The sequence below is a fragment of the Sturnira hondurensis genome, unplaced genomic scaffold (assembly GCF_014824575.4).
Source record: "Sturnira hondurensis isolate 20B ecotype Veracruz unplaced genomic scaffold, ASM1482457v3 Scaffold0008897, whole genome shotgun sequence".
In the NCBI taxonomy this organism is placed as follows: Eukaryota; Metazoa; Chordata; class Mammalia; order Chiroptera; family Phyllostomidae; genus Sturnira; species Sturnira hondurensis.
Genome location: NW_028081528.1, coordinates 2778839 through 2850927, shown reverse-complemented (window position 1 = coordinate 2850927; position 72089 = coordinate 2778839). Strand labels below are relative to the sequence as shown.

Here is a 72089-nt window from a genome sequence, read left to right as displayed (position 1 = left end):
ATGTTCTTCCATTCAGTGGGCTGTCTTTTTATTTTGTTGATCTTTTCCTTTGCTGTGCAAAAACTTTTTAGTTTGATGTAGTCCATTTGTTTTTCCTCTTGTCTCCCTTGCCTGAGGAGATACATCAGAAAGAAATTATTGCTACGAGCAGTGTCTGAGATTTTACTGCCTGTCTTCTTCTAGGATCTTCATGGTTTCAAGTCTAACTTTTAAGTCTTTAATCCATTTTGAATTTATTCTTGGGTGGGGCATAAGTGGTCTACTCTCGTTTTTCTGCACTATCTGTCCATTTTTCCCAACACCATTTATTGAATAGGCTGTCTTTACCCCATTGTATATTCTTTTTTCACTTTTTTTTTTTTGCCAACTAATAACCTTCTATCTGTTCCTTTACTCAAAAAAGAGGCTCTGGACAGTCATGCCCTTCCACTGAACAGCAGGTGACATCCACCATTAACCTGTTGGTTGTATAGCAATAATGAAAGGCACAGACAGTATTCTTTTAAATACATTCAAAAAATAGAATTTCCATGAGAAGCTCATCCTCTAAATCTCATGAGAGGAAGAATCACTGCCAGGACAACATGAAGTTGTGGACTATTTACACATTTTTACAACAGTTGAAAATGGTCTGCTTTAAATACACATGCCAAATTGGATTTTCCTTTAAAGAATCTAAATGTAACAAGATTATAAGACAGAAACCTGTACTTGAACAAGAATTAAATAAAAATTATATTTAAAAAAAAAAAAAAAAAGATGGTCTACTCATCACAAAGTTGTTCAGACCTTGAAAAATGATGCAATGGCATACATTTTTCTTTTTATACATTGAGACATCATTGACATGTAACATCAGTTTCGGGTGCACAGCATAATGATTCGATATATGTATAGATTGCAAAATGACCACCACAGTAAATCTACTTAACATCCGTCACCAGAGATAGTGACAATTTTTTGTGTGATGAGAACATTTAAGAACATTTTCAAAGACACAAAATAAAACCTCAAACTCAAGATAAAGCATATATTTTAAAAGTTGATAAAGCTCAAATATACCATTTTAAACTGCAAATTATAAATGTATTTTGGAACATTTCAATAAAACAGATGTAAAAGTACAGATTCTTTTTTGAGCTATCTTAATATCATCATCAGATGATCTCTCTCATGTGGGGTCTGATGAACAAACTGAACTAACAAGCAAAATCAGAGAGAACAGATGACAGTTATGGGGGGTTAGGGGGTGGAGGAATTGAGAAAAAGGAAAAGGACTCATGGACATGGACAACAGTGTGGTGATTGTGGAGGGGAAGGGGGGATAAAGGGGACAGATATTAATAGAAAAATATAATTAAAACGTTAAAGCTAAGGGAAAATGTAAACAAAATTATTTGAATATAAACAAAATCATGTTAAAGTCTAGGAAGATCAAGATAAATGATTCTGACACCTGGAATAATATTTTAATTAAAAAAATCCATAGGTAAACTGCAATACATCTCTACACTCCCACAGGCAGTGAGTGACTGAGAATGCTACTGGATTGTTGAGGGTCCTGCCGAGCCCCTGGGACACACATGCTGTCCATGATTTGTGACTTCAGAAACACTCTAAGAGCGATAATATCAGTGTCAAACAGTGGACCAAATAGTGGTAAAGTGTAGCTAGTTTTCTATTATAAAAAGTTACTTTAAGCCCTGGCTGGTGCTGGTTAGAGCGGCATCTGTGCATGGAAAGGTTATTGGTTTTGTCCCTGCTTGGGGCGCGCAGAACAAGCAACCCATGTTGCTTCTCATGTTTCTCTCCCTCCCTCCCTCTCTCTCCCTTCCTCCTTCCCCTTCATTCCTGCCTTCCTCTCTCCCTCCCCCAACCCTGCTCTCCCTTTCCCTCCCACACTCCCCTTCCCTGTTCCTCTCTCACATCCTCTTTCTCTAAAATCAATAAGTGTATTCTGAGTGAGGATATTTTTAAAAAGTAACTTTAAATCTAAATTCTGGTATTAACTCCATGACTGGACTGGATCCTTTGATGCATTTCCTGGGAGGTACAAACAGGATTTTAGAGACTAATGCTCTTAGGTGGGTGTTTTTATTCTGTCGAATCCTAAGATCTAGGCCCTGGCAGGTAGCTCAGTTGGTTAGAGTGTCGTCCTGATATGCCAAAGTTATGGGTTTGATCCCCGGTGAGGGCACATACAAGAAGCAACCAATGAATGCATAAATAACTGGAACAACAAATCAATGTTCCTCTCTCCTTCCTCCCCTCCCTTCCTCTCTCTCTTAAATCAATAAATAAAAAAATTAAAATTCTAGGATCCAAGACCAAGTTACTGTAACTCTTCAGTCTATGAGTAATATATTAGGCTCTGATCCAAATAATACTAATTATTCATCTGACTAACATTCCGGTGAATAATGATCACCTCTGCCTTAATATGAATGCATTAGCCATTTAATATGCTCATATTAATTCTTTGACCTTTGGGGAAGAAAAGTAAAGATTTCCAACTGCATTTTCTATGTACTGTATTTTGCTGTGTATAACACACAATTTTTTGCCCAAATGTTTGAGGAAAATATAAGAATGTACATTATACATGGGTATAATGATTATATACCATGGGTATAATAATCCCATGTATAATGCACACAAAAATGTGGTACATGTTATACATGGCAAAGTGCAGCATTTGCCTAAACATTCTCCCTAGGTTTAAAGTATTTGGCGATGTATGTTCTACCTTATAATTAATAGGAAGACATCATTGATGGAATATAATACCAATAGAGTATTGACATACTGGAAACTTCATTGGAAAGGTGCTTTAGGATAAACCGTAGGGCTTATCATCACACCTCCAAACTAAGAGCAGTGTTATTCGAGTGGTCGAACACGGTCTGCCGCCATGCTGCCCAGCAGCACTGAGCACCCCGTGTAGCGTGACCCATAGGACCACATTGTCAAAGCCGAGAGGCTGGCACTTACCCAGTACTACTTTGTGATTCAACTTTGATGTGATTAAATAAATTATACATCGGCAAATCTCCTCTCCAGTTTGTCACACTGGTCATTAAGGTAGGCAGTGGACAGTGTGGACAGACCTAGAGTACATGCACCTTAATGTTTGGTGGGGAGAAGGGAAGGGTGCTTTATCGTTTGGTAACCCTGGGTAACTTTCTTTTAAATTATGTTTTTAACCTTGACTGTCTATGTTCCAAGATGCCTATTCTTGGTCCAAATTTTATGATATTTTAAAGCTAAAAATTATACATTTCTATAGATGTACCTGATTGATTTACTGGCCATTAGATAAAATCTTTTGCCGTAAATGCTTTGCCATTTGAGTGCAATTCTCATGTTGAGTACACCTCAAAGAATTCCCCAGCCTTCACCAGGACCAGTCCTCCCTCCCTCCCTCCCTCCCTCCCCCCCTCCCCTAAATCTCCTTTTCTATGACAGCCATAGAAAGTCCCTGGCAGCGTGTTGCTGCATGTAAAATGTGGTTGCAGAAGGGGTAGGACTTTGCCCCTTCCCTGAATACTCAGCAGTTTTCACTGCTCAGTCAGGGTTCAAATGTACCTGGCAGTTGAGGAGGTCCATTATTTTGTGCAGTTAATCCTCTAAGTGGAGAGTTATTTACTTTATAATTGGAGGCACACTGGTCTAAAAACTTTTTAAAAAGAGCCCATGAAGAGGAAGATTGTGCTCTACCAAGTGGCCCTGTTATATTTTCTTTCCCTTTTTTTTTAAACTTTGGGAGAAAAATCTGAAAAACTCCCCAAAATATAACAGCACCTATCAGATTGGGAAACAGCCTTTCTACTGTAAGTCACCAGTATAAAAACTAAAGTTGTAAAAGTTCTGGAAATGGCAACCCAATGAAAGGTATCACCAGGTCCTTGCAAGGGCAATCCCATGAGAAAGAAGGAAGGAAAATAACCTCCCACACATGCACAAACAGTGCACCCACACATGCACAAACAGTAGGCTGTGATAATGCACTCATGCTCCTCCACACCTGTGTGTGTGGGGGTGCCTTTGAGTGTTCTCTTTGCTAAGCTTAGCTATAGCTTTCATGTGGCCTATTCATTAAGCTACTTTCCTATGTCACCAGCTTATACAAAGCTCTCTACTCCATCTAAATCATACAGACCAAAGCTCTGGAGCACAGACAGCTCACAAGGAATATAGGTCACGTGTTCTTTTTGTTTCCACCAGTTGAATTGCATCTTGACTGGGATTCATTTTTATTTATTCCAAACCTGAAATGATAAATATTACAAATGAAGTCAGTTCAATAAGGTAGAATATTGCCATGCCTATGAAAATGCAGTTAAATTTTTTTAAATTTAAATATGTATCTATTTTTGAGAGAGAGAGGAAGAGAGGGAGAGGAACATCAAGGTGGGAAAGGAACGTCGGCACTAGAGGAAAACATCAATATGGAGACCCGTACCCAACTCAAAACCCAGGCATGTGCCCTGACCGAGAATCAAAAGACTTTTCACTTTGTAGGATGATGCCCAACCAACTAAGCCACATTGATCATGGCAAAATTTTTTAATGTTTTAAGAAAGGGAGTCATTAAAAAAGCTTTTGAGTTAGGTGTGGGCGAGAAATCTGCAGCAGGTTTGGGAGGAAAATATTAACATTCTATAGAGATTCTGCATTGTTTTTGCCTTGAGTGCCTCTGAGTTCTAATTGTCTTTAAAAATGGGTCTGGTGGCCAATTACAAATGTGATAGACACAAGAAAGACAGCGACTGCTCCATGGCCGGATGTATTTCCAAAATCAACAGCTTGGCTCTTTCAAAAGATCAGTGAAAAGATGCACATTTGTATGTTTTAAGTCAAAATAAAACATTTAAAGGTGTGTATACATCATGTTTTCAAGACTTCCTGCACTTAGCTGCCTTTTCCCCATTAACCAATTATCTATTAGCGTGGATTTTATCTTACAAAAGTGGTTCTAATATAATTAACTTACACTGGTCCCATTCTGCAAAGTACTTGAGTCACCTTAGAGAAACACAGGTGGTTTTGGGAAAGAGCGTAAAACGTTATGTCTGTCAAATGTGCATAGGTGTTACATCAACGTATGAAGTCAAAGCTAAGATTTTAAAGAGGTGAAAAAGGGAGAGCGAAGAGTCGAGTCAGTTGTGTTTAGTTCTGAGGCTGGTGATGCATTAGTTTTCTAGCTGCCGAAGCAAAGAGAGAAACTGGCCACAAGATTCATAGCATCCCAAATAAAATAAAAGAAATGTAAAAACAGACTAGAGGTTCAGACAAGGCACAGCTTTTCCTGATATCAAGGAAAAAATCTGATAAATAGTAGCAGCAACCTGGGATGGTTGTTCGGATACTAAAATATATCTGAAATAAAATACACTTATAAAGTGCTTTAAGACACTAAGAGGACTTTGTTCCATGGCAGCATTTCAGTGTAAATTCCCCAAATTACCTTACACTAACAGCAGCTCCCTTTTGAGCACTTAGCCAAAGCAGGAACAGCTCACAGCCTAGGTAGATGGCGGCAGTGTTCCTGGGAAGGACCACAGAGGGTAGGACACATGACAGTTACGTTTTAAAGGCAAGAATCCGAGTCCCTGAGGTCAGGAGTGTAGGGCCAGCCTGCAAGCCTGCAGGAGACCAGACCAGGGATCCATGCTTTCTCCCGGGCTGAAATTGACCTTCTCAAGTATTTTTAGTTCACACCACTGATCCTCATCCTTAGATGGTTTCTTTGAGCTGTTTTTGCTTGTAATTATAATCAAACCAGCTGGCACATTAGAATCACCTGGGCAAAATGTTTTTTTGGTTTTACCTCCCTCCTTCCCCCCATCTCAGAGATTCTGATTCAATTCCTCTGGAGAGGAACGTGCATCAGCATTTTAAAAAATCCTCCTAGGTTGAGAAACTGTGGGAGTGAGGCAAGGACTTCTTTATTCTTAGTGATAAATGATGCTTTGGAAATGTGCTAAGTCTCATGTTTTGGGTTCACTGTCATCTCAGGGTGTGACATAGTCTTTTCCCCTCCTCCCCACTCTGCCTTTACTCCCCCCATCCTTCCCCCTCATACACACAGATAACCGGGCTAAGACAACTGAGGCGGTTTCAGTTTTACGTCTTCTTTTTGGTAGGCATCGCCAATATCTAGGAGCAATTCTCTCAGAACCAGCATTCACCTGGCTTGGATTCATTGGTGAGGACCAGAGGAAGGGGAGGGGAATACTGCTCATTACAAACCCCAAAGCCCCTGTGACGGTGCCTCCTCCCCACCTTGCATCTCAGTCTGGTCTTAAAATGCCCTGGGGACTGGGGGCTTTGAAGAATGGCCTGTTCTGCCACTGATGATGAGTCTGCCACTGTTTTGGGTAGCTCTCAATATAATTGATATTACAACACCTCACTTTTCCAGCTTTATGGTTTCTGTTACAATTCTAGATTAGCACAAAAAGTTTCATTTATCATCCCATTACGTTAATTTTACTCACCAGAATTTTCTGGTTCTCTATTGCTGTGTCACAAATCACCCCAAAACTTCCTGGCATAAAACACCACATTTCATTATGCTCTCAGGTGTGATGGGTCAGGGGTTTGGACAGCCCCACGGTGGGGTGGCCTCAGAGGGTATGCTCAGACAGCTGCAAGTGACTTGAATGGTGGTGGGCAGGAATCCCCTGGAGGCTTCTTCACTCCTGTATTTGGTGCCTGGGCTGGAGTGACTTGCAGGCCAGCTGCAGCTGGGACTGTCACTGGCCTAGCTTAGATAGGGGCACCCCACGGAGCCTGGGTTTCCTCACACCTTTGCAGCAGCTCAGGTGTCTGAGAATCAGTGTTCTGCCTAACATCCAAGGCCCTCCGCACTTCCAGGCCTTCCTGTCCTAGCCCTGGGCACTTTGCATCACTTCTGCTGAAGTCTACAGATTGAAGCAAAGACAGACCTGCTCAGAGCCCGAAGGAGGAGAGAAAACCCTGCAAGTGCTCTCTAGACTCGAGGATAAAATCTATCTTTTTGTCCCCCACAAAGTAGATACTGCCTCTTAACAGGAACTATTTAAATATTTGTTGGATGAACTAGTCTAGCTAATGCTCTGTGTCGTTTATAAATATCTAGCCCTGGCCAGTGTCACCCAGTTGGTTGGATCATCATCCCAGAAACCAAAAGTCTGAGGGTTTGATTCTCAGTGGGGGCACAAGCCTGGGGTGTGGGCTCAGTCCCCAGTCGGGGCGCATATGAGAGGTACCTGATGGGTGTTTCTCCATCACACTGATGTTTCTCTCCCTTCCTCCCTCCCTCCCTCCCTTTCCCTCTCTCTTAGTGGATAATCATGTCCTCAGTGGCAATAGGGACAAATATATATGTGTGTGTGTGTGTGTGTGTGTGTGTGTGTATATATATTTAAACTTCTCTCGGACTTGATAAGAGAACTGTATTCTTCAAAGTGTACCATGCTTAGCAAGCAAATGTTTAGGCAAGCTCACTCAGAGCAAAGAACTTAGAAGATACTACCCTATACTTTACTCTCAAACCATTTTTTTATAAATGAAAAGCATTGTTATAAATAGGGCCTGGGTAAAAATAATGGTACAAATCAAGCTAATCAGTCATTCTAGAAAATAACCCAAAGCCAATGTTCTATGGTATTCACTTATCAATATCTTTGGTAAATAGAGTGAAGTTCTGAGTTTTCTGGGTAGTGTTTTAGCTTTCAGTTTATTTCCATGGAACAAGTGAAAATTACATGACATCTCAATTATCTTTTCAGGAAGTCTCAATCTTGGGTGTAACATCATCGTGCGTCACTTAATGATAGGGATGCATTCTGAGAACTGCGTCGTTGTGCAATGTTGTAGTTCTGCAAACATCAGCAACGCACTTACACAAACCTAGATGGCATAGCCCACTCCACACGTAGGTCATACAGTACAGCCTGGTGCTCCTAGGCTATGAACCTGTACCGCATGTTGCTTCATGAATACTGTAGGCAGCTGTAGCACAAGAGTTAAGTATTTGTATACTTCAACATAAAAAAGATACAGCAAAAATATGGCAAAAGAGATGAAAAGCAGTCCACCCCTGCGGCACTCTTACCTTGGTGGAGGTAGCAGGACTGGAAGTTGTCTGGGTGACTAAGCAGTAAGTGAACGTAAAGGGCACCACTGCGCATAGCACGGTAGACTCCACAGACACAGCCCCACATGGCCTCCCCCCACTTCCTTCCGACAGGGTCAGGAACAGAACCCTGAAGCTGTCAGTGCTGCTCTGTGAACAGGGATGTGGGCTGGACAGACTGGAGATATTGAGGAGAAACTGGCTGGGTGAGGCATTGACACCATAATGGTGACTGTCAGTGGGGAGTGAAAGGTGGCCTGAGGGTCGGTGGGAATAAGAAATCAAGATAGACGAGGGAACATGGGGGGCTGTTGTGGCAATGTGGTTTTGGCTATTGCATGTTGGAGCAGTGGTTGGATTAAGAGACACTTTGGCCCTGGCTGGTTTGGCTCAGTGGATTGAGCACCAGTCTGCGAATCCAGGGGCCTCCTATTCAATTCCCAGTCAGGGCACATGCCTGGGTTGCAGGCCAGGTCTCCGGTTGGGGGTATGTGAGAGGAAACCACACATGGATGTTCCTCTCCCTCTCTTTCTCCCTCCCTTCCCCTTTCTCAATAAATACATAAATGAAATCTTTTTTAAAAAATTAACATTGTGGTTTTCAGAACAGAGAATAACAGAGATAGGATGTAAAATCAAAGACTCAGTATTTTGACTTTGAAAACATGTTTTTGGTTTCATTGATCCTATCTGGCATAAAGGGCTCTCTCTCTGGCATTGAACTGATGAAATACAACTTATCTGTAGTTTACATCATTCCACTCTGAAAATATTCCCAAAGTACAAGGCAGCCTGACTCCACATTAACCACAGAAAGCTTTTGCCACAGCGGCAGCGGCATTTAATACTTGTTAAGGTAGCTCCTGTCCTCTTGGGCAGAATCAAGAAGAGTTCACATCAGTGCACCCTGAAGACCAGCAGGCTAGACGGGGGAGGGCAGTAGCAATCTCCGAATATGTAGTGATAAGGGACAGGCCCCTCTGGGCCAATACAGGCCCATGGGGCTGTAGTCTGTGCTCTCAACATCAAGGTGCTGTGAGTGACAGGGAATCTGTTGCCAAGGCCCACAGATATTGCTCCCCTCAGAGAGAAGTAAACCCTCCTGAACCACACATCCTTCCGTTGCTTACAAGTTCAGCTCCGTTGGAATGCAACAGGGCCACTGCCATATGCATGGTCTGTCCTTGACTGGAGTGCTGTTAAGCGGTGTGTAACTGGGTGACAACGGGAAGTCCCAGATTTATATCAGCATGTTGGATTACAGTTCATCACTCAGTGAAAATTTTCCAGATCTATTTCTTATTTGCTTAAACTGATGAAGTAATCAGTTGGCCTTTTACCAATTCTTTCCTAAGTTTGGCTGGTGGTTTGTTTCAGAATTTTGATAAGATGCATAATAGTCTCCCACAGATGCCCAAGTCCTAATCTCCAGAACCTGATAAAAGAGACTTTGCAGATGTGATCAAGTTCAGCATCCTGAAATGGGGAAATTGGCCTGGGTTATCGGGAGGGGCCCAACGTGAACACAAGGGTCCTTGTAAGAGGCAGGCAAGAGACCAGGGAGTAAACAGAAGCAAGAGGTTGGAGAGCCATGCGGGAGTCATGAGCCAGAAAGTGCAGGTGACCCCTAGAAACTGACAAAGGCAAGGAAACAGATTCCCTCCCATCCCAGCAGGAACCAGCCCTGCTAGCCTCTTGTCTGCAGCCCAGTGAGACTGATGTTGGACCTCTGGCCCTCAGATCTGTTAGGTGATAATTTTTATAAGTTACTCACTTTCTGGCAATTTGTTACAGCAGCAATAGGAAACTAAGACAAACATTCAAGGTACATAACTGCACCTTTCATTAGGTTGGTCTGAATATTGGTGTTAATATTTGATTGCTACACCAAGTATCTAAGTTTGCCGCATCACAGTAAAAATCTGTTGTTGGTTTATACTTTGTTGATGACTTGAGAAAATGTGATACATCTCTCTTTGAGAAAATTCCTAAGTAAAAATTCAAAATTCAAAGATAAATGGGCAGTGAGTCATTTTACCAAAAGATGTTTGGTTTTTTTTTTATCAGAGGCAAATGAGTCTTAAATACTGAGCCACACTGAAACATTTCCTAAGTGACTCAACTCAGAAAATTGCAAACTGCTTCCAAATTTTGGGAGCAGTTCTACAGCATGAGGAAATCAAGCAAAAAAATGAGATTGGTAAATAAAAGATAAATAAAATACAACTTTTAAAAATGAAAGTGATTTATTTGAGCACAGAGAACTCTAAAATAGGCTTGATCTTATTAGCCTTAATACTTTTCCTTATATTCCTCACTAGTGCCCAATGTACTGAGTTGTATAAGTTTTGTAAGATAAGTTATGCCGAGAAATAAGCCAGGCAGTGAGAGACAAATACCATATGATCTCACCTTTAACAGGAACCTAAACAACGAAACAAAAAAACAAGCAAAATATTACCNACTCAACTCAGAGAATTGCAAACTGCTTCCAAATTTTGGGAGCAGTTCTACAGCATGAGGAAATCAAGCAAAAAAATGAGATTGGTAAATAAAAGATAAATAAAATACAACTTTTAAAAATGAAAGTGATTTATTTGAGCACAGAGAACTCTAAAATAGGCTTGATCTTATTAGCCTTAATACTTTTCCTTATATTCCTCACTAGTGCCCAATGTACTGAGTTGTATAAGTTTTGTAAAATAAGTTATGCCGAGAAATAAGCCAGGCAGTGAGAGACAAATATCATATGATCTCACCTTTAACAGGAACCTAAACAACGAAACAAAAAAACAAGCAAAATATAACCAAAGAGACTCAAATAGAGAATAGGCTGACAGTGTCCAAAGGGGAGAGGGGAGGGAATTTCAGGAGAAAAGGGGAAGGGTTTACAGAAACAAGTATAAAAGACACATGGACAAAAAATAAGGGGGGGGTGGGTGGGTAGAAGTAGGAGGGAGGGGGGAGGGCTGGGGGGGTTGGCTGGCATGGGAGTAAAAGATGAAAAACTGTACTTGAACAACAATTAAATTAAAAAGGAAAAAGAAAGAAAAAGCTAAGTTATGCCAAAGTACCTGGATTCGTATCTGGCACACAATAGGTGTACGAGAGAGATTAGATGAGTGTGAATAGTGGTGGTGGGAGCAGCTGTGGGTTGGAAGTCGATGGATGTCACTGTCAGCTTAGTTAAGAGAGACGGCTTTTCCTCTTTTCAGTACAGGAGAGGGGTAAGGGGCCCCTTCACTCTGGCCCTGTGCCAGGGGCTCAACCTGTTACTATTAGCTACCACAAATAACTTGTGTTGATACTGACATACTCTAGACCATCACATTTTAATAATGTCAGAGAATCTATGAACACCCAATGAGTTAAGTACATGATGTGTTTTACATCCAAGTTCTCTTGCTGATGAGACAACAAATCTGAGTGGTTGCTCCAGTAGATCATTGCTCAGCATTTGCCAAAAGGCGAATAGCTGATGAATTGCTCTCCCTACTCTCTCTGTTGTCGCAGTGGAATGAGGGTTTTCCGCCAACAGGCAGTGAGGCAGCTGCAGAGCATATGGTTACCTGACCCCCGTCACTGAATGTCAGCACAAGCTGCTCCAGAATCCAGCCGGCTAATTAGGTGGTTAAGCCCTGGTGAGTGGGGGTGTAGGGACTTTAACTTGAAGTGACGTTTGCACGTTGCACTTTACATGAGACCGAAGGCAGTTCACACCCCGGCTGGATGGTCCCTGATGGGAGACGTGTTGGGGCCTCCATGGAGCTGTGCCTTCGCCTTTTCGACGCTTGTCCTGATGATGATGGAGAAAAGTACCGATTCCATCCCACTCCTCAGCACATCAGCAGACTCAATCGAGACAGGGAATCTGCGGTTTTTCTTAGCTGAAGTTTGAGCCTTTGAAAGTGGGACGTCGATAAAACCTCGAATTCACCATTTGTACCGAAAGCATAGGGCCCAATAGTAATAATGGTTTTTCTAACCTAAATTTGATGTGTGACTCCAAAATGCAAATGAACTCTGAATCCTTTCAGATCTAAAATTGTATAATTGTGTATTTTAAACTAGTTGTCTTTTCCAACATGGCGTCATTTGTTTTTAAAGCAGTAGTTTCTAACTGGGGGTGGTTTTCCATCCTAGGGGATATTGGGGAGCATCTGGATATGTTTATCATTGTCACAGCTGGCGGTGGGGCATTGTTGGCATCTAGTGGGTTGCTATGGACAGATCACGTCCACCCCCCAAATTCATAAGTTTGTACACCTTATTCATTGGTGTGCCTAATGTGATGGTGTTTGGAGGTAGGACCTTCGGGAGGTAATTAGGTCGGAACTCTCTGTGATGGGGTTCATGTCCTTATAAGAAGAGAGCTAGCTCTAGCTCTCTCCACCATGTGAGGCTGCAATAAGAAGACAGGCAGGCCTAAGCCAGGAAAAGGGGCTTTGCTGAGAAACTCAACTGTGCTGGCACCCTGGTCCTGATTCTCCAGCCTCCAGAACTGGGAGAAATACACGCGGGGCACGCATGGTGTGTAAGCTACCTCACCTGTTTCAGCTCCCGAACGAAGGTGTGGCTAGAACCCAGAGATGCTGCTGAACATCCTACACTGTGCAGGATGGCTCCTCACCATGAGGAATGACTGGTCCCACAATGTCAGAAATGCTGAGGTTGAGAAACCCGTGAACGAGTACATGCCAGAGAGAACCATGTGGGTTAGCGAAAGGAACTTGTTGTGAGCAAAAGCCAGCACTTGCATTTCCTGGGAATGTTTTTGCTAGTTGCCTAGTTGCAATGTTGCAGTGTTGATTATTGCTTAAGAGGAAGCAAGGCATTCTCAGACTGAGTGGGAGACACAGATGTGAACCTTCTTAATTATGATAAAGTTTCTTTGCCAAGGACACTCAGGACTATAATTTGTGCATTTGCACAAACAGAAGACATTTAAATTACCCATCTCTCAGTTGTCCTTCCCCCCCTCCCGATCCTATCAAAGAAGCACTCACAAGAAATTCCTTTTGCCTTAGGTATAGCCAAAGAATTCTCTGATGGAAACTCCTTCCCCTACCAGGGAAGAATTCTCCCTGCAACGTCCTGCATACCTTTCTGCTGCAGGCTCAGATCCACGCACATCAGTCCAGGGTGTTGACTATAAGTGCTCGATATTCAAAGTATAGGCCAGCAGCTCGGGCACCACCTGAGAGCTTGTTAGAAATGCAGAATCTCAGGCCCAGCATGGACCTTTTGAGAGAACCTGCATTGTAGCAAGATATGGGTAGGCGGGGGTGTTGCTACGCACTGGAGAGATTAAACAGCGCTGCCTGTTGATCTTCATTCTATGGTAATACAGCCCTAATTTTTGAGACTGTGAACACAATGGATTTACCTCTTGGGAAAATAGGTGGGCATTTGTTTGTGGCTGGTTAGGTTTGATTGAGGAATCTGGCTCACCTTTTGGGCTCCAGTATTCTCTTTGTTAAAAGACAGCAAACAGGAGAGACTCACCGAGTTCTTTTCCACTTTTGACATCGTAGGAGACAGAATTGTTTCTCTCCAGTGAAAACGTCATTTATAACTAAGCTGTCTTGGTGAGTATAAACTTCACAGAAAGAGGTCTCTGGCCAGTACATACCACAGATACACGGACTCACATTATCTATCACCGATTTCTTATGTAAAATATCTCACCCCCAAACCTGAATCCGAGCCTACTGAAGTGAGGGGTGTGCCTCTTGATTGGCCCTTGGGCCTATTCTCTGGAGTGGCATTCTTTGTCTTCCCAGTGGCCTGAACATTGTGGATTATTAACCCATTATCAAGGGCCAGCCTTGCCTGTACAAGCTGGCTCTGCCCAGGTTTGCATCGGGGGTTGGGGGCAGGCCCTGATTACTTGTTCCTGGTCACCCCACTTGAGTCCCAAAGGAGAAGATGCCAGCTACCATCTAGCCAGTGCCATTCGAAGACAGAAAGGCTGGGTGTAGGAAGACCCAGCAGCACGAAGATGAAAAGTGTCTGCAGTTTGATTTCTTCCAAGAGCTGCCTCTGGAGAGTGACTGAGGAGATGGCACTTCTGCTTTCCATTTGTGTAATTCAAGAGACTGCAAGATCTCAACTGGAAGCCAGATCGCAGAACTACCACCCCTCTCAACCCACGAAGTACAGGAGGGGCCCTTAAAGGGATTTTCCCTCTGGAAGAGATGGAATCAGTAAATCAGAAGTGAAATTTATTTTTACTGTAAACTAGGGCATAAAAAAGACTAGTTTATTATTGTGTCGGTAGCCAGTGTAAACGGCTCTGAGATCTGGAAGTGAAACGATGTCACCCTCCTTCACTTCCCAGATCATATCAGAACCAAGCTCAGCTGCCAACCACCAGATGAGCAAAACGTCTGGTATGACTTCCTTGCCACAGGTGGTTTCGGAACTCGGAGGACTTTCACCTCGTTTCTGCGGCAGGTGGTCAGGTGGGAGGGTCAGGTGGTGTCCAGGCCATTGGCTTCTGGGCACCTGGCCCTGTTCTCACGTGGGCTCTGCTCTTACATGCGCTGTCAGCCCGGCTTGCAGCCCATGCAGTCAGCTCCCTGCCAGCCAGTGGCGCCCTCAGGGATGCATTAGGTCACTCCCTCTGTTCCATTAGGAAGAGGATGGACCGTAGAAATAGGAAAAACCTGCCCCTTGCACCTCCCCAAGAAGGAGTTTATCTTTGTTCAGCCTGTTAATGAGGCACCAGGCTGCCTCCTCACGCCCCTCCGTGGGAAAGGCACACCCAGAAGAGACAAGTAAATGGAGGGTTAGCTCCCAGGGGGGCAGTCCACTCTGCTTAGAGTGCTGACTCCAGAATATTCCCCACCCTTGACCATCTGAGTCAACCGGAGAACTTAAAAACTCAGCTGCCTTGACAGGGGAGCTAACCAGGGCTGTTTTCAGAGCTCCTTGGCTGTTTCAGATGCTCCACCCGGCTTCGGAATCACCGGAAAGAAAAAGCATGAATTTGGGACCCAAATAGCCCAGATTGCTGTTCAGCTCTGCTACTCACTATCCATCCCTATGAACTCAGACTGTTCCTTTTTTTAAATAAGTACCTGTTGGGGGAGGACAGTCTGTCCCCTATCGTGACTGCAGAAATTGTAAAACGAGAATTAATACTTTGTGCATATTTTAAAACACTCCACAGAAGGATTTGTCTTGCCACAGTCTTTTTGAAGGGCAACCTGGCAGTTAGTTAACTGTCAATCCTTTAAATATACAAATTCTTTGTTGCCGAAATTCCAATACAAAGAATGTATCAAAGACAAATCGTTTCAGAAGTGCACACATCATTTCAGAAGTGCACAAAATGTGTAAGGCTGATTATTTTTGCATTGTTTGTAAAATAGTAAAAAATATATATAAACACCAAATTTCCATAACTAGGGAATAGATTGGGTAGTGTGTGGTATATGGATACAGTAAGTCTTACCCAAATCTTAGAAGGCAAACTTGAACTACAAATATAGCCGTGCAGTTGTTGGGGAGAGAATTTTACTGTCCTACCCTTCTTCATTTCCTCTGTCTGGCTTGAGTAGCTGTATAATAATAAAATAGACACAAAACAGAATTAACAGAAAAGCTGTGTAATATGTGTGCACAAAAGAATCACAATATGATTCTCAGATCATAAAGTGAGGCTCAAAGAAGTGATCGAACTGGGTATCTTTTTATGCATTTAGACAAAGAAACAATAAATTTATGAGAAATTGACAGGACAAAGGAAGTTTGGGCTCATGAGAAAGGAATCATAAGCAGATTTGGATATTCCTGAGAAAGGAATTGAAACAAAGTTTGCACTTGGGTAGTAAATTAGTGAAGGCGTCACAAGACTTGTTTATGCATATTTTTTAGACTCTGGATTTTATAATTCTACTGATACGGTCGTGTCTCAGTCCTTCAGGAGTGGGGAGGGCAACTGTCATGGAGATTTATTTTCTGCGTTTGAGGAGGATGGAGAGTCAGGAGCGCTTCCTGTTCTTGCTGCTTCTCAGGTGATTTTAGTTCAAAATAATCAGTACGCCCTTGTGGGATATCTTGCGGCAGCCTGCCCTGAGCCCTGACACAGTCGACAACGTGTTAAGTGAAAAAGCTTTATATACACACAAGCACACACAATACATGGAAATTACTGCATCTGAATAGAATAGGAAAGCACGCCCATCAACACAGCAGCCGTTGTAAATGGCTGGTGACGGAGAATGTTTGGGGGAGAGGAGGTGTTCACTTTTGTCTTATGCGTGCCTTCACTATGAAATTTTGCAATAGCAGGTAACTAATTTTGCAAACATGATCGATGTTTGGCTTTTCACGTTGGATGCCTATTACTTCTGTAAGCTGAAATGAACAATGAAGGTGAACAGTTTTTAATTACATGACATTACCAATCCAAGTAGAGTTTTGTAATCAACATGTTATCAAGCCTTAGTCACCATGCATCATTTATTACATCAAAGGCCTCTCTTCTTGGTCTGTGTATGAGTAATTGGCTCCCTTCTAATTGGCTCTCGGCCAGGTGATCTAAGTAGGCTCCAGAGAGCAAAGGGCGGTTGACTGTTGGATCGGCCAAAAAGTTAACTTAGTTTTTTCTGGATGACGGCTCTAGTGGCATTTAGTTGTCTTTCACTTCATTTGAAACAATTTTGTTAGATTGCGTTGTGACAGCTGTCATACCAGTGTGCGTTTTGAAAAACCTATTGAAATTGAAGAATTTTTGTGCAGCCATTTTAATGATGAAAATGGAAGAAAATACACAACATTTTCAGCATATGATACTTTATTATTTCAAGAAAGGTAAAAATGCAGCTGAAACACACAAAAAAAGACTTCTGCAGTGTATGGAGAAGATTCAACTAGGCTATGACTAATTGAATGTGTCAAAAATGGTTTGTGAAGTTTCTTGGTATGATTGACATTTTGGCCAAGTAAATCCTTGCTGTGGGACTGTCTTATGCATTGGAAGATGTTTAGCCGCACTCCTGGCCTCTACCCACTAGAAGCCAACCTACTCAAAATATCCAAATTAATAAAGTTATTGGGGAAAATGAAAAGTGTGTCTTTTATCTTACAGAAAAAAACAGACATTTTGGCCAACCGGATAATTTCATGGGGGCAGCTGATAAGCAGAAGGACACAGGAGGTAGGCAGGGCCTCTCTGCACATTTAATTCCGTTTCCCAGCTTGTCTCCAACACATGAAACTCTGTTCCTTTGGAAATGCACCTTCTTCTCTTAGTGGTTTTCAACCAAGGTCACGCCCCTCTATGCCAAGGGGCATTCGGCAAGATCTGAAGAAATTTGGGATTTTTGCACCTGTAGGTAGGGCTGTTACTGGCATCTTTTGAGTAGAAGCCAGTGATGCTGCTAAGTACCCTACGCGGCACAGCACTGTCCTCTCAGTGGGTTAGTCTGCTCCAGTGACCAAAAAGGCATTCCTTCTAAGTTGGCGGGGGAACTCAGTTTGCTTGCTTGCCCCATAAAGTCAGCGTCTACTATTCCTATCTTTATTTTCCAGCTTTATTGAGTTAACACTTACAAGTAAAATTGTAAGATTTTAAAGTATACAATGTTAGGATTTGATAAACATATACATTGTGAAAGGATTCCCACCACCAAGTTAACGAACACATCCATCACCTCGTATATTTACTGCCTCCTCCCTTCCACTTCTGTTCTCCCCCCCGGCGAGAACATTTCACTTCGACTCGTAGCAAATTTCCCCTCTACAGGAAGTACAGTGTTGTCAGTGCATTACATATTAAGTCCTCGACTGTACTCATTTTATAAGCGAAAGTTTGTAGCGTTTACATATCCTATATTTCCCCCACCCCCGTGTCACCGCAAACACTTTTCTACTCTCTTGTTTCTATAAGTTTGACTTTTTTTTTGATTCCACATAGAAAGGGAACCATGCAGTATTTGTCTTTCTCTGCTTGCCCCGTTTCACTTCGCATCATGCCTTCCACGTCATCCATGTTGTTGCAAATGACAGGCTCTCCTTCCTTTCTAAGGGTGAATGCACGCTACATTTTCTTGACCCATTCATCCATTGAGAAACACGTAGGTTGTCTGCATTCCTTAGCTACCCCGCATTACAACCTCTCCACGGCCTCGCCCACTTACTTACTCAGGTATTAAGGGGAGTGTTCCACGTGGATCCATGCATCAACTCTCTCAAGTCTTTCAACTCTGGGCCCTTTTGGTTTACTCTGGCCCAGCCAAGAAAACAGTGTGAAGGACAGGATATAGAAGATGTAAGACAACTCTGATTGGGAATGGAGCCAAAAAAGCAAATAACTTCATGGACCACTTTGAGTAATCCACATCAAAGAGAATGATTATGGAAAGCATGTGATAACTTCTAGAAAGGCAGGCAGGAGTGACGCCATTATTCACAGCCATTACTCCTTTATCCTAAGGTGCAACTTTACTGAACCAACTTTTCCTACATGTAAATGTCCCTCAAGTTTCATTATCCCCCATTTTATCTAAAAGCACTCATGGGTTGCATAGTTCTCTTCAATATTGTCTCTACATCACTGTTATTTAATGACTGTATCTTTATTAAAAATAATGTATATTCTTAGCAGAACTACAGCCTTAATAGAATTGTGGCAGCTTCCATGAAAATGTTAAAAAAAAACATTGATGATATCAGGAGAGAAGTAACAAGTGAAGCAGGTATAATAGGAAGACTGAGAAGCACCAACGATCTTGCCGAAATAAAGGCAGAGGGACTGGTTGCATCCATGTGAACACCTGAGCTCTCTGCTTCCAGGCTGCACAAATAAGTAAAAGAAATAAATTACACAGCACTTTGCCAGAAGAGACAAATCTTGTAACTCTAAACAGACCTAGTTCTGCATCTCAGAGAAGCCATTGAATGGAAGGGCAATAAACAGAAGGTTTTTTATTAAAAAAGCAACCCAGCAGAAGCAGGTTGGGTTGCTTTACAATAACAGTGGTAATGGTGGTGGTGGTGGTGATGTTTTGGACAGAGAAATCTTTTTCCCATTGCTCAGGCTTCCATGAGAAGGGATAAGCAAGACTAACCTGTTTTGAGTTGAGTTGGAGATGACCTCATTGCTGAGTGAGAAGGTGTGGATACGGCAGGGGCGGTGGGCAGTAGAGATGAGAAAGATGGGTCATCTGAGGCAGAAGTCTATTTCTCTCTTATATAAAAGGGGTCCAGAGGCAGGCAGATGAAATTTTGCTTGGTTTCTCCAAGCCGTGAGGAACCCTGGATCATCGCATTTTGGTTTCATCATCCTGGTTTATGGCGATGTGCCTTCACCATTCAAGATAGCTGCTTGCTCTCTCTCCACCAGCACAGCCACGTGCGCTGGCTAGGAAGAGGGGGAAAGCAAAAAGCAGGGGAAAGCTCCAGCTGCATTGTCTTTTTAAGCAAACTTCTTCTGCAAGTATCGCACAAAGTTGGCTTTCACATACTTATCCAAAACTACGTTAGTCCCACCTATCCCACAAAAGAGGCTGGAAAATCTAGTCTTTTTAGTCCTCAAACTGGCCAGGGAAAAGTTAGGATGCTCTTGCCAGGAAGGAAGAGATGATATTGATGTAGGTTAAGTCTCTGCCACTCACATGGTAAGAGGTTGTGGTAAGCCTTATTTTTCCACCTTTGTCACTTTTTCTAGCAAGAAAAAGTGTGCTTATCAGAGTGTTGGGCCAGGGGTATGAGTTAGAGTAGCTGTTACCAATAAGGAAGTAGGCAGTTCCAGAATATAAGCAACAATATCGCTGAAATCCTGATACTAAGGTTAGGCTAACATTGTCCTGAATAAGGACCATGTGTGCTCAGGGCATGGAGATCACAGTGAGGGTGAAGAGCTAGTAGCTAAACAGAGAAGAAAGGATTGGGCAGGTAGAAGAGGCTGTGATTAGAGGAGGGAATGTGGGCAGACGACTTGTGATTTCAAGCTCCCAGAAGTGAGGCATTGCCAGTGCTCAGTGTGAGGGGTGGCTGTGCTTCGCTGGCATGGAAAACAGGTTACTGCTGTGGATGGATAGAAGCGTCAGAAATAAGGTCATTGAAAAGGGTGATGTCAGGGGATCGAAGTGCAAAGGGCCATTGAACTGGAGCCTGAAAGCCAAGATCTCATCAAATCTGCAGGAAAGAGAACGAGAATTAGTGAGAGTGCAGATTTACCTCCAACTGAGAAGAGATTGTCTGTCTACCAGGGCAATAGTAATGGCAGATACTGATTGCCATGTGGCAGTCAACAAACTATTTTTTAACATAAAAATAACTTTTATTTTTTTATCCCTGTCCACTCACCCCTCCTCTTGGGTAATTATCAGCTTGTTCTCTANAAAACAGGTTACTGCTGTGGATGGATGGAAGCGTCAGAAATAAGGTCATTGAAAAGGGTGATGTCAGGGGATCGAAGTGCAAAGGGCCATTGAACTGGAGCCTGAAAGCCAAGATCTCATCAAATCTGCAGGAAAGAGAACGAGAATTCGTGACAGTGCAGATTTACCTCCAACTGAGAAGAGATTGTCTGTCTACCAGGGCAATAGTAATGGCAGATACTGATTGCCATGTGGCAATCAACAAACTATTTTTTAACATAAAAATGACTTTTATTTTTTTATCCCTGTCCACTCACCCCTCCTCTTGGGTAATTATCAGCTTGTTCTCTATAGGTCTATTTTTTGTTTATACATTTGTTTTCTAAGATTTCACATATAAGTGTAACCATACGGTGTTTGTCTTTCTCAGATTTATTTCTCTTAGCATAATGCCCTCTGGGTTCATCCATGTTGCGAATAGCAAGATTTCACTCCTTTTTATTGGAGTGAATAATATTCCATTGTATGTACATACCAGATCTTCTTTATCCACTCATCTATTGATGGACATCTAGGTTGCTTCCATGTGTTGTGTATTATTATTAGTAAGGTTGCAATGAACATAGGGGCACACTTTCTCAAATTAGCATTTTTGTTTTCTTTGGATAAATACTCAGAAGTAGAATTGTTGGATCATATGGAAGCTCTGTTTTGAATTTTTTGAGGGACCTCCATACAGTTGTCCTTAAAGGCTGCACTAATGCATAATCCCACTAATACTGTACAAGGAAGGGCTCCCTTTTCTCCACATCATCGCCAGCCCTTGTTGTTTGCTGATTGATGACGACAGCCATTCTGTCAGTTGTGGGGTAATATCTTCATTGTGTTTTAAATTTGCATTTCCTGAGGATGAGTGACACTGAGTATCTTTATGTCTCTTGGCCCTCTGTCCTTTTGGGAGAAATGTCTATTCAGGCCCTTTGCCCATTTTTTAAATTGGATTGGGTTTTCTGGGGGCGGTATGTTGTATGAGTTCTTTATATATTTTGGAAGTTAACCCCCTATCAGATGTAGCATTTGCCGAATATCTTCTCCCATTCAGTATGTCATCTTCTCATTTTTTTAAATTTATTTATTTACTCGTTCAAGTACAGTTTTCTTTTTTCCCAATTTTTTATTTATTTTTCAAGTACAGTTTCCTGTCTATTACTTCCATCCCATGCCACCCCCGTGCTCCTCCCCTTCCCTCCCATTTCCACCCTTCTCAGTTGTTGCCCATGTATCCTTTATATATGATGTTCTAAGTCCCTTCCTTATTTCCCCTGAAATTGCCTCCCCTCTGGTCACTGTCGGCCTGTTCTCTATTTCAGTGTCTTTGGTTATATTTTGCTTGCTTGTTTGTTTTGTTGTTTAGGTTCCTATTAAAGGTGAGATCATGTGGTATTTGTCTTTCACCACTTGGCTTATTTCACTCAGCATAATGCTTTCTAGTTCCATTCAGGCTGTTGCAAAGGGTAGGAGTTCCTTCTTTCTTTCTGCTGCATAGAATTCCATTGTGTATATGTACGATAGTTTTTGGATCCATTCATTTACTGCTGGGCACCTAGGTTGCTTCCAATCCTTGGCTATTGTAAATTGAGTTGCTATGAACATTGGGGTGCATAGGTTCTTTTGGATTGGTGTTTCAGGGTTCTTAGGATATAATCTTAGCAGCGGAATTGCTGGATCAAAAGGCAGATCCATTTTTAGTTTTCTTAGAAAATTCCATACTGTTTTCCATAATGGTTGTACCAGTCTGCAATCCCACAAAAAATGAACTAGGGTCCCCTTTTCTCCACAACCTCTCCAAAACTTGTTGTTTGTTGCTTTGTTTATGATGGCCATTCTGACCTTTGTAAAGTGGTATCTCGTTGTGGTTTCAATTTGCATCTCTCTGATAGCTAGTGATATTGAGTATCTTTTCATGTGTCTCTGGATCTTATGTATGTCTTCCTTGGAGAAGTGTCTGTTCAAATCCTTTGCCCACTTTTTAATTGGGTTGCTTGTCTTCTTTGAGTGGAGTCGAGTGAGTTCTTTGTATATTTTTGGAGATTAAACCCTTGTCTGAGGTATCATCGGCAAATATGTTTTCCCATGCAGTTGGTTCTCTTTTTATTTTAATACTGCTTTCTGTAGCCCTGCAGAAGCTTTTAATTTTGATGAGATCCCATTTGTTTATTCTTTCCTTTATGCCCCTTGCTCTAGGGGACATAGTAACAATGTTGCTGCAAGAAGTATCTGAGATTTTCCTGCCAATGTTCTCCTCTATGACTTTAATGGTGTCACGGCTTATATTTAAGTCTTTTATCCACCTTGAATTTATTTTGGTGTATGGTGTAAGTTGGTGCTTGGGTTTCATTTCTTTGCATGTAGCTGTCCAGTTCTCCCAACACCATTTGTTGAAAAGGCTATTTTTACTCCTTTTTATGTTGCTGTCCCCTTTGTTGAACATTAATTGCCCATAGAGACTTGGGTTTATTTCTGGGCTCTCTGTTCTATTCCATTGGTTTATGTGCCTGTTTTTATGCCAGTACCAGGCTGTTTTGATTACAGTGACCTTCTAATACAGTTTGATATCAGGTATTGTGATCCCCCCTACTTTGTTCTTCTTTCTCAAAATTGCAGCTGCTATTCAGGGTTATGGTTCCATATAAATTTTTGAAGTGTTTGTTCTATGTCTGTGAAATATGCCATTGGTACTTTAATAGGTATTGCATTGAATCTGTAAATTGCTTTGGGTAGTATGGACATTTTGATGATGTTAATTCTTCCAATCCATGAACATGTGATTGTATATGCTTCCATTTGATTCTGTCTTCCTTGATTTCTTTCTTCAGTGTTGTGTAGTTTTCTGCATACTGGTCTTTTACCTCCTTGGTTAGGTTTATTCCTAGGTATTTTATTTTTCTTTTTGCTATATCATTTTGTTGATGGTTTCCTTCCCTGTTAAAAAAGGTTGTTTCAATTATTTTATTGTTTCCTTTATAAAAAGAAATATATTAAAAAACAATATTGCTAAGAGCAATGTCAAAATGTTTACCACCTATACTTTCTTCTGGGACTTTTACAGTTTCAGGCTTAATATTTAAGCTTTTAATCCATTGTGGTTATTTTTGTATATGGTATATGAAGGTAGTCCAATTCTTTTTTTGCATTTATCTGTCCAGTTTTGCCAACACCACTTATTGATTAAAAATTCTTACTCCACTGTATATACCAGCCTCCTTCATCATAGATTATTTGACCATAAAAGCAGAGATTTACTTTTGGGCTCTCTATTCTATTCCCTCGATCTATATATCTGTTTTTAGGCCAGTACCATACCGTTTTACTTATGGTAGCTTTGTAGTATAGTTTGCCAGCAGGGCGCACAGTACCTCTGATTTTGTTCTTCCTTGAGATTGCTTTGATTACTCGGGGTCTTTTGTGGTTCATTACAAATTTTAGAATTAATTGTTCTAATTCTGACAATGCCCTTAATATTCAAGGTATTAAGGACATTTTAACAATATTAACCTTTCCTATCCATGGACAAAGTATGTAAAATGATTTTTAAAGAAACTATTGTAAAATAATTTTAGATTTACATAAAAATTGTCAAAATATAGAGACTTTATTCCCTTGATCCAACCAAGTTCCTGTAAGTTAACATCTTACATAAGCATGGTATGCAGGTCAAAACTAGGAAATTCATTGGTGATTCCTGTTAAACTAAACTTATTCCCAGAGATTTTGCGAAGTGTCTCTCAGTTTGGTTGTCTGATCTTCCCTCATGCTTAGACTGGGGGTATGTGATTTTTGACACATCAAGTTCTAGCTTGCTCTCCACAGAGTCACATTGGCCAGGACATGCTACCCTGTGTGTGCAGTGATGCTGCTTCCCCTTGAACACTGGTTAGTAGCACCTGCCGGGTTTGTACAATGTCCTCTCACTTTTCCTCGTGTTGTATCTTTTGGAAACAAGTTGCTGAGGGTCTAGGCCACACTCAAGAGGGAGGTTTAGTAAGTTCCATCTGTTGGAGGGCAGAGTGTCTAAAATATTCTCTGGGACTCTTCTGGAAGGAAGATTTGCTGTTTCTCCCTTATTTTTCCATGTATTTATCAAGACGAACTTACGGATATTTTACTATCTGGGCTGTAAGCCAGTGCTATCAGTATTTATTTTGTTCCTCAAGTTCCCCCAAGTTTTGGGCATTTGGCACCAAGTGTTTTTAAATAAATAATTCATCGGCGACTCCAACAACACAGTGAGGCAGGTATCAGCATTATCCTTATTTTGTAGTAAAGGAAATCTGAGCTCAGAGTAAACTTTCCCAGTCATTCACATCCTACATGTGTTGAAGCCTGCAGTCTGACTAGAGTCTGTGTGCTGTGCTTTGCTTAGCTTTGCTTTCAAAGGAAAAGAATGTTCCATAAGCATCAGAGATAAGGTTACCTTTTTATCTCATGTTTTTAAAGAGGCGAGAGACAGGATTTTGAGGGGATTCATCATAAATGTAGTAGTCCCAGAAGGGATGAGATTCCAAAGGGACAGTATGTAGATAAAGATCCGCAAATGGTCACAACTAAGCGTGTTACTGGGTGGGAGGTGGCAGTGCGGGGAGGGAGGTAGCTAACAAAGAAAAGTGACAGGTTGCAGGGCCACTGATACCAGGGAAGCTAAGGCAGGGAAACAGTTTATTGGGAGTTCAATCAATTTGGTTGTAGGGCCATAGAGAATCCATCTGTGGTAAGAAGGGACTTAAGTAAACATCAGCAAAACAATACACAGAAGGGTAGAAAATAAAACCAGATTTCAGTTCAAAAGTTGTTTAGAGACAGGAGGTAAAGAAATCATTTAATAAGAAAAGGGATGCAGGAGGGAGTAACTGTTTTCCAGGGCTACCGAAAAGGAGACAGACTGACTCTGGACGAGGGAAATGTTGGCGCCAAGTGCACAAGGGCTGGAGGGAGGGCGTTAATCCTGCTGGGAGGGCACCTGGCCTTGCGTGTTCCCGGAGGTGAGCCTGAGACCAAGGACTGTGGGAACGTGGAGGTGAAGGCACAGACACGCCTAGGATGCCATGGATTTTTATTTGATAGTCTCAATGTTATTAGCGAAACTGAAAGTTCACCTGCACACATTGGGAGACACCTGAGTGTTACATAGTCATGTACACGCCTAACACCCTGGGGCAAGGTGGGAAGGGGCAAGCCGAGGTCATGCATGCTGATAGAAAACATCTGAGTGAAAGCAGAGATTAAAACTACAGTATGTGTTTTTTATAGATTCAGATAAAAGCCAGTATATCCATGGGTACAACTCTGTAAGAAATTTATGAACTACTGACTTAACAGATTCTTAAATATTATAGATTGCCTTTATATGAACCAGAAAGAATTTACATTAAAACATGAATATTTAATGATTATTTTATTACCACATATATTACTGTATACAACTGTTTGATAATAGTAAGGGTATTATAAATTGTATTTTGAACAAAAACGTATGCATGGCATATGTAAAGCAGTAACATTTCAAAGGAAAGAGAAAAGGTATGAAAACATTTACCTAAAGTTTACTAATACTGAAAAACACTAGGTTTGTGCATAGTAGTGATTGAAAGCTTTATAATACATCAGAACACCAGTCCATCTTCAGGTACCATGAGGACAACCTGGGACAGGAAGCGTGTGAATCAGACACACCCAGGCCCTCAGAAGGGCACGCCATCTAAAAAGGAATCCCTCTGCACAGAAGCAAGCAAAGCCTTCTCTCTGTGTTTTGGTATACTCAGCAATGCAGACAAAGGTATATTTGGTTTGATGTGATTTTATTCTTAGATAAGCTTTAGTTGTGTTATAGAGATAAAAATACAATATTGCAATATTGCTTTAAATTTTTAAATTATATAAACTGATTGTCATCATCATAGTCACAATTTAAAAAGCCTATTTTCCACTAAGCACTTTATCCAGTGACACAGGGGAAGACAGACAAAAATGGTTTATAGGAAGACTTTTAATTAAAGTTTGAATGTAAAAATGGAATTAATCTAGACCATGGGTCTAAATCTTCAGTGATACCTCATGCTGGGAACAAATTATGAAATGTTTTAGACAAATGTGTTACTTTCAACACTGGCATTGATTTTACAAATTCAAATTTTGACTGAAAATGCATAAAACTGACATACATATTGTCTGAAGCTGCTTTTATGTACAGCAACTTATTTAAAAAAGAAAAATGCATTAAGTACTATGCCTCAGTTTGGGATTCTGTCACATTTTTGTGTAATACATGCAAAACACGCCTGGTGCTCTTCAGACACCACAGCTGAATAGAGATTGGCAGACGGTGGCACTTCTTTTAAATCACCTGAGGACAGCAGTTAGTAGGGTGATTAATTTATCTTACAGTTAAAGTCATTCTATCATAGAAACAACTTAATGTTTGAAATTAATTTCACCCGTCTTTTTCTTAATACCAACTTAGAAGCAGTTGCATTCACTATTTGATTTCTTAAGACTGAGAAAATATGTAAAACCCAGACAACTTATGTGCACATAAAATGTGGACTATTTTTAAAATAAAAAACTCAAAATATTTTACAAACCATTTTGTTCATTATTACGCATACAACGCACCATTTGTTCACGTACAGCAATACTGCACCAAACATTGCCATATTCAGTCTCGCCACTTCTCAAACATGAGAAAAACAAATAGTTTCCACTGGGCTAAGAAGTGACATTTATAAAGTCAACATACCTTAAAAGATTACCGATCCAAAACAACAGTCTGTAAAACGTTTTTACACAGTGAAATGGGCGGTTTGTTTTAATTAAATGAATGACCCAGAAACAAAACTCCTTCTCTTCATTGCAGATTAATAAATGCACTTGTCTCTACAACAGATTTTTCATACTGCAACCTTCAACGACCACGGTGGGGGTTTTAGTAAACGGCCGTGTATCTCTTTCCTCTGAACACACTGTTGAAATTTTAGTGCTGCTGTCTTAATGTTTATATAATAAAGAAATAATCTGAAAAGATTTACTTTTAAATTTTTTCAATGTAAGGCACATAGCAACATTTAAAGTCTAGAAATAACTAGATTATAAAACAACTAGATTATATAATAATCTTATCAATCATTGTTTTTTACCTGAAGAAAGTGGGTGAGTAGTGCAGTTAAAACATGCCTGGATTAATAAAAATGACTGAATTTAAGAAACGTACATAATATTTGTGTGTAGAACGTTAATGTTTTTAAAAAGTGTGTTTTATATAAAGTGTACATCTTACAGTGTTATAGCAAGAAAAAACTGTGAGGCACTTAACATTAACAATGAAGGAGGAAATCATTGAGATTCTTTCTACAAAAGCACCAAACCGCCCTGGCTGGGTCACTCGGTTGGGGCGTTGTTCCGCACACCAAAGGTTCGATTCCCAGTCAGGGCACACACCTCGATTGGCGGTCCCATCCCCAGAGCACGTATGGGAGGCAACCAATTGACATTTCACTCTCTCTTGAAGATCAATAAACATATCCTTGGGTGAGAATTAAAGGAAAAAAACACCACCAAACCACTTAACATTGGGGGGAAAAATAGAACCGAAAAATATGGGCAATAGTTAAGTTTGGTAACTACCAGAATGTACTTGGAGAATGAAGGAGTCACAGGTGCGAAACTCAAAGCATTTCTTTTATTCAGGGGCACGTTAAATGTTCTCTATTGAAATTATTTCTGTCAGAATAAATTTCGTTTAGTTTGTGGCACTCAGAACGTGAAATGTAGGTGGCATCTCTCGCCAGTCGTGGCAGGACTCTTTCTGTTTGAATGACTAGTATGTGTGTAAGCGTGGTATGTTTTTAACTCCTGTCTGAGAAACTCTATAAATTGTGGCTTGGTATTAACAGTGGGAATGACACACCTCAGTGTCCCCATGTGGACTTGCTGATGTCCATCACTGACAGTTTTAGTAAATGCGACCTTCCACACACTAATTGAAACCAAATCCAAAGTAAAAATTGGTCTTGGAATTATAGGAATCTACTAGATGTCGAATCAGCGAAAGGCCTGGCCTCTGACAGATGGTGAAGGGACTGGAGCTGCATGGCCGTCTGGGTGTTGTTTGTAGCACTTAATTCGGCTGGATAGATTTCATTTAAAACTCCATTTTGAAACTGAAAACAAAAAGAGCAATGCAATGATTAGAACGGATCTTTAAGTATCTTTAAATAATATACTAAAATGTATTTTTACAATCTTCACCCTACATGATGTTAAACTTCAAATTACTTTATTGCTGCTAAATTTTAAATCATGCAATGAAAACATACTGAGCACATATATATTAGCACGTTAATAACTTTCTGGTTCCTCTAACTGATAGTACAGATGGATGATAAACTTTCACTTCCGAGCTGGCGTTCCATATATCAGGAGAGTATTTGGTCAGTACGCCTTCAGTTTTGGATAGAAACTGATGAGTCAAAGAGTAACAGTCGTAAGTTACAGTTACACAGGACAAAAGCAGGTTTACACAGCTGAGTGTGCGGTGCACAGAGTGTGCGTTCCCGTGTGAATGTCCATACAAACAACTGTAAATCCCCCTGCCCCCGCATGCGGCCTCTGGAATAAGTTTACTCTGACCAGATTTCATCACAGTCTAATTCTGGGGACCAGGGAATTTATTGCACTTGAAGTGCAGATGACACAAGATTTTTCCAAAACAGGCTACTTCTGACTTGTTAGAGGTTTCCTACTATTCCTAACAATATTATACCATGAGTATGATTTCCCAAACTGTTTCCTTATTTTTACTGTACTTCTTAATTATTAAGTACCACTATAATTACCATCTTAATTATAGAATCAAGTTTATTAAAAAGCTTTCTCATAATGAAATCAGCCTGGTTTTTCTAACTGCTACTGAGCGGAAAAAAGGCAGGCCACTGAGAGTGCTGCAGGGTCAACGGATTACAGAGGCTTTACAGACAGAATATGGTTAGTCAGAGTTGTAACAACTCTTGCAGAGATTCAAATCATACCCTTAATTCCTTCCAATAAAACCCACTGTTCTAAAGCTTATGTAACAGCTTCAGTGCTCAAAAGACTGATTACATCAAAGATCTTCCAAAACATATGTTAAATATATAGTAAAATTCACATAATCTAGGTCTTCAATGAATGGCAACTTGGTCATGTCTTCAAATGGAAAGCAGTAGTACTTGCCCAGCGAATATTTGGTCTTAAACACATTACTCTCACCACTCATGACACACACCAGCATCTCTCTTTCCACTGTCTAGAGCAGTGCTGTTCAACAGAAATGTGTGAGCCATACATGTAATTTTAATATATTTTACTTAACATCGCTGAAATTTATCGTTTCGACATAAAATCAATAAAAAGATATTTTACTTTGTTTTTTTCAAATTAAATCTTCAAAAACTAGTATATATTTTCCACCACATCTCATCTGGGACGAGCCACATGTGAAGCGGCGACTCAGCAGGGGTTACAGGTCTACAGAACTCTTATTATTCATAAAGAAGTGACATGAACACGAAGTAGGGAAGGGGATCACTGTAAAGATCTCAGTGTTACATAAATAAGTTCTCCCCAGTACACTCAAGAGTATGCGTGAGTGCAGGTACTACCTACCCATGCTTAACTTTATGGCAATGTTGTGAAATAAAATGTAATATTCAGTTATAGTCTAAGATTAATAAAGATAAATAAAATGCGTCAGGAATGAGAATAAGAAAAGCCTTCAATGCCCTTTTCTGCCATTTTTTATTAGAAGGCTATTATTTTCTATAATCAGACCAAATCAGGTGAAAAAACAGATAACACAATTAGGGATAAAGACTCAGGTAACACTGTTACATTACTATATAATTCAATACACAGTGCAGAGACCAATGAACTTAAGTCAGGGTTTTCTTCAAAACTAACCTTACAAAGCATTTTAAAATAAACCACTTTCTAATGGACAGCACCATATTCCTGGACGGCCAAAGAGAGCAGATACAATCACGTTAACTCTTTTTACTACAGTACTTTTTGATTTAAAGTGCGGGTGCTCCTAGAAGGGTACCGATGGCACATTTAAGCAACAAAAATACAATGTCAAGCTCAAGTCCCATGATGGAAAGCCAGCGGAGTTACCCCTTTTTTAAGGCCAGCAAAAAAATGTGTCACCTTAAAGGATAAAAGGAGGGTGTGGCAGATAAGATGGAGGGGCTGCTGGAGAATGCTAAGGAGCCTAGGACTAAATTCCAGGGATCATCTGGGGCAAAGAAACATACCTTCAGTGCCTTTAACCCAATTTCAACAATACATTAAAACACTGAGAAAATAATTTTTGAAATTTTTTAAGTTTGAATTTTTAAAAGGCATGCAATTTTAAAGAATCAAGAAAGATACCCTAAAATCTGTAAACACTGTACTTCTAATTGCATCTGGTAACTTAAGGCCATGTTCATTCATTCACCTTGGCCCTAGATTTCTTTCTCCTTTGCAATTCAGGTAAACACATTATATTTGCATTGGAACATACTGGAAAAGTACTGGCTTATTAAAAAACATTAGGAATATTCTGATATAAATGCTATAGGCAAGATATTAAATCACTCCTGATATCAATGATGTGTAACTTGTGTATTTCTAATAAAAAAGAATCACCGAAAAGGGCTGAGATAAAACCCTTACCTCGGTTAAAAACGCCTGGGTGCCCGGCACGGCTGTGCTGTTCTGCATCTGGGCTGCAGGGTGCTGCTGAGGTTCCGGCTGACACGGGTACATTGACACAGCCCCGGAATAACACGTCTGCGGGGCTACTAGGCTTGCCTGTGGATGTAGCCCGTGCTTTTTTTGGTTTTCCGAAACTTGTAAACATGTGACAAAACTTTCTAAATTAGAAGTAGTAGTGGGGTATGCAGATGGTTCAAAATTCCCTATGGGAAAGTCTAACTGTGTCCCCTGTTGTGGTAACACAGACTGGTTACAGGGAATGAAGTTCTGTGTGTAAGGCATTGTCTCAATCTCGGATTTGTAGGGAAACTCTTGACTGGTCCCAGGTAAGTCTGAAAAGACACCATACTGCTGTTGGTCTTGCTGAGGACAACTAAAAGGCACGGGTTGGTTAGAGCTCCAATTGGCGAACATGCCATTGACTTGCATGTGCTCCATTTTCTGGCATAGCTGCTGCTGCTCCATGGCGGGGTGCCTTGGGTGGGGCTGTAGCTGCTGCTGCTCCAACTGCAGGTGCTCCTGGACCATACAGCTCGAGCTCAGCGCTGTGGGTGGTTGCTGCTGGTAGCCTGGGTACACGAAGGTAGACTTATCTAAAGAATCTTGGACGAACGTCAGGATTTCATCTGTTATGTCAATGTCTCGGAAGTCATCCTCACCAGAAAAGTCAGTTCTGAAAAATTCCTCATTCTGCTGCATATGTTTAATATCTTCATAATCAATACCTAGGTGTTTCATAATGCTGTACAAATCACTATTTTTATTGTCTGGGAAGAGCCCTACTGGACCTTCAGAGAGTGTCATGTTCACTCCCTGAGGCTGACCAATTTGCTCATGTTTCAGGATGCCATTTCCCAACGGGGCAATGCTGTCTTGCCAATTACTGCCTTTGTCCACATAGTCATTAAGAAAATCTCTGTCCAAAGGTGCGCTACTTGCAGCATGAGAGAGATAAACAGACTTGTCTTGTTGTATAAGGGAAGTCCAGAGGGAAGTCTTATGTGAAGCTGATTCAGTAACAGAATCCTTTCCACTCTCAATATTTTTCGGCATTACTGGTATGGGATCCATCATGGGAGGAAAGGGGCTGTTTATCTCATACAGCACAGCTTCTCCAGTGGCAAACATAAAAGGCAACTTCATATTTCGTTTTCTTAGATGCTCTGTTCCTTCTTCATCTCTAAGATCACAAAAACATTATTTTGACATAAATATTTCTGATGGCTGGTACCATAAAACTGTTCTTAGACAAATGATTTAGAATTTGTCCAAATACAGTACAATCACTAATTCCACACTCAGGTTATATCCCTACCTGACATCCTGCAGCCCCCCAAAAATTCCATGTAAGAATGTAGGACTCTGAGTGGAATAGGTACCTCTAAATAAAATGCAAAAACCAGACGCTATAAAGACTGACATAATTCAATCTGAAAATTGTATGTGTACATATATACACACATTTAACCCAGCATTACAAAACATCAAATATCTAGGAATAAAATGAAAGATGTACAAGACTCACGTGAGAAAAGAACAATCATTACTGAGATAAGGACAGAATACATAACTGTGTGCCCCTAAGTACAGAGACACACACATTCTTTCAGCATGTTCACAGGTTGGAATGCTAAGCATCATAAAGATGTGAACTCTCCCAAAATGAGCTCTAGTTTCACTGTAACCCCCTGCACAGCTCTGGGATTTGGGGATTACAGTGTGATCTCTTTAGGCACGTCCAACCTGTGGACTGCCTGCGGCCCATCATGGCTATGAATGCAGCCCAACGCAAAATCCTAAATTTACTTAAAACATTATGAGATTTTTTTTGTGATTATATGTCACAAGACAACTCTTCTTCCAGTGTGGCCCAGAGATGCCAAAAGGTTGAACACCCTAATTTTCTGGTGGGGATTGACAACTGATTTCTAAAATGTGTGTGAAAGTATTAAGGAGTCAAGAAGAGCCAAGGCAATCTTGATAGAGAACAAAAAAATCCTAAACAAAATGGAGGACATAGACTCAGCTATCAAGACTTGTTACAGAACAATTAAAGCAATATGCTGTTAGTGCAAAAAAAAGACGACCAGACCAATGGGACCTAACAGAGCCCCGAAACAGAACCACAGACTCATCGTCCAGTCAAAAGGCAGCGCATTGGAGAAATGGTGCCTTTTCAGTAAGTTATCTTTCCATAAGTATTACTGGTCAAATGGGTATACACATCCAACTTTTTTTAAGTTGGTAAAAGAGCAAACTTCATTATAATCTAAAAATGCAGCCCAATTCATTAACACACTCACCATGTATGATTTGGGTTGTTTATGATTACCCCTGCACAAATGTGCTACTACATCCTAAAATATAAACACAAAACTAAAACTTTCCGTCACTGTGAGTTACGGCACTGCTTCCTAAACACAAGGGCTCCGGTAAGTAAAGGGGGAACAACGGATCTTGATCCTTGCTCAAGCCACATATAGAAATCAATTCTCTGGAGAAAATTTATAATGCAAGTGTCTAACAAAATACTCATTTCCAGAATTCATAAGAAACTTAAACATCACTGCATGCTTAGAAAACAAATGCTAATAAGCAAAGCATTGTTATATTCTTATTTTACAGATGGCACTAGCTTTTCATTTATCCTGCATACATACCCAGGATAAAACCCTGAATTATTCCTTTGATTCCCTCAATTGTTCTCCTCCCACAATTCTACACGTTAGTTGTTCAGTCCAGTCTGCCAATTCTAACTTCTCAATGTCCTTCGCCTGATGTCTTCTTTCTATACAACCTACTTTAACTTTTCAATTTTGTATATTCATATTTTTATTGTTCAATTACAGTTGTCCCCACTTTCCCCCCACCACTTTCCTGGTTGTCTTTGTCCATGGGTCCTTTATACATGTACCTTTTGATTTTTACTTGCACAGTAAACTCTCTTTCTTAGAGTTTAAGTTTTCAAGTAAAAGCATTTATAAGCCAAAATGCCATCACCATAAAAAACAATGACAACAAACATTCCAAGTCTGTGCTTACGTCAGTGGCCTCTGGGTGGCAATGATGTAGTCGGGCCTCCCGTTTTTGTAAACCAGGCGTGCATTAGACTGGACCCAGGTCCACTGATTGCCTTTGGTGAGCAGCCTGAACACCACCAAGCCACTCTCTCCGGTCTTAATCACTGAGATAAAACAGAAAAATAATAAACTCAAAGTCAACATATTAAAATCTCTAAAACAAAACCTCCCTATCTCCAGATGCATTTCATTTATCACCAAAGATAACAAATGTCTTGACAACTTTTTAAAACTATCAAAATACATGGAAATAGTTCTTCAGAGCTATTACCTCACACTAAACTTATTTAAAACGTTAGGGGGAAGACTAAGGGACAGACAATTCTAGTAATACATGAAATTATAGAGAGTATAGTTTGGGGTTAAAAAGATTAAAATTGTTTTAATTTTAAATAGAAAATGTTTCCCACAGCTTAATATTTTTAATGTAATTTTAAAATATCTACACTGATACAAATTTATGAAGGAATAATGACACTATCAAAAAATTCCTGAGCAGCCCTGGCTGGTGTAGCTCAGTGGATTGAGTGCGGGCCTGTGAACCACATGATTGTGGTTCGATTCCCAGTCAGGGCACATGCCTGGGTTGCAGGCCAGTTCCCAGCAGGGGACTCATGACAGGGAACCATACATTGGTATTTCTCTCCTTCTCTCCTTTCCTTCCTCTCTAAAGATAAATAAAATCTTTTACAAAAATTCCTGAGCAAAACATGGTATGATATGAGCATTTTCATCATAATTAAACTACTGTCTGTGGCTGCTGTAGCAGAGTTAAAGAGAGTAACTCGCGTTTACCACAATGGTGTGGCACTGGGTAGATCACTGAAACATCTCCTTAAACATGTTCCATTCTGCAACCCTCTGAAACAAGCCCTGCAGCACACGAGAACTTACTCCGGATGTGGAACTCCGTCAAGTAGAGCATGTCTGCCGCATGAACAAACTGATACCCAGACCCTCGCATGCACAGCTCTGCTTCAGTATAGCCTAAAACAAGTTTTCCTCTGTTTAAAAAAATGAAATTAAAATTTAACAAATGAAGTAACCAACATAAATTCATCTGCTACATGCTATTTTCTGCAATGGGTTTTACTAGATATTTAGAATTTTACATTAGCAGGTAGAAAAAATTAACCAAATCTATGTAACTGCTCCCCTTTTGCTTATGGTTGCAAATTTCAGTTTTAGACTATTTTCTTCTCCTGAATAAGGACCATGAAGTTAGTATGGCTAAAGATAACTAAAACAGAATAGATTGTGTAAGAACAACAAAATCTTTAATAAAAATTTAGAATGCTTGTGCTCCATTTATGCGGGACAGGGTTTTTCAAACCTCTCTGAATTTCCATATTAGAAAAGCAGTTTCCATATTAGAAACTAGAAAAGCAATGATGTTTTGTTATAATAATGAGTGCTTAATATAATTTGCCATAATTCTCTGAAAGTTAGTAAAATTCTTAGGGCTGAAAGTCAAATAAGATTTGTACAATTTAAAAAACAATCTTACTAATTAAGCACATCATCTTTATGATATGGAAACTGGGGCAAGTATTGTAAAAAATTATAATAGGGTGATGTGTGAGCCTGAGAAATTATTTCAAAAGGAAGACTATACTGAATAGTGTAAAACAATAATATACAATATTATAATCTATACTATATACTCTACATGCTAAGAGAAATTTACTACATTGTACAATATATGCATTAGATGAAATAAAGCTGAAAAAGTTTTACTTACTTGGCATCAACACCAGTAGGTGTAAAGTCTAGTTTGTGTTTTGTTCTAAAGATGAAGTTTTTGGTTCGGATTTCAAGTATAGACGGTGGCTGAAGCGGAGTAGCTATCGCAAACAGAGCTAACTGAGGGGGAAGCGTTGATCCATCTTTTGCCTTCTTGTTCTGGCCATGAAGATACTTTAACCTGCCTTGGAAATTCATTGCCTTAAAAAATCAAAAACAGTTCATTAAAATTAAGTTTAAAAATTGTTCCTTTTTAAAAGACTCAGTCATGGCCACATCCAAGGTTCTTGAGTGTGAAACTGCTTTCTTTCATTCCTTTCTCCACAGGAAGCCCATTAAAAGATCCCGAAACAGTATGTAGACTATGAAAGGGATAAGCAAGCCACTGCTGGCTTTTTAGTGGTCAGAGCCAGAATACCTGTGTCGTTTTCTCAGTTTGCCAGTGCCCCATCACTGACCCCTGGCACAGCTCCCTGCACACTGTGCGTGCAATATGTATTTCCTGAATGAACGCACAGTGACAGTGACCAAGTACACTTGGATTTTCAAATACACATGAGCTACGTTCCACAGCTCACGGTACATTTCACAGCTCGTGGTAATCTTTCATATAAAGATAAAATACAATTTTATTAAAACATTAAAATGATTCATCATGAAATCATAAAGAATGAAGATCTGTATTAAAGATAAAGAATACTTTTAGAAGATAGGAAACAAAGACAATTTAAACGTGAGCATGATTAGCTTAGTTGTTTAAAACAGTAATAACCAGGACAAGGGGTAATACTATCAGTATGATAACAACACAAGAAAGAAAAGACCGAATTACACTCAGATTCCATCTCAGAAAATACTAAGAGTTTTCTTCAGTATTAATGGTCAAATTCAGAGCAATTCTAACTCTGGGTCAGCAAAATTATCTTCACAAATAAATATACGAACAAAATCCATGTTTGCTAATGTTTAAGATATGATTATCTGTTTCAAATTCCTGATAATATACAACATGTCTTGCGATCTCTTTCTCCTGTGCTGGTGGAGTGTGCTGTCTCTTCGGGGGGATGGTGGGGTACACTCTGGGATAGTTATGCTACCCTTTATGTTCTAAATAGAAAGCAGGGCAAGGTGTGACAAAGATCTTCATGCCTTTTCCAGGTGTAAGGGTGGCCTAATACTCTAAACACTGCATTTTGATGAACAGCCTGAAGACAAATGGCTTTTAAGAACAAAGGACTCAATGATCCTCCCCCCTGGGGATCATAGGATAACAGGCCCCTTTCGGAAAGGCTCCGAGAAGTCCTACAGTAAGAAAACCCATTTAAATTTGAGAATTGTCTCCAAAACTTACTTGAGCCCCTTTTTTGGTGGTGGAGGGGGGGGAGCAGGGGTGCTATCTTAAGGGTACAGAGGACAGACCATCTGCACCCTCAGTACCTGCCTAAACTGCTCCAGGGTTATCCTACCCAGGTGTTCAGACCACACAGCAGCATCTCCCACCACAGCCTGATCCTACAACCATGAATGTGCAGCCATTTTCCTACATGGCCGTCACTCTGGCTGTGTGGAAAAAGCCAGGATAATGTAATGGCTCTAACAGGCATTACATCCAAAGAGGGTGAGCATTCTGTTATTAAAGTCGGGCTACACAGTTCTCTGTCATACACCTAAGAAGTCCTAACAGTAGGCAACATACAAGGTTCTATGTCACTTCCCTCAATCTCTGGGACTGCAACCTAAAGGACAGGGTTTGGGAAAGGCCAGCTAAAGAAAAGATTAGGAAATCAGAAATAGTATTTTAAAAGACACTTTCCTTTATCAAGGTACTTGATGAAGGAGATTTTTAAAACCGAACTCAAATGTAGCCACAGAATACTGGTTTCATGTCATCTCTTTTAGTTCTCTAAATCGACAGGAAAGGCCGCCCCCCCCACCCCCGACCGAGCGTGACCTCACCAGAAAGCCGGAGGAGTTGTCCAGCAGGCACCGCAGGCGGCAGGTGAAGCACCTCTCCATGAACGCGGAGTTTTCTGCGGGGAGTTGGTCTGGGTTAAGGTAGCCTGCCGGCTGTGGGAGGCCACTAGCTTCTGTGGAAACAACAGCAACACATATTTACTTTCCATTTTGCTGTAAAATTACCGTATTTTTCGGACCATGTGATGCACCTAGGTTTTAAAGGAGGAAAATAAGAAAAAAATTCTGAAGCAAAAAATGTGGTAAAATATTTAATAACACAAATAACATAATATGTCACCAATGTAAATGTAAATAGAACTCAACAGCAGCATTAACAACCATTATTACTCCCAAACCTGGGGGGTTACATCTTATAGTCCAAAAAATACGGTGTTTGGATAGTTGAAATTTGTGTTAATTTCTAAATTGGAGCCTATAATTCAAGATACAAAAAGAATCATTTTCAGAAGAGGAGCTATGAAAGGAAACTAAGACTGACTATCACTTGTATGTCATGGAACTTTACCTGTTCAGTTTTGTTTCTATTGACCTGTAAGTACCAATAATTTCCACATTTTGCACACCATTTTTTTAACATTTCCACGAACTTCTGAAAACACTGCATTGAGAAAAGTTTTTTATAATACTTGTATAGGCTACTTTGTTTTATTTTATGCCTTTTCAACACAGAACAATTTACATACCTCCAGTATCGACCTTGCACACAGTCCTTCCTATCTGTCACAGTAGCACAGTGCAGTTTTATACAGTATATCACTAGAAATGGCAACACTTTCTTGCTTGACAGTCAATGGTTGCTACAATATTCCTTAGATTTATTCATTTTTTATTAATATCAAAATTATAAAATTAAATAAAAAAGGAATATAATAAAATCATTCATTTTTGAAGGAAACAATATTTCTTAGTTCATCAGTCTCTTTGTGACCTATGGCTACAGACACATGGGTTTCTACTACTTTCCCTTCACCAAGGAGTTCTATGCCAGTAGAGATTCGCTGCCTCCTTTCACAAAATTATATTAAAAATACCAAAGCTATATTTTTTTTTGAAAATTACTGGTTGACTTTAAGACAGAGAGAGAGAGAAAAACACTACTATGTTATTCTGCTTATTTATGCATTCATTGGTTGATCCTTATATGTGTCCTAATGGGGGAATTGAACCCACAACCTTGGTGTATGCTCTAACCAACTGAGCATCCCCGCCAGGGCCCGTAACTATATTTTGATAAACGTTTTTACCATCGACTCTTTGTCCAGAGTCTGTGCGCGGTGAAGGGTTTAATGACCAGTGTAGCTGCCGCTGAAATTCAGCTCGGTCTTCAGTATGGATCAGTTCATACACACTCTGATGTATGACATCGGACTAAGGAAAAACACAGAAGGGAGTAAAACCAAAATACTGACTTGAAGTTAAGTATTGCTTATTAAAGTAATTTCAGAACCCAGCTAAATTAGTCCCTGGTGATGAGTAAATAAATGGATCACAGCGCTCTCCGGTAATCCCAGAGAAAAAACTAGAAAGGGACTAGTGCTGTCCTTGGTAAGCCCCAAAACTCTATGAATGCTCGCCAAATAAGCCACCGCTCCACTCTTTAACTGCAACATATTGAATTCTGCTTATTTTTATCCCATTTTCATCTTTTAAGTATTTTTTCACAAAACCTTATCTGAACACCCTGCTGACTTCCGTAAACTTAACAGTATTCATATGTATGTTCTTCACTGTTCTCTAACAGTTTTTTTTACATTGAATTCCTCCAAATAGACTCCAGAAGAGTCAGGGTTATGCCTTCACCAGGTCCGAATCCTTCCTCTACCTCTTGCTTCTTATCACTTATCACAGTGCTGAGCCCTTAACCCCCTAATCAGCATTTTTCTAACATTTTTTTACTGCAACTCATGGTACTGAATACATTTTTCACCCATAACATGTATGCATATGCACACGGAGAAATATTTCACAAAACACTTTGTGTGATAACATTATGTATTCTCTTTTATTCCATTCTAAGCAACTAAAAAGAATGGCTGACACACCATACCATCATCGTTACCCATTAAGGAGTGACAACTTGCAGTTAAATGCTGCCTGAAACACAACCCAAGTCAGACACAACTGTTTTCTTAAATAACGTCTATGCCAATGCATACCTATGAGGAAAATACAGGTCAGGAAACAGCTGATCTCTGATTTCTTAATGGGTAGGAATCACATGATCAAATAATAACTCAGGAAACCAGGCAGTTAAGTTTCAAACAAGCCTTTTCATGAACATTAGTGTATTTTCTTTGTAATTTAAAGAGTCTGAAAACAATTCTACCTCTGGGTCAGCAAAATTATCTTCAAGAATACCTTCATAAACCGGGGTATTCATAACAGCCAGACTCCACTACTTCAGCTACCTAGAGAAAATCTCCCTACAAACTTGATCTTCCAGCACTAAACTGCCTTTAACACAATTGCCAGAGTTATCACCTGAAACACGGATTGGAACACACACCCCTTCAGTGCTTTGCACTGTGTATAGATCACGGCTTAATCGTCGGTTTACATGGCAGTGTAAACAGTGCTCCTCACCACCAGCCTTGGTATCACCTGTGAGCTTGTCGGAAATGAAATTTCATGGGTCCTACTGTGATCTACTGAATCAGAATACCAGGTTTTGTGGTCTCAAAACACATTTTTATCAAGTTATTCAGGGGAGTCTTATGCAGGTGAAAATTTAGGAACTATTGATATATAAGTATAGCTACCATTCAGGTATACTTGCTAACTGTGCTCAAATCATGTCTTATATTCAGTTCCCTCCAATATATCAAACACCTTACACCTACCACTCCACCTCTTCACTATTCATTCAATAACACTGAACAAACCAGGCACATTTACCTCCTTTAAGGACTTCCAGTCTACTGCTTACAGTCCTTCTGCCTTTCCTTCCCTGTGTCCCTGCACAACTGGCCACCCATCTGTATCCTACACTTTCTTTAAGTTAGCTTAAATACCACGTCCTTCAGGAAAGCTTCCCTCATCCCCATAAATCAGCAGTAAAGGTATCAGCCATGCTATTTTGCTTGTACCTTTACAAATCACCTTATTCATTTCATAGCTGCTGTGTGTCTGCCAGTATCCATACTAACTAGGTGACAAATACCCTCTTGCCTGCCCTCATTCACAACGCTGGCTGGTCCCTACCTGAGCATTCCTTTTATATGAGCGTTCCTCAATAAGTGAAAGAGGAAACATGGTATCCATAAATCTCATAAGCATTTATGGAAATTTTAATGTAGTAAATTAATGATATAAAAACATGTTAGCTGAAAATACATAATTTTTATTCTACAGCACATATTTTAATTGATATTTTATATATACAAATTATACCCCTAAAGTATAAGATACTTAAAAAGTAGAAAGCTAATTAAAAATTAATGACCTAAGAATGCCATATTTACCTGCTGAAACCCCAGATAATCTTGTATAGTAGAAGAAGCATAGAAGACCACAGCATCTGTAGTGACGACCAACACAAAGCCGTTCAGGGCCTACAAGAGAAGCAGCTCTAAAATCAGTCACGTGACTAATAGTACTGTCACTCACAAACATTTACTTCAATTACAGCTGTCCCTTTTACTGCTAACACAATCTTCTGTAAATGGCTGATTTAAACACAGCACACAAGCACAGGCACAGCGCACAAGCACAGANCTAAAGTATAAGATACTTAAAAAGCAGAAAGCTAATTAAAAAAAATTAATGACCTAAGAATGCCATATTTACCTGCTGAAACCCCAGATAATCTTGTATAGTAGAAGAAGCATAGAAGACCACAGCATCTGTAGTGACGACCAACACAAAGCCGTTCAGGGCCTACAAGAGAAGCAGCTCTAAAATCAGTCACGTGACTAACAGTACTGTCGCTCATAAACATTTACTTCAATTACGGCTGTCCCTTTTACTGCTAACACAATCTTCGGTAAATGGCTGATTTAAACACAGCACACAAGCACAGGCACAGCACACAAGCACAGAGTACAGCCTTACGTGGGAGAGCTGCCCCGACGACGGGGTGTGTGGATGACTTCTGGCTCCAGATGCACTGGAAACAATTCAACGACTGATGGATGACTTCTCCATTTACAAGCATTTTCCTAATCATAAGGAACTACATACTAACATTTACCTGTAATAAGAGTTCTCCTTCGTGAAAGTTCAGACCGTCCCCAAATTCGGTTCCACTGTTATCCTGGACTCCACTTCTGCTGGCTGAGGAGGATTTTAATGCGACTGTGGAAAAAGGGAAAAACAATGACATGGTAAGTAACTTTAAAAACACGGAGTTTCCAAAGGCTATGATGGAAAACCTCTATATACCAAACAGAGAAACCGTAAGAAACACTGTAATGACAGTAAGTAATCCTTTGCCAGTGGGTGATTTTGAACTCGAGATGACAGATTCCTAAAAATAATATTTGATGAGTCCCCTGTATTATTTTTGGCATCTGAATAGAAGTTTCAGAGAACTGTGTGGTGCTGCTATGAGTACTCCTGCCATTCCTATCTACTTTTGAGAGTAACGTGCATCAGAACCAGTAAAAAACAATTTTAGTGTCTCCGTGTACTTATCTAAACATCAATGAACTAGTGGTGCTGAGGGGAGAGAATCAACCACACACCTTATTAAGAAATGTATTTCCACTAGAGCATTATGCTGAGCGAAATAAGCCAGGCGGTGAAAGACAAATACCATACAATCTCACCTTTAACAGGAATCTAAACAACAAAACTAACAAGCAAGCAAAATATGAGCAATGACACTCAAATATGGAATAGGCTGACAGGGTCCAGAGGGGAGAGGGGAGAGAATCATAGGGGAAAAGGGGAGGGACTCACATGAACAAGTATAAAGGACACATGGACAATAACTAAGGTGGGGGGCGGAAATGGGAGGGAGGTGGGGAGCACTGGGGGGGGGGCAGGGCTGGGAATATAAGACAGAAAACCGTACTTGAACAAGAATTAAATAAATTAAAAAGTATGGAACTGGTTGTTACTTAGAATATGATACATTTATATAAAAGAGATTTTCATTACTTAATTACAGTATAATGTTTTTAAAAATGTTCCTTTTTTCTAAAATGCTGTTAAATTTTAATTAAAAACTTGGAAAAAATATATTTCCATTATGTTTAGACCACCTTGTCTAGTTGTAGGGTAAAAAAGGGTATTATTATTAGGTGCAAGTTAAATCTATAAATTAGCTCATTATGAATTATCATGTTTATGATGTACCATCCTATTCAAGAACATTTATCTTCCATTTGCTCAAGTCGACATTTTTTGTCCCACTGGAATGTGTTGAGGTTTTCCACAAGAAGGATTTGCACATTAATTTTTTATGGTTAATTCTAAGTATCAGGCATCTTATGAAGTGACTTCTTCATTACTATCTTCTGTTTGCGGATGATACATATGAAAGAAATGCTGCTGGCATGGTGGGATGCTTTACTCTCAGAAGTGGCGCACTGTAATGCTCTGTGTATTTGTAGTCTGGTGGTGGTGGGGGGCAACATGGCTGAACAGAAATAACTACCATTTAGTTACTTAGAACTTTTCCAAGCACTCTCAAACATTATCTTATTTTAAAGCATGTGAGTGTTGGTATCTCACAGAGTTAAGTTCAAATCTTAACTTGGCCATTTAATGTGTGAACTCTTACAGCCTGTCTCCTAATAGGTAAAGTGGTACTTGAAAAAACAAACAAGCAAAAACCATTCTGTACCCTAGCCAGGTGGCTCGATTGGTTGGAGTGTTTCCTGTAGACCAAAAGGTTGCAGGTTTGATTCCTGGTCAGGGCACATGCCTGGGTTATGGGTTCAACCCCCCAGTCAGGGCACATACAGGAGATAAACGATGAATATTTCTCTCTTCCCCCCTTCCCACCCTCTCTCTCTTTCTCTAAAATCAATAAAACATCCTTCGGTGAGGATTTTTTAAAATGTACCCATCCTGAGGGATTGTGAAGAATAATGGAAATATATGTGAAAAAAATAGCCCTGGCTGGTGTAGCTCCGTGGATTGAGCGCGGGCCTGTGAACCACACGATGGTGGTTTGATCCCCAGTCAAGTCACATGCCTGGGTTGCAGGCCAGTTCTTAGCAGGATACTCACGAGAGGCAACCATAAAGTAATATTTCTCTCTTCTCCTTCCCTTCCTCTCAAAAATAAATAAATAAAATCTTTAAAAAAGAAAAAGAAATATATGTGAAGTTCCTGGAATACAGCAGCTCACCCATTCAATAAGTGGGAGCTTCCACAATTAGCTGTATTTCCCAGAGCGTATAGGCTAATTATAAAGTATAACCTTTTGAATACGGCCATATCTTCCCCCCATTTTTCTGTTCTCTAAAAGCTGTGATATTTAAATCAAAGAAACCATTAAATAAAACTAACTTTGACATTACTTTTAAGACTTCTCATTTCATTAGAGTTTTGAGAAAGATGATGAGGCTTGGTGAAAAACTGGAGACTCATTAACAACCTGACTTCCTCTCAGTCTTGAGCAAAGCATCACACATACAACCTTTTCTTGTTTGAAATGTACTTTCTGGTAAATTACCAAGTGCACCTGTCACGTGGAGATAATCTTATGCCAAGTTATCGCCTTCGCAAAACTTGAAACATGTCTCCTTAAAAGAAGAGGCCAAAAGTTTGGCCTCTGAATAGAACAATTTCAAAAGGCCACAGAACAGATTTCCTTGGGCCAAAAGAAAAAAATGCCTTGAGGTAAATTAATTGATCTAACAGTTAAGACCAAAGGAAATGCTTAATCTTTTCTCGCTGAAAAGCAGAAGAGAGAAAAGCCTTTTCTCCCCTTCTGTTCTGTAAATTCGCTGCTGCTGCTTGCTTTCCAACTGGCCACGTTTGCTTGAAGGCTCTACAGTCTCACAGTGCAGGGGTTAACAGCAGCCCACTGCTCTTCCAGAATCTCCAGTATGCACTGCAGCACAATTTAGGAGTCATGCCAGGTATCAGAAGGATTTGCCATTAAATTAACAAAACCAAAACCCGTATGTTATAAAACCAGCAAAGTAACCTTAAAAATGGCTATTAACAGTGTCAAACTGAAACTGTCTAAATTATCTTACTAGGAATCTTTTAATTTTAACCAATGGAAATGATGTCAGATAGTGGGCCACTGAGGAGATGAATAAGAAATAAAAGAGACCATTCATCTCAAGAGTAATTTATAGTTTGTTTCTGACCTTATATTGGGGAGATTAGCCAATTTAATTAGACATTAGACAGACTGCCTTTAAGTAGGGAGTCTAAGCTATGGAAACAAAGAACTAGAAAAGAATGTCAAAAATATTAAGTACAAGAATTAGATTTAATTAAAGTATTGAACTTGAAAGAAAAAATAAAAACAAACTATTTGTAAACAACAGTGCCTACAATTTCTAAATATTGGAAAGATAGTATTTAACATGTATAACTACTACTTAAGCAGAGAAAGTGGCAAGTGAGGAAGGATCACTGGAGGATTCTTAAATATTTCTGTTATTGTCATGTTCAAGGCTAATAATCAGTAAAGGATTTAAGTAAATATTGTGCAAAGATGAGTCCAGGAGGGGTGACCTCCCTTCCCATTCTCATCTGAAAAGATACTATGTGACTTTTTAGGAGACTTATTTCACTTCCTGCCTCTCAACCGAAACTATGTGCTTTATGCCTTCAATGAAGTTTGACCTCTCCTTCCTGATATACCGACTACCTCTCCCTTCTTAAAATTATCAGGAGCTATGTCAGTTCTACTCACTTTCACACATACATGTCTTCACTGGTTAGAACGCGATGGAAGAGCGAGAAAGTGACCTAGGGTGCTGGCGCCAGTGTTCCTTCCTAGCGTCTGAGTGGCCTTCAGTGACTTCCTCAGCAGTAGTATGTTACCCGCTGAGCACATGTTGTATGCCAAGCGGTTTCCATGTATTATTTAATCTTCATGACAGTCCTGCGAGACTGGACATTCTTGACCTTTCAACACATTAGGAAACTGAGACTTAGGGAGGTTAAGAGACTTTCCCAAGGTCACGGAGCTGTAAGTGGCAGAGCCTAGATGAAAAACCCGGGTAGCCTGGCCCTCAGAGTGTGTGCTATTATTAACCACCTACCAGACTGCTTGCTCCCCCCATGCTAACTACTTTTGACCTTTAGGTTCTTTCTTTTTAAATAAGGACAGTGACACCTCTGGAGACAAATTCCTGTGAGGGCTAAAAGAACGTGTAGAGCACCTGAGTAATAATACCTGGAATCTCTTACTGACGGTCAAAAAGATAAACTCAGGCCTACGTGCTGAGTTTATTCACCTTCAGCCCATGGAGGGCGGCTGACACAAAGGCACAACAGGAGTAAATGAGTCTTCTCTCACCACCGAACACGGAGCATCAACGAGCCCCCGCAGGGCTACTGGGGTGCCTACATTACGTCTACAGCAGAAACCTGAGGATACTTGAAGACAGCACACTGTTATGAAAATTATATGCCTAACCAGAAGCACAGGACACTTGTAACATTACACCCCTGGAGTTAAATATATGACAGTTCACAGACTACAATGTGAACTCTGGAAAAAAGTCACCAGCTGGTTATGCTCCTGGGGAGCATGTCATGTAAAACATGTAAAACCCCTGGAACATTTGTAAAACCCCTTCTGTGGGGACACCGCACCTTCCAGAGTGGAAAGATGGGACGCTGAACGTTTAGTGGAATATTAGGATGATAAACCATCAAAATATTTCAGCTATTTCTTCATTGAAAAATTGATGAAGCAATGACGCAAGTAAAAATTTAACTGGTGATGGACTTTCAGTGTAAATGTACTTACAGCATTACAAAATTGTTACATTTGCAGACCGATGCAAGTCTCATTCCCACAAGCATTTAACTGTACCTGTATTTCCTGATGTGCGCTTTCCTTTCTTATATATCTAGCTCAGCTGTCCACTGCTTCCTACAAGCCAAATATTTCCTCTTCACAAAAAATGCTCTGAATTGTTAGAGAAATTCATGAGGAAAAAATATTGGCATGTGGTAAGCTGTATTTTGTTGCTATATAGTTAGCATTTAAACAGAATGGTGACATGATATATGTCTTGCCCGGGAAAAGCATAAGTCTTTTAAATCTCTAACTGTTTACATAAATTCAACTTATTTAAAAGAATACTTTTTATTACTTCTGCAAAGAAATTTCATTCCTACATTGACATAAGCATAGAAGAGAGCAAAGCCAGCCCTGGCTGGTGAGGCTCCCAGCCAGCCTACGAAACAAAGGGCTGCTGGTTGGATTCCCAGTCTAGGACACATGCCCGGGTTGTGGGCCAGGTCCCCGGTTGTGGGGCAGGGTGCACGAGAGGCAACCACACACTGATGCTTCTCTCCCTTGCTTGCTCTCTCTCTTTTCCCCTCTCTAAAAATAAACCTTTTTTGGTTTATGATAGCAAAGCTATCATTATGAAATTCAACCAACTACATAAACATCTATAAATTAGATAGGGCTAAGTTATGCAGTATTTGTTAACCACGAGGAATACATTTTTAGTTTAGCCTGATATAGATGAGTATTTCTAAATGATTTCCAAAATAATACCTTAAGTGTATCTAAAGAGAGTTTCTTCTATATACCTTGGGGTAAAGGATAGATATTTCCTTTGATAAAGCTTTTTTTTTTTTGCAAATGAAGTGTTCTTTTTTTGAGGGAAAGAAAGAACACACTAAAATTAAAGAAGCCTCATATTCTAAGTTTCTAGGAGATAAAGATTAGGTCTACACAGTTCAGTACTTTCTGATGGTATTTACAGATTGTAAATTTCTTGGCAAAAAAATCACTAAGGCAAAATAAATTCAGGTTTTTAAAATGTGAATGCAAGTTTGTATCTTTATGAATGAATGTGAGTTGCGTAACTGATGGTTACCGTCTATCTTAGCAAATCTGAAAGAAAAAATCCTTAAATTTAGGCCTATTCCTACTCTTAATTAAATGGAAACTGACTTCCAAAAATGTTATGTAACATTTTCCCCGTTTTACATTTAGTTACATGTGATTCTACTGTAACTATATGTTAGGTTTCTGAGTTAATGAAACCAACAAGAGCAGTTAATTTATCTTTTCAGTGGGGAATGAGTTGCATTTAGCATTCCACACATACAAGAGTGGAATTCAAATTGCATTCTAGGTAGTGGAATTTAATCAGCTGGAGCAGTGATTCTCCAACTTTTACAGGTGTGGGAACCACCTGGAAGGCTGTGGAAACACAACGCTGGACCCCACCCTCCAGAACTTCCTGATCCGGTGGGTCTAGGAGAGGGCCCACAGTTTGCATTGCTGACAAGTTCCCATGTGATACTGAGGACCACCTGGTTCTCATTTTGAGAACTAGTGACTTAAAACATCAGGATTTAGAACTTATAAATGTTCTGGATCTTATTCCCTCATATTTTCTAAAAGGATCACTCCTTGCTGCCAGAGAGCACTTATTCATATGAATGGCTGCAGGAAGTAACCCTAATCCCAACTCTGTGAAGATGAAAACAGAAGCACACCATGTAGGCTGACACACTGGGCAGAAACAGAAACCTCCATGGGCACACACAACCAGCCAGCAGCAGGCACTCTGCACCCACGGTTTCTATCCTCACCAACACAAACTACATCACTTCTCCCTGAATGTCTAGAGTTGAGTGTGTGCCACTTCTAAACAGGGCATGGGGAAATAAATCAGTACATATTAATATAAAAAGGCTGAAACAAGTTTCTTAGCAAATCATTACTGTTAAGTCAAAATACAAAATTAGTTCAACAAAGGAATTCTCAGATGGGATTAGCACCAGGTCCACAAAGGCCTCTATGCATGTTCAATAACACAGTTCACCATTAAATAAATGAAATATCAGCATCGTGCAAGCCCTGCAAGCTATCACTACTGTTTATATAACAACTTTAACTGTAAACTTTCCTTCATGAATCTCTTCTTTTTAGGACAAATCCACCGCCAACTTCAAACGTCAGGCAAGCAAGCATTCCTACTGTCCACACCGAGATGACGACGAAGACAGCGTGGAACAATGAGGACAAAGGTCTTCTCTAAGGCTACAGGGTTACTTGAACTTGCCTCTGTGGCCCCCCTGACCCCCGTGCTTTGGTTACAGGACACACTCTCCACTGCCCCCCACCCCGCCCCACCATGCTGAGATATAGAGAGGCAATGCTGTCTCCATTAACACACAGACTACATACCTGAAACTCGACAATGTCAAGAATCCAGTTGACACTAAAATATTCTGTAAAACTAACCATAAAAGATACCCATATGTCATGTGGGCATATTTAAAGCTAGAAGAAACTGAATGAATTCAGCACAGATAATTTTAGGTTAAGTAATCCAATTTGACTGCTTATCTCCCTCTTAACCACCCACTCCTGAATGGTTTTATGGCTACCAAGAACCTCTAGTGTTATTTTTCTTTATGGACTTCAGTTTCACCTTCATTCACACTTTTGCGTGGAATTTTCTCTTTGGCCCTCTAAGAAATGGAAACACCAAGTGAAGGCATCTTTAAGTGTACTCATTTATCACCTTACCACAGTTTCATATTCCACACATATAAATTTGCTGCCTTCCATATGATCTCTCTCACCTTTAACACGAAGCTAAATGACAAAACAAACAAGCAAGCAAAATATAACCAAAGACACTGAAACGGAGAACAGGCTGACAGTGACCAGAGGGAAGGACAGAAGGGAATTTCAGGGGAAATAGGGGAGAGGTTTAGAGGAACATATATAAAGGATACATGGACAACAACTGAGAAGGGTGGAAATGGGAGGGAGGGGGGGTGGGATGGGATGAGAGTAATAGATAGAAAACTGTACTTGAAAAATAATTAAATAAAAAAAGAAAAAAGGAGCAAAAATAAAAAAATAAAAATAGACATTTGCTAAAATGAATGAATAAATGTATGAACAGTAAAAAAAAAAATTGCTGCCTTCCACCTTTGCCCATCCTTAAAACATCTTATCTTCAGTATTCTTTCTCTTATTCTATATATTTTTCACTAAAAATGTGATTCGCTTCCATGGTTTAAAATATTATTCCAACTACATAATAACGACTCTAAAATGTAAATCTCAGCTATGAAGAGATACATGAATTTGAGCTACTGATTAGAACTGCTTAATCAAAAAGTCAAAAGGCTGTAAGTGCAGGATTTAAAAATAACACATAAAATGATTGGTAAATAATGACTGGTCATAATGTGCTTCATTACAGACCTTACAGTGATTAATTTCATATTGTGTGAACACAGTTTCTAAAACCCTATAACAAGAAAATGTAATTTTCCACTAGCCAGGTCACAAAGCATCACAAGAAATCAAATGATTAAGCAAATAAAAAGAAAAAGGACTCAGGGACATGAACAACGCTGTGGTGACTGCTGGGGGGCGGGGGCAGGGCGGGTGGAAGAGGGTATATCAGGGATGAACGGCAATGAAAAACTTCAATGAAAGAGAAAATACCAAAAAAATCAAATAATTTAATTATAGACATTTAAAACCTGTATTGGAAAAAAATAAAAAGGAACAAACTGCTAAAAGTTGACCAGCTTTTTAAAATATTACCCTGCCCCTCAAAAAAAGCTAAAGGGTAAATTTATGACCTACAGGACCTGTTCATGGCCAAGCAATTAAGAATTCAGGATCCTAGAGTCCTGTAACACTTGGTAATGATCAAAGAGAAAACCCACTAACGCAATAAATTTAAAAGACAGGAAATAAGCAAAACACAAAATAAAGGATATAATGAATCTGAGTTACTGATTGAATCTTTGATATGTATTTGTCACTATTGTTTAAAAAAACTTGTCAATGCAAAAATACTCAGAGATGAAAGTGTCCTACAAAAATCATAAAACACTAAATTTATTCATAGAATCTAATGAATCTCACACTGTTAGAATGTGATAAAAAATATATTTAAATTCCTGGTCCATAGAGGTCATATTATTAAATGCAAGAGCCAAGATCTGAATGCCACTTCCACCTGACTCAGTAAGAATACTATTCTTTTTATTCATCCATGTTTCAATTTGCATGGATTGAACTGCATGAAGTTCATAAACTAAATTTCAAAAGACTCTACATTTTACAATTTTGGTTATGGAAGGTGTCACAAATGTTACAGTTTTTCATGTTTTAGAATGTGACTTCTGGGGAAAAAATACAGAGCTGAATTATCATCTAAGATGGATAAGACCATGGGTAAGTGAAACAGACCACTACTTGACGATTTCAAATGTGCAGATCTTTTAGTTAAACAACCCCACCTGGAACACTGCTAGAATCAGGAGAATAAGAAACACAAACTTGCGGTTATAAAATAAATGTTATGGGGATGTAATGTACAGCACAGGGAATACAGTCAGTAATATAGCAATAACTGTACAGTGACAGATACAAACCCATTAAACTTTATAAATATCAACCCTTAAAAAGGCTTTGTACTTTATTCATTTTTATTGCTATTCAGGCTCAGTTTTGGCATTTACACATACATATATATTTGTTTTTTCAAGATAATGCTCTTGTTTCACAGATATCACAACAGGACTGAAATCCAGAGAAACACACAAGATAAAAATGAATAAACACAATAGCTCTCTTTACAAAACCCAATGAACTGGAAATGAACTGTTAAAGTATCTACCAGAGGGAGACTAAGCAGCGCGTATAATTTTTAATTTAAAGTAAAAGTGAACAGAACTTGAATAAAATAAACAAGTAAATAAATAAGATTAAAATGGGGCATGATAGAACTCAGGTGTTAAGAAGGTTAGCCTTAATTGACAGGCCTCGGTGACTAATGCAGGTGGAAGCTGTTATCCCAAAATTGTGAAGCTACTGAATAAAGACTCCTTTCCTTTATCACTAAACCTTTGCCTCTGGGAAAAATTATAAAAAAATGAAATACAGTAGAAGTCAACAGAGACCCAGCACAAGCAGTGAGGCTGAATGTGACCGTCCTGCACCGCTGCTGCCGCCTCTGCTCACGGCCTGTTTGGACTTCATGAGATTTAGAGTGTTCCTGCGTGCAATTAACACTGCACTTTATAAACTGGCGATCATGTTGAGCATGTATAATGATTGAAGACAGATTCTTCCCTGCCTTACCTAGTTTTTAAAACAACCAGAAGGATCCCCAAACTTACTTTGGTCAGGCTTAATGTAACACACAACACAAAAACATCTTTCTTTCTGTTTCTTACAGGAGAGAAAACTTTCCACAAAGTAAATTTATGCATCTCGATATTTTCAAAATAGTCTCCATGACTCAGCATAAAGCATGTAAAAGATTTCACAGTTTCTAATTATATTTTAAATGATGCAATATTCACTCTGAATGTTTTGCTGAATTATCACATACTTCATGCCACTGACCTCTACTACTCTCTCACAGAAAGAACATTTTTCTGCCTTTTTACCTCAGTAGATGCTTGTGTGTTGACAGAGTACATAGATTAGTCATTCGCAATTTTTTAACTCTGGGGTTGCTGTCAAAAACAGAAATCATTTAAACACAATACATATATGATGATGAGTATTTTAAACAGTGATAATGAAATCTAATTCACATTTTTATATGCTGACATTACTCTAACTCAGAACAAAACATCACCAAGCCCACTGAGATTGGTCAACAAGCCCCATGCCTACCCCTTGACCCCGGCAGGAAGAGACACGAGACAGGAGGAAACCGTCCTTTCCCTTACGATCAACCAATTTCAAAGGATGGGTTGTACCCACACAAATCCTAGTCAGACCTTCTTGATAAACTTTTATTCATCACACTCTCTAAGTTATTTAAACTTAGTAAATGTTTTCCATCTCAGAGGTAACATGGTATTTCAGTTTGATACTCATTTTGTGATTTACTTCTTTCTTTTGTGTTCCTTTTTTTTAAATAAAAAAAGTGACATCTTAACATTCTGATTTCTGTTGAAAAGGTTTGAACAGAGTGGCAAGGACCTGAGGTCCTCTTCCAGTCTGCACTTCCAGGACCTTATGTGCACAGTGACTTGTCACGTCACAGCTCCGCCTGATCACTTAGCTGTCCCCAGGCTCCCTGCTAGTGTGATTTAATCTGTCTTGAGAGGTGAAAAATTGCACTTGACCATGTTTAATTGCCGGCATCAGAAAACAGCAATTTTGGATTTCTGTTCTTTGCTAACCACAAAAAACGTTCTCCAGAAATATGTCAATGACATAATAATCTAGAGAAGACAATAACTAAGAGGAGCCTTTAAAAAATAAGCAGCAGCCGGGGAGAATAGAAGGCAACATAGACAAGCAGTGCTGCTGAGGAAACTGAATAGAACTTAAGCAGGTTCTACTGTTTTAGCTAACCTGTTATTTCTGTTATTAACATGTTATTAATCCTCAAGCATGTCTAAATGTGTCCATTGTGCAGAAATAAACAATACACTGACACCTTATTCTGGAATTTTTCATATCCCAAATTTCCAAAGAGGGTGATTTACTAGACCCAGAGTCCTATTTGCATATCTCATGGATGAAAATTAAAAATGTAACAAGATTGCCAGACTGCTGGGAAGTACAAAAGGAATATCCAGCAAAGAAGAAAAGGTGCAGTGGCCCAGGAACAAGATGACGAATATAAAGCGATGGCAAAGGAGCAAAGAGTATGGCTAGGGAACACGCAGGGCAGCCCTGAAAGCACTGAGAAAGGACACAAATGACAGTTGGTTCAAAAAGACATCCAGGGCTTTGACATTTGAGTCCTTAAATACTCGTACACAATTCACTCTCTGATCCAGCCCATCAGAGACCCTGTAAAAAATTTCTAACTGCAACAATTCAATTAAAAAAATCATTTCTTGCATCTGGATATTTATAGAGCAAGAATAAAATAACTGATGTAACCAATAAGGGCAAATTGGCTATTAACAGATTATCTGGAAATGGTAAAAAATATCTTAAATCAAGCCCCAGAAATATATTTCTAAACACATCACCTAGAATATTCAGTATTTTACATTGCCTTTCAGACATGTTAGTGAAATTAAGTTGATAAATACTTATTAAATGCCTACTATGTGGCAGGCATTGTTTTAAGAGTTTAACATCTAGCAGTAAACACAATATTTTCAAGGAACTTCCATTCTAGTGAGAGAAAGAGGCAATATATGGCATGTTTAAGTGCACCCCCCAAAATAAATCACGGTATTATAAAACATTTTATAATGATTACTTCATCTATAGCATAAACACGAAGTACAGACTGGAAAACAATTCTGAGCTTTACTGTCTACAATATGTACAGTTCAAGAGTTTCCAAGGATCAAACATTCGAAGTTTCCACCAATTATTTCTTTAGTTGAAATCCAAACTAACTAGCATATATTAGGTAGTATTTAAGCAGTATTTTATTTCCCTTGAAAATACTCCTTAAATGTTGCATTATAGCTGTTTAACATGTACATTTTCAAAGGTTTTCACATACTGCATGTCAGTTCCTGAAACACTAGACCTTGTGAGCTCTCCGAGGGAAGAAATGTTTCTCCCCGTTTCTGCTTTGTCAATTCAGAATCTGCACAGTGTGTAGAATAAAGCACAATCTTGAGTCACTAAATTTATTATAAACTACTTTTAATTCAATATTGTACATAAACTGCTTCTAACCTTAACATAATTGAAAAATAGCTAAGTCTCCTTCAAACACTTCAAAGCTATATTTTAGAATGTTTTAATTAACTACATATGGCTAAATATTCGCATTGTACTTAAAAACTTTTAAGTACTGCTTAAGCAGGATAGTCCTGGCTCCAACGTTTAAGAAGATACATCCAAGTTGGATTATTTAAACTTGCAATAAATAGATGTATTTTCTTGGAAAAATATCTATTGTTACAGTAATACTTGAGTTTCCTTTCTAACAAGATTGTATGATTACTGGTTTATATTCTTCTTTCCGCAGGAATTCACACACCCCCTGTTTGCATCCTGTTATTCACTTTGAGCTTCCCTTCGCTTCGCTATACTGTTTCCCTAATAGTGGTTTTCGCACACAAAAATCCTAATCACGATCAGCCTCCTCCAAGTCTGGTTTACATTTAGTATTTCTTCAGATCATAAGGATTACTACCTTAAGATTTTTACTCCCTTTGTTCTCTCAAAGATTGCATTCCCCTGCTAGACCAACGGTGGTGTGAACAACAACACACTTGAGTGTCTTTTTCACTGATTACCTCCCACCTAACTCCTGTATCTGAACAAACATCCCACTGAAACCCAAGCAAACACATTTACAGTCTTCCTAAAATTTTGTACCTTTGGAATTGTCTTTCAGAAGGCAAATGTAAACAAAGATTTAAACAAGTAATTCAGGGCATAATCAAGGCCAAGTTATATCACTGCCTCAAGACTCATCTAGGGTGCTTATTAAAAATACAGATTCCTGGGTTCTACATAGAACTAGGTAGATTCAGAATAAAAGGGGGATGCCTCAGAAAGTGCATTTTTAACAAGCTCTTCGGGTTACTCTGATACACACTGCAGTTCAAAAACCAGTAATGCAAAGGGCCTAAAATTCAAGATAATATAAGTGATAGTGCAAATGAGGGATTAAGAGTCTACTGTCAAATTCGCCAAACCAGAATTTAAAAAATACACACTCATTAATGAAGAGCTCAGAAAATACTTTTCAACAAGAATGCCACCTACACTATGACATTCTTTGGAAACTCCTCGAGATACTGAACAGGATGTACATGTCTAATCATGAAAAAAATGTATGTAAGTTTATATACTAAATATATATACATATATATATGCATGCATGTATGTATGTATGCATGCATACACACAGCCTAGAAAGGCAGTAATTATGTTAGTATTAAATGGCACGCTGGCTACAAACTCACGAAGCAGCTTTGGTTCTACTTCACTACTTCTCAACAGGGAACAACCTGTATTTTTTCTCTTTTTAACATACAGTTTGATTTCTCATTATAGAGCAGCAGGAAATGAAAAGGCAAAATGACTCACATCAACACATCTTTACCAGAATCAAGGAATAATGCCTCTCTGACTTCTAGATTGTGACTTCAGAGCAGAGGGCACATCTTACATGTCACAGAGCTCTGGCCACAGGTCAAGCAGTACACACAGCAAAGGAACAGATACTGGAGATCAGGACAACATGCCATGGAGCTGGAAGTGGCCTTGGGTTTCAGCCAACCACAGGGGCTCCTGGGCTTCTGCACGCAGACCTAGCCCCCCCACCACAGTGCACGATGCCCTAGGTCTGGGAGGGGGCCCACGGTCTGGGAGGGGGCCCACGGTCTGGCATTTCTCACAGTTCCCAGGTGACGCTAGTGCTGCCTGTCTGCAGACTATACTTTGAGAACTGTGGATGTAGGGAAAATTTCTCCGGATTTTGCTATATGGATGGTTCTCAGGAAAGAGAAGTAATTAAGACACAGTCAGGAAAATAATATAGGGAATCTGGAAACCTGGGTTCTAGTTTCAGCTCTATTATAAAATGGCTATACAGCTGATAAACATACACACACACCACACAAATATGTAACTCATCTGAAAGATGAAGGGTCTGCTACAGATGAAAACTGAAAATTTAAAGACTTTTTATGCAAATCAAAGAAAATTTAAGTGTCTATTATGAACGCCTGAAATCATTATCTTCAAATCAGTACTGACTGATCAGAACTATTCTTCATGACTAGGAAACACTATGATTAAAGGTGACAAATGTCACCTAGCTCAGATCCCTAACTTTACAGCTGAGTAAACTGAGGTTCAAGGATGCTATCTGGTTTGGTTCGTCAAATAGTTTGTCAGTAGCACGGTGCAGAATTAAATCCTATTGACTCCTATAATGCCCTTTCCAAGGGAAAAGGAAACTTTTAATTACACTTTCCTAGATAAACATAGAGTTAATACAAAGAAGAATTATACCTAACTATGAATTAGTAAATTCATAGATATAAAATAATGTATCTATATAAATAGCCTGAAGGGAATCCACAGTCATTAACATGTGTTTTACTCTTTCCATTTAAAAAAAGAGAGAGAGAGACTCTTAAAAAGTGAATCAGAAAAGGAATTGGAACTGGGAACTGACATACTTAATAGGAGCATAAGTTCCAAGTATATAATTTTTCAAAGAATGATACCACATTATCATTTAATGGCAGCACCTGTTTAGTGAATAAATCTGGTGAGTAAATCTGGAAAACTGACTTCTGGAAATACTAGATATTTGGCTTTGCTACTTAAGTTTTACTATACAGCAATAAACAAAACTTTTTTACATATGGCTAATTTTTGCAGTTTTCAACACTGAAGTAGAAACAGCCAAATTCAACACAAGTATTTTAAAAGTGATTACAGAAAAATTAAACCCTTCTGTCTTACCATCAAAGAAGCTCTTGGCTCTTAGGTAACTGACACTGAGCCTAAGAACGGAAAGTTTGTCCAGCTTATTAATAACATCTTGTGGAAAAGGCAGCAGGCTCGCCAAACGGTCCAACTCTGTATTGAGTCGGTCTCTATGCCGCTTGGAAGGATTCGACTTGATTCCTTCAGGCGGGATTGGCTTGATGCTGAAAAACAAACAAAATGCCATAAAGTACTCTAAAATATGTAAAGCAAACATTTCTGCTGCCTTATATAGCACCTCCTCAAATATTTCTCCCATAAAACAAACACCTGGAATCTACTTTAAGTTTATATAAATCCTTTCAAAATGCTCCTTTTATATCTTAATTACATAAAATGGGAATGAGTACAATTCTTTATAATATTTTATTAAAGGGTCATGAACCTATCATAGGAAAATGCGGAGTATATCTCATATACTTTATACTTCATACACTTCATACATTTGTGGCACAGTGATTCCCAATTAACAAATCCACTAGGACTTTGTTCCCATTGTAAGGGAAAGGGAAAAAAAGAAATCTGTAATAAATTACGTGAAAATCATGCTTCCTTTCAATCTTCCACAAGAAGCATCTTGGCATCATTTATATTGAAGATAAATAAGAGCAACCCTTAATAAAACACTTATATTCATCCTCCCAGCTTTCTGCACTGAACCCTTTCATCCTGTTCATGATGACATGTCAAAGCCCCTGGAACCTGCAGATGGTTATACCACCATCTAATGGGATCCTCCAACATTGAAAGAAGAAATCATCTGACTTTAGATGTTTACATTTGTTGAATGACAAATACTAGAGGTTAACTGCGATTACTGGAAAATTTTGCTTTTACGACTGCTACTTTATTAGCAGCATACATAGTGTGTCCCTCATAGAAAATTCAATGAAACCTGAGCATTTGGTATGATTTTCATTGGAGGAAAGAGACACTTATGGTGAGGAGCAGAGCCTGGGTTGAGCAATGAGAAGCTGGGCTACTTCACCCGAATGCCTTAGCCAGGAAGCCACAGCAGAAATTCACTATGTAAGGTGAACTGACAGACCATCAGACAGCCATGTGGAAAAAGAAATAGAAAAACTGGTAAAAAAAAAAAAAGAAACAAAGTAATTTTTTGATCATGCCTCTGTGCTTTTTCATTTGACAGAAAAATAAAAAATTATCTGTAATGTTCTTAAAGACTTTTTTCCAATTTCAACAAGAAAACAGAGGCATTTTTGACTATTCAAATGATAGTATCTTTAAAAATCAGAAATTGTCTTAAGTATAGTGCTGTTAATTTGATGCAATCAAAACATCCCTAGATCATTTGTTTTCCACTGCTATATGTGCAGAAATAATACTTTGTGCAAAAATATGAAATTTTAATGTTTTTTACACTGTCCCTAACAAGTAGTATCTTCAGAACTTATTTCTATTTTTTTCTATTATAGTGTGTGCTGTATCTACAAAAAAGATTACTTAATTGGCAAAATGGCACACATACAAATGAGTAAAACTATCTCTAGACTGTTTGTGTAATTGTATAATTAACAGAAATTGGTGACTGTTTCTCTATTTTCCCTTAGTCTATTGCATTTATCATTAAATTCAAGTCACGCCTAATTACTACATTTCTCCAATTAATCAGCTGAATTTCAACTTGTACCTGTAATGCGTGTCTACTAGCTCTCTACAGATCACTTGTTAACACAAATATTTATTTGCACCTATCACGTCCTGTGCAGTCCATGAAAACAAGCCTCTCCCACACGTTTGAAAAGTGTTACAGGAGTTAAGTACTGGGAGCAATTACTTGAAAAGAGATTTCTACAAGTGGTATATGAAATCAATCTTGAAATAGGAATAGGATTTCAGGAGGGGACATGACTGGGGAATGGTGAACTGTGTTAGAAGTCCCCTGTCTAAAATGTGAAGCACAGGGTTCAAAGAGAGGAGAAGGGGGAAGCTGGTTGGGCCCACATTCTTTCAACCAATATTGACCACCCACCATATGCTCAGCACAGAACATTCAGCAGTGAGCAAAACACACTGAAACTATTGTTCTTGCAAAGTTACTATCCAGTGGGAGGATATGTATATACTTAAACATGTAATTTTGGGGCTGGGGGAAAAAAAAACAAAGCCAGATGAGGAGCTCAGCAGTGACAGGGTGCCGGTTCTGACCGTCAGGGAAGGCCTCAGATGCACTGTTTCAGCACAGACATGAACACCACCAAGGAGTGAGCCGAGTTGGGGTCGGATGACAGACATGTCCAAGGCAGAGGCTGCAGCCACTTTCCTCACAGAAATGATACGAAACTGGACTTGGGATGTGGGATCATCCTAAGCTTTCAGCTGTGATTTACATGGCTGGTGTGGTATTTTTACTAAGCTGGCTCTGGTGATGGAGAAGACTGAACGCAGGGCAGATCTCACGGAGGCTAACACTTCTTTCTAAAATACCAACCCAGCTCCATCCTCCGATTCAAACCTTTCAGCAGCTCCACATGGCCCGCATTCCTTGGCCTAGAACACAAAATGCTTTTGGGTCTTTCTAAGGTCCCTAATTATTCTTCTGCCCTCATTGTTTCCAGCCAAAGCCTTCCTTGTCCATTATATTCCAGAGCTAAGAAATTACTTAAAATTACCAACATGGACTTTGGTGCTTCCATATATGCTCCTCACCTGCTCTGTGTCAGCAGCTTCAAAGCCCTACTCAAACTGACCACTTTTATAAAGTCTTCCCTGGCCTACTCACAATGGATTCCTCCCGTACTCTTTTCTGTTCTCTACACATCATATGCAAATGCCTTACACAACCATTATATTAAGGAATATTCTGTGCAGATAACATTTCCCATAACTTAAAAATGAAATCCAGCCCTGCAGTCTTGGTAGCTTTCCAGTAGAGATTATAAAACACTGGGGAGAAAACAGTAAAACAAAATTGAAGATAAGCTGATATGACACAGGGAGCAATAGCAACAGTATAAGAATGAGACAGACAGCTGTTCCTCCAAGTAGTACTGCTGCCCATCGTGCGCAGGCTCTCCGCAGCAGTCAACCCTCTACCGCACGAGACTGCCTCCTTACACAGTGCAAACCTGCTCCAACACAGGATGGTGCCCATGACGGAATATTTACCATGAGTTTAAATTTCCTAATGGGAGGGAGGGGGGAGGATGGGGGGTGGGATGGGATGGGAGTAATAGACAGAAAGCTGTACTTGAAAAATAATTAAATAAAACAATTGAAAAATAAATAAATAAATAAATTTCCTGAGTCACGCATTATGTAACCTATATTGCATATACTTGTTTATTGCTCTTCTTACTATAAAACCTTAATCATTTCTGCATCCCCACTGCTCTGGATAGTATTCATGTTTGCTGATCAGAAATGTCTAAGAGAAGAAACGATAAGAGCCTGACCAAAGGCAGTAGTGGGAGGGACAGTAAGTGCAGACTAGCTTGAGATAATTAAACACAGCACTTGGTGCCTATGACAAAGCTGAGCACCAGACTCGGGCATTCACTGAATTAAACTCACCTGGTCACCAAACTAGGTACTGGGAGTGAGGGAGAGGAAAATGCTGAGTAAGGAGAGCTTGCAAATGACTAGAGTTTGTAGCTTAGGGTAACAACTCTATTTCCTGATGCAAGGTATATCAAACAAAGACGACAGAGGCTTGAGCCCAGACTTGTGAAACTGAGGAAGAGGCAGGGGCAAAGATGACAGAGGAGAAATAAGACAGAAAGGAAAAGAAACAGGGTAGACTATTTTGGAGATTACAGAAGAAAGTTAAATGCACAAAGGAATTAAATAAATTCAGGATTGAGAAGTACCTACTGGACTTGGATTTCAAATCCAATGGTGTTAAACCTAAAGTAATAGCTTTGACACACTTTTTTCCCTTGATTTTGTGAGAAATAACCAGAACTACTTTGTGAAAATATTTCATACTTAATCACACACATTAATTAAAAACAGTAATCTCACATCAATTACACCTGACTTGGGTTATGCCAGTACTTTTACTTTTGATTTGTCTTTAAGTCTATGCCAAAATATTATGCTTGCAAGCATTTACTTAAATAAAAGACTATATTTGAAATATAAATAAATGTCCCAGTAAGACTGGACTTGGGACATCTGGAGTTCAGAAGTCTGCTGAAATAGACTGTAAAATGTTGATCGGGCAAACAAAAAATTTATTCTTTTTTAAACCTTAACCTCAAAAATCTTGTCCCAACCTGTAACCAGACTGTTGTGAAATCAAGACTCCAGCTGACTGCACGCCATGCTTCTGCTTCAGGAGCCCTGCGCACTCTAAGTGCTGGTGGGGACAGGCCCAGGGCCAGTCTGAACGTTATCTTCACAGCCTTAATTTTTCTTACCCGGGTCTGAAGTGTCTGTTAGGCTCATCATTTGTGCTCAGTGTGTGAGACAAAGTTGAAAAATTTAGCCACCCACTTTAAGTTACTGTATCTGTATTTATATTTTTATATGGCATTTACTATAAAATCTCAAATGACACACAAACATATAGTTCTGGTTATCCTATTAGAATAAAGTGATTTTCTTTGTCCTTTTAAAAAGATTTTATCTATTTACTTTTAGAGGAAGGGGAAGGGAAGGAGAAAGAGAGGGAAAGGGGCAGAAACATCAATGTGTGGCTACTTCCCATGCACCCCCGCTGACTGGGGACCTGGCCTGCAACCCACGATGTGCCCTGACTGGGAACTGTACTTGAACAGTAACAAAATAAAATAAAATAAAAAATCAAATGACAGCCAAAAAAAAAAAAAAAGAAAAGGAGAAAAGACATTAACACTAAAATTGATGAAATCCAAATAAAGTCCATCGTTTCATTAAAAAAAAAAAGAGTAAAGTGGCATTTTCTAAGAAGAGATTACCTATCACAGCGTGGAGTGTGCTTTATCAGCTTTACATCTGGGTGATCTAATCCACTCTCACTGCTTCAGGCTACTTACCAAGAACTTGTTTATCTTTATTTCCAGGCCGTACACCTCAACGTCCTCTCATTCTTTCCCAGAACTTAAGCCCCCTCTGGCTTTGCATGTATGGTGATACTACTCTCCATCCAAAGGCCAAGAACCCTCTCTAAGACCATAGCAACCACACCCACTAAAGCCCAACTTTTAAACCTACCCATTCTTCAGTTCCTCTCCATGGTTTCAGTGCATACTTATTAATCTCTGAATATAAATGGTGAATATTTATAGTCATAAGTTACATGCTTAATATAATGTTGCAAAAGTAATCTCTGGCTCAGATAACATTAAATTTCATTGGGAGGTTTAATACAGCTGGATATTTTACTTCCCCATATGAGGCAGAAAAACATTTACAAAAACTTCTGAGAATCCTGGCTGGATGTCACTTGTAATGAATGAGTCAGAAGTCTGTGGCCACTCTCCTGCTGCTGGTTCTCGAGTTACGATGGGTTAGTCTCTTTCCCTATTTGTTAACCTAAGGAGAGGCGACAAGGTACACACAGCACAGTCTCTAGCACCAACTCTAACAGTGAAAACCTGTAACATAAAATATGCCCTAAAAATCACTGTTACTTCCATAATTCTGAAAAAAGTCATTAAGAATGTTCCTCTTGCATTAATATACTTTTAAAAAATATTTCCACTTGAACCCACATCAAAATCACTAACACATGAGCAGAAAAGTCTAGTGGCCAATTAATTAATGAGTGAATAGCTATCCAATACCTACTATGTGCACCCAATACCTACTATGGTACTAGAAAGCTCTGGTAGAGGAAAACACAAGGGAGAGGCCTATCTTTAAGTAGCTTATCTTTTGTACTAGGAGGAGATATATTCTGTAACAAGACAAACTCAGGCATAATGTGTTGCTCAATAGTGCTGTAAAAGTGATGCTCAAGAGTTCAGGAAAGAGCTCGGGTAGAGTAATGAGGGAACAGTTCATGGAGATGTGGCGTCTAACTTAAAGACAGCTAAGTCACCTCTGATTCCATGATGTCAGAGTACATGGCTTTCTGCAAGTACCCTTCTCTGTTAGAAAATCAAGCCAAACGAGGAAAAACAAGAGACAGAAACACAAAGTGTGTCTCCATTAAACCTAAGAGGCAGCCAAACACAGATGCAAATAACTATGAAGATGAAAAATAGGTAGAAAAGAAATCAATGAAAACACAAAAGAGGAAGGCAAGTATAATCATGGTGTATTACTTAGAACAGTAAACAAGGCTTATCATTTAAAAAATTATGAAACAGTGAGAATGGATTCAATTTAAAATTGTGATAACATTATATTGGAAGGATTAAGAAAGGTGAAGGAGAGATGAAATAGCACTAATAATCTTAATTATCACAATAAACATCAAGAGATCACACCTAGCACAATAAACTGAAGACAGCATATACATATTATTGAAATTTTCAATGCACATGTATTAAGTAGGAATATTTTAAAAACAATCAAAAAACAACATAGGAGCAATGTAAAAATGACTAAAAAATATGACAAAACAAATCAATATGTAAAGGACATCTCAAGTAGAAAAATCTCTGAACACCTCACTACTATCCCCCAACACGATGCCAATTACCTACCTCACCATTTTTATCTATGAAAATCAATTGTCAAAATTAATGTTTTTAAGCAAAAATACAAGAATAGACTACCAATAGGAATATAAAGTTACTGCACAGCAATTTGACACTATGACTCAGGGCATGTTTGGCTCAACCTTAAAAGTGTAATTTTTTGCCTAATAAGAATTTGCATAGAAATCATGTATCTCACAGGTATTCTCTGAAAAAATACTTAAAATATTTAAAGGTTGGGAAAAAACAGAACTCCTCCCCCTCAAAAAAAAAGAAAAATACTTAAATTATGGAACACTAAAAGAACAGAGTACCATGCAGCCATTAAAAGCAATGTTTTCAAGGAGGTGAGGGAGGGAGCAAACCAGTGCGACAGGAGGAATGAAAGACTTTTAAAGAAAGGGTATGGATGCAAATAGGGGTATAAGTATGGAAATAGTAAGTAACTTCTTTTGCAAAGTTAACTATTTGAGCCCACTGAGCAGTAAGGAAACACCGAGGATACGGATGCCCCTGTGTGCTGCTGAACTTCATCACCTGGTACTGTAGTACTGTGAGGCTGGTAAAAACGTAAGTTTGGGGATCCAGTATTCAAACTCAGCTTTTCATTTCCTACCTGACAATTCTGAATCTGAACTTCAGGTCTCTGCCTATGAAACTGAAAAATTACCTTTTCACTGTACTTATTATAAGCTGGAAAAAAATGATGTATATGAAGCCCAGTATACCTTTATACCCTAGTAAGTACTAATGAAGAGAAGTTTTTCTGTTATATTAATCCACTATCTAAGGAAAAAACAATTTTACAGAAGAGTGCAAGTAAAGAAAGTACTGTTTTTAAAGATTTGCATGATACCTATTTCTAAGTCTTAATTATTTACACAAATAAGCACACACTGCGTTAAGTTTATTCACCAGTGAGGTAGCATACTTCTGCCATACCCAGAACTGAGAACATAATCATATACTGCCTCTTACTGTTTCACAAAAGAACTGATTGTTCTGGGATGATGTAAGCTAAAATTATTTAAAGAATAGAATTTATGTTTCTGTTCCATGTATATCTTCAGCAGTCTTTACAGTTTATAAAATGCTTTTGTTCTGCTCATTTTAGTTGTGAGAGTAGCATTTTAGTTGTAGATGTTGACTGTCCTGCTACGTTTGTCAAGAATTTGCCCAGATCTACAAAAATAAGAAAACTAGACACAGTACTTTTAGTTTAGACACAGTAGTCTTTCCACTTATATGTTTCCTCTTTTCTTATTTTTAATAAGTTACCAATAACTAAATATCTTCACTTACTAATTTCATAGTTTCAATATGTAAGAGCCTCTATAGTCACTATGTACAAGTTATCTAAATAAAGTTATTTGAAGAAAAATAATGGAGAAATAATTATATAACTGAAAAAAACTATCCTTTTATTTTACAGGCTATTTGGAAAATGGTATCATACTACATTTACATGAAACATTTTCAGGAAAACACTGCATAATTTTATTCTACTAAATGGGTTTTATATAATGAGGTTCCTGAGATTTAAATAGAATGAAGAGCAACTGAGCAAAAGTAGTAAGAACAATGCTTTTATATTATATGAACATCGTGAGTATTTTCACAAAGTGAAAAGGATCAGCCAAGGCTCACAAGTTATTTCTGGCCCTGACACCTGATGGCTAGCTGGATCACCACTGCTGACAGAACTTTTAAGGGTAGGAGTCATTTACTCAGCACCTATTATTTGCCAACAGTCTGTACTAGAAATACAGTCAATGAAATGCCACTAAAACTCTCTCTGTATTAATAAAACTTCAAAAATGTATCCAAAATTATCAGCAGAGATAAAAACAGAGTCTACTTAATTCAATGGTAGGCTTTTCACCTATCTTCACAAGACAACGTAACTCAACAAATTAACAAAAAAGGCCATCATCTCCAAAGAAAATAAAACAAGAACAAGATTTAAATTAAAAACAATTTTTTTTGGTTTGAGCAGCGTTGTTAAGTATGGAACATTTTAAGGAAAGTCACAGTAGAATCTATACCTACAGAACTGATGAGAGGTAGGAAGGAACATGGATCACATGCAAGCTGCTCTGGATCCTTTAATTTCCTAACTTCCGTTACTCGGACAGGAAGGAAACATTTACTGAGCATCTACTATCCACAAAACAACTTCAGTGGGAATAAAATGGACACATCTACAAGGTATTTCTTAGAAATAAAGATAATTTTCAATGCTAGACTTGCCACTAGAGGGAGTTTATCTTGTTCAATTAAGTCAATTGAAGGCTGGGAAGAGGTTCAGGGTGATTTTCTGTCATGTACTTGATTCCAACATTTTACAGAACTGCATATATAAATGGGCATCTTATCAACAGTCTTGTACTTATACCATACCATATTTTTTCTTCCAGTAAAATAAAATGGCTTTCACTCAAAGGATCAAAGTTAAATCTCAATAGTACTTTCAGCTCAAACAAGATGTATTTTTTCTGACATTGCTGGCATATTTCAGACCTCAGCTACAAAGGACTACTTTAACTTAAAAAAATCCATATTAAACTTAATATTAGGTTTAGTGGCTACATTCCTAAAATGAACTTTGATTAACTGCATTATAAAGCTAATCACTGTTCATTCCAGTAAAAATAATTTACAAATAATTTCGTGTGGTTCTGTAAATGCCAGCCAGCACTAGGCTTTTTCTTACAAAGCAATGTAGTGATATTTTAAGGCATTTATGGGACTAGAAGCGATGCAAGGTGCTCAAAAGAGAGCTGAAAAACATCTATGCTAACTAAATAAAATAAGGGTAATGTGAAAATGCTTTAGCAACACTGTATCACAGGAAATTAGTAAATGCAAATATATTAAGTCTTAGGAAGTATGTTAAAATATTAAGATAAAGTAATAAAAGGTACATCTTACATAAACGGAAAATGCAATACATTTAAAAGGAAGATCTTTAATAAATGCTAACTTTTAATAAAAGCCCAAAATGTTAAACTTTATAATATATACAAAAATAAGGCACTTGACTTTGTTTTTTAAGTCATCTAGGTTGTTATGTAATACCCTGACAGACACGCAGTAACTTAAAAGTCCATTAGGGAGATCTTCAAATGTTATGATTATACACATAAAACCCACGATACCTGTATTATAAATATCCTAAGTGTACAATAAATACATAAAACAGGCATTTGGGATGGCTCTCAATTCTATCCATCAAGAACAAATTCAAACTGGACAAATACATTTTATATCAAAAAATCACTCTACAAAATGCAAGTTTGTAAATCAATGTCACATAACTGCCACGACAAAAAATGCTATCTTGGCAGTATTCCTAATGTCAGCCACCCTGCAGGATTATACTTCCAAATTTTAATCAATCTATTTACACAGAGATAAATAGCTTCTGTTAACGCCAAGTCTAGATCTGAAGAACTATATGATTTTCAAATTGAAATTCTAAAAGGAAATTAAAACTCCAGAACAATGAAATTTTTAAACTAGCTTGTGGTTTTAAATATAAATGCTGATTTCAATTTGTGACCGAAATTAAGTTTTAAGCAAAATGTATATTTCTGATTGGCTCTGAATAAACCTTTAATGTGCTCTTAAAACACTTTATGAAAGTTTGAAAAGTGTGAATTAACCCAGAGATAATAGTTGTAAATAAACACATGAATACTGCTAACTCACAAGAGTAAATCTGTCTCAGACACGAATTTGTTTTTCTAAAAAAAAAAAATCATTTTAAAGTGACTTGCCATTTCATGCAAATATCCCATCAAAACAAACAAAAAAAAATCTGTTTGTAATCACTTTATTAGAATTGGCAAAACTTTAGAGTAGGGGGAAAAGGGAACCTTTCTCTTGGTAGAGAAAAGTACCAAGAATGAAAATGTCTGTTTCACTTATTCCCAGTTTCAAATCTATTACTTTACAGACCCTAAAACCACCGCAAAAAGTGCTAATCTCCCCAATAAGGTAGCTCAAAAAAACAAATCCCCCACCGTACCTTGCGCACTACACATACTCATCCTGCCATGCTGCCATCTCTATACGTTTTACCGATATGGTCACTTAAAACATTACAAAATTACTTCCAAATAAGTGAATAAAAGCACATCAGAAAGCCAGTTGCACCAGACCAAAAAATACCCTCAGAGGCACTTAGCCCCTTTCCGCAGGTGGCGCAGGTTTAGCTATTTGAAACGCCCTGCCAAGAAAGAGAATTATGACCGTCCTCCAACTTAACCTAAGAGGATATTAAGCGTGGAAGGGGATTTCAGGACGGGCTTACGTTAACTAAGCCACCTGCCCCACAGGCACACCGGAGTTGTCAACAAATTAGGGAACACAGAAAACAGCTGCAAGTGGTGGGGTGTGAGACCGTGCGTGTGGGCTTGGGACTGGGTGACAATATTTTAAATGCAATGATTAAAAGTGGAAAAATTCAAGGCTTGGTTGTTTCGACCCGGCCCCGAATTTCGATTCCATTGTGTAGGGAATGGACCTAATCACCACACCGCGAGCAGTAGGGGACGCGGTGGGGGCGCCTCCCGCACCCGGGTGCCTGAGCGCCAAGCCCCCGCGCCGAAGACGCGCTCCGGACACTCACGTTTTCTGCACGGGTTTCCGCCTCTTGCGACTTGCGTAGGTGATATTGGCGCCGCTGCCGTTCATGGTGCCCAGCCGCCCGCGCCTCGTCCCCAAGCACAGACACCGTCCGCCCGGTCTCCGGGACTCGTCTGCTGCTGGGACGACAGTGGCGGCAGCAGACGCCGGATTTCACGAAGCTGCTGCTCTCGCTCCACCTGCGTCCTCCTGGGCGGTGGGAAGACGCCGGGTCCTCGGACCCTCGGCTCCCAAAGCCCCGCGGTTCCAGGTGCGCCGCCCGGGCCTGGCGCCGAAGGGGGTGGGAGGTGGGAGGCGACCGGCGCAGACCGGTGAGCGAGGCGTGGTTGCAGGTGCGGTCCACCTCGGTGGAGACGGCGCGGCGCAGCCCGCAGGTGAGGCGGCTAGGGAGGAGGAGCCTGAGCTGCCCGTTTGGAAGCCCTGCCTGTGTCGCTCGTGGTGGTGCCGCGCCCCGTGACTGCCGCCCTGGCCCCTTGGGAAAGGGAGGCGCCGCCGCGCGGCTCCCGGTGCTTCCCCAATCCTGGGTGCTTTCCGCCCGTGCAGCTCGGGCCCAGGCCGCCACTCCCGATGCCACCGGCTTCCGCTTCTACGAAGCTGTCCCTGGTCTGAGCTGGTGGTCCAGGGGACGCTCCCGGACCAAGCGTCAAGTGAACCCTCACAGCAATGTCCCGCGCGCCGCGCGGACCGGCTGAATTGCCAGTGCCCGGACCCGTCTCCGGCCCCGCCCTGTCCCTATAGCTCCGCCCCGTCCTACTTGGCCCCGCCCCCATCGGCTCCCTTGAGGGCCCCACCTCCCTGGCACGTAATGACGGAAGACGTAAGGACGCCCCGCGGTAACCATCTTCTTGAGGTCAAGGGGTGGATTCTGTGGCCACAGTTCCATCCCTGAAAGAGGTGTGACGACAAATTAAATGTAGCCAAACTCTTTGTAGCTAGACTCTCTAAAGGGTAGAGATGCTAAAACTGGGAGCTTGACTTCACCTATATGATAGACAGTGACTCACCTTTTGGCTAAAAATTCTAGTGAGCTGGCGGATAACCAGTGCGACTCCACACTTTCCTAGAGGGGAAGGCTTCAGACAACCAGATCGGAGTAGGAATTTAAAAGCTAGGAGTTTCCTTGGCTTTTTTTGGTCTTTATACTAGATAATATCTTTTCCCCAGCTAGAGTAACTATTGCTATTCTATAGTCAGATTTCAATTAGTTTGAAAGGAAAAAAGCACGAAATGTTTGTGGCTAATAAATTCGGCTGAACGGATGGAACTGGAAGTGATGTTCAGGAATTTTAGGATCAAATCATAAAGCCTTGATAAAGGGTCTAGATTTCATTTTGTAGGCAACGAAGGCCCTTTTTAAAGCTATTTAGCAGGAAAGTGACGTTCTGGTGTTTTGGAAAGGTTACATGGAAGAAAGTGCAAACTAGACAACAGGATATCAAGACTGATTGAAGAGAGTAGTTAGGATCGAAGTGACTCGGGTGTAAGTCCAGGCATGCGGCAGTAGGATGGACAAAAGGCAAAATAGAGACGATATAAAAGAATAAGGAAATATAGGCGAGGCAAATCTTAAATGTCTTCAAAATGTCTGACTCAATGCTGTTAAAACGAGAGTGAACACAGAGGAGAAGTATGTCAGGAGCAGAAGGGCATTCGGGTTAAGATACCTGGATGACAGCTCCCACCATATCCATTCCTTTTTTTGTTTGTTTTTTAAATTTCATTGCTCTTAGGGAGAAGGAGAGAGAGAAACATTGATTCGAGAGAAGCATGATTAGTTGCCCCTGGAATGGAGCTGGATACAGCCAGAGTAGGGTGGTGGGGACCAAACCTTCAACCAAGGCACATGTCCCCACCGGAATGGAACCTGCAACCTTTTGGTTATAGACGACACCCCAGTGGAGCCACACCAGCAAGGGCCCATTTCTAAATTTTAAAATGCCTTGAAGCCATTTCCACCAAGTAAGTTTGTTACTTCAAATTCAATTCATCAACAAATTAAAGTTATCATTTTCCTTAGCTGGAAACTTTTTCATTGGCCCTGCCATTCTCCAGATCAACCTGTGAATCCTCTTCAACTCTTCTGACCATTTATATCTAAATATTCTAGCAAACACAATTTTGTTCTTTGCAATATTCATAATTCATCTCCATCCCCCCTATTTTTAATAATATCAGAGAGCCTGTCCAGCTAAATGTCATACCACTAGGGATTCCTCAACTGATATTTTCTCCTCTACATATTAATTAAATCGAGATGTTTTGGGTGGTAACTTCAATGATCTAGTATAGGGGGAAGGATTCAAGCAGGTGTGAGGAACTACAACCAGTTAGTTCAGTACAATCAGGGGAGAAAGGCACAAAGGGTCAAATTTGTGTTTCAGAAATAATACCGTATCTGGGTGTGGGGCAAATTAAAGAGGCAGAAACAGAGTGGAATGGATGGAGTACTCCTTAGGAAGTCATCTGCAGTACCTAGCCAGGAGATGGCAATTGTTGATACTACTGTGGAGGGGATTGTGGAGAGGAAGAAAATGAAATAGAGTCAAAGATACGTGGTAGGTATTGGAAGATGGAGTGGATATATGAGAATGAGGAAAGAAGATATGGCAACCCCATAAGAGTTGTAAGGACTATGTATCTGGCTGTGTGGTAATGGCATGTAATGGTGGGACATTCTTAACCTAGCTTTGGATTTCTTCGGAAGAGGTACATTTGAGACATCTAATAGAAGACGTCAAGTAAGCCATAAGATATTTAGGTTTGTATCTCAAAGAAGATATATAAACTGGAGACAATTTCAGAAGTCATTTTCATTCAGGTGACCAGAGCATGGAGGGTAAAGGGTGTGAATATATACTAGGAAGAAAGGATGGGGCCCCGAAGAACTTTAATATGTAAGATATTACATAATAGCAGGATAGGAGATGATGGTCCTGCAAAACTGACTGAAGAAAGAGTTGCTAAAATGCTAAGAGAAGAATAAAGGGATTATGTTTCACAGATGACAAGGTAGAGAAACATTAGGAGTGGTTAACAAATACTGCTCAAATAAAATGAGAACTGAAAATGTTTTTTTTGACTTCTCAACATGGGGTCATTGGTGACTTTTGTGAACACTGGGCTGGTGGACTAATGGACCTGCAATTCAGATTGGAGAAGAAATGACATTGGCAAACACATTTTGTTTGGTTTGGTTTTGAAGTTTGGCTGTGAAACAGAGACTGAGGATGGTAGCTAGGGGGTGTAAAGAGTTAACTTGCTTGTTTGTTT

The 72089-nt window shown here is 39.5% G+C and overlaps 1 protein-coding gene across 1 annotated transcript; it reads right to left on the bottom strand.

Annotated features, from left to right (window-relative positions):
• Positions 1-26982: 26982 nt before the first annotated feature.
• AHR (aryl hydrocarbon receptor) lies at positions 26983-69526 on the bottom strand. The gene is made up of 11 exons (XM_037056274.1): positions 68803-69526; positions 57556-57743; positions 42232-42335; positions 41829-41918; positions 39287-39410; positions 38022-38152; positions 36064-36266; positions 35217-35326; positions 34285-34426; positions 31201-32422; positions 26983-28667 (listed from the first exon to the last, which is right to left on the bottom strand). Exons 1-11 carry the CDS (start codon positions 68865-68867, stop codon positions 28524-28526), a joined length of 2523 nt encoding a protein of 840 aa, XP_036912169.1. The 5' UTR covers positions 68868-69526; the 3' UTR covers positions 26983-28523.
• Between the last annotated feature and the right edge of the window lie 2563 nt (positions 69527-72089).

Excerpts from the sequence above, each read along its gene's own strand:
- AHR (XM_037056274.1), bottom strand. The coding sequence starts at position 68,867 with ATGAACGGCAGCGGCGCCAATATCACCTACGCAAGTCGCAAGAGGCGG. Across the intron at positions 35,327-36,063 it reads CCTACTGGTGTTGATGCCAA|AGGAAAACTTGTTTTAGGCT; the intron begins GTAAGTAAAACT and ends TTTTTTAAACAG. Across the intron at positions 28,668-31,200 it reads CCCAGGCGTTTTTAACCGAG|TTTCAAAATGGAGTTTTAAA; the intron begins GTAAGGGTTTTA and ends TTTTGTTTTCAG.